Source organism: Lemur catta, chromosome 13 (genome assembly GCF_020740605.2).
Source record: "Lemur catta isolate mLemCat1 chromosome 13, mLemCat1.pri, whole genome shotgun sequence".
Lineage (NCBI taxonomy): Eukaryota > Metazoa > Chordata > Mammalia > Primates > Lemuridae > Lemur > Lemur catta.
This window is the reverse complement of record NC_059140.1, coordinates 10,222,591-10,294,679: the sequence shown is the minus strand read 5'-3', so window position 1 is coordinate 10,294,679 and position 72,089 is coordinate 10,222,591. Positions and strand designations below refer to the sequence as shown.

Here is a 72,089-nt window from a genome sequence, read left to right as displayed (position 1 = left end):
GGGATTGCTGGATCGTATGGTAGTTCTAGTTGTAGATTTCTTAGGAAACTCCATATATTGTTCTAAGTAGTGGCTGTGCTAGTTCACATTCCCACCAATATATGAGTTTCCTTTTCTTCAAATCCTTGCCAACATTTGTTCTTTTTTTTTTTTTAATCTTTTTGATAATAGCCATTCTAACTGGGGTGAGATAATATCTCCTTGTGGTTTTGATTTGCATTTCCCTGATGATTAATGATGTTGAGTATTTTTTAAAATATTTGCTGCCTATTTATATATCTTCTTTTGAGAAATGTCTGTTCAGATCATTTACCCATTTTTAAATTGAATTATTTGCATTTTTACTGGTGAGATGTTTGAGCTGTTTTTACATTCTGGATATTGCCATCGTAGTTTATCCTTACCAACTTTAATGATTTTGTGTGTTTTTCACTTTTTCTGTGACTTTTTCTATATAAATTTGAGTATTTTATCTTTACTTGTTCTGCCATGATTTAGAATTATATAATATTAATTCTATTATTGGTTGCCTGTATGTTTTTTTAAAAAAAAATTGAATGTTTTTCCTGAACTCAAAGGAAAATTGAAACAGCATTGATTAACTTCGCAACACACAAACCATGAGGTAAGTCACTTGTCACTACTACCTATACTATTCTTCATTCTCCTTCTCAAGTTTGATTTATGTAGTATGGTATTTTTAGACCCATATTATTACCTTTATATTAGGAATCTTCTCTTTAAAAATGTTCTGATATCTGTAGTGATTTTTATAATTTAACTTAATCTGTACATGATGGGCTTCATGCCTTCCTGTATATTTTGATACTGCTTTATTCCTATTTATGAATTTAATGTAGTCCAGTTTCTACAGTACAATTCTGAATAACTCTTCTACTTTAGTATGTGGATGACATCCTTTCTGACCCCTTGTGGATCTAAGTGTCTTCCTGTTATTCTTATGTACACACTTAGATGTGTGCAGAATTCTGGAGCCATGTTTTATCTCAAAACTCTGTGGATATTGTTCTACTGTCTTGCAGTGTTTAAAGTTGCAAGGAAGTTTGATTTCATCCTGATCTTCACTCCTTTGAAGGTCATTGTTTTTTCCATGTGGATACCTTTTGGACATTTTATTTGGCCTTAAATTTTTAAAAACTCTGCTACAATGCCTGTGACCTTCACTTTGTGACGTGTAGGCCTGTTTCATCTGCAGTCTTATGTCTTACATTGCTTTAGAAAATTTTTCTTCCATAGTTTTAGAAAACATATTATTGTTCTAGTCTACTCTTTACTCTTGGGACTACTATTAAATATATTTTGTATGTTCTTGTTTTTTTTCATGTTTCATATCTTACATCCTATTCATTTTCCTCATTTCTTCTGTGTACTTAAAGAAATTCTCATGTTTATCTTCTAATTCACTGATTAGATATTCTGTAGTATCTACTTAGTATTCAATACCACATTTAATCTTCAAATTCAGAAGTCATAGTTTTCATCACCATTTTCTTTCCTAGTCTCAAATAATTTCATTTTTTTATATATACCTGCTATAATCTCATATCTGCAGTGCCCTTTTAAAACTGAAAACAGAGATTACATAATTTCTTTTAAAATGCCTGTTTCTGAAAATAACTGTAGATTTCAGAAGCTGACATTTGCTCCTCTTGCTATTAAATGTGGTAGTTTCAATGGCTTTCTGTTTATTCCCCCTGAAGGAAGGAGGTCTAGGCTTGGCATATAGAGTTAGGATTTGATGGGGTTTTCTGGTATGGGTTTTAAGAACGGATGGTTCTAGTCTCTTTCTGAACCTTTCAGTTGTCCAGTTGGAGGGAGATGGGGCAGCTGGGCTTTGCTGTGATTTACTTCGCTGTATTGCTGGACTTCCCGATCACTGTGCAGCCTCTGGAAGCCTGAGCTGGGGTTGTAGGGCCTCTGGGCAGGGAGCGAGCCTTCAAGGAGGCAGTTTCTTCCCTGATGTGCCCCTTCCGTGCAGCTGTGGCTTGGGAGAACTTTCCACAAGTGTAGCAGAGTGCAAATAATTTCACCACCCACACCCAGCTCCCTCTGAAGTACCCCAGGGTTCATTAGCACCACATGTTTCCTCCCGTATGTTACAGGATTTTGTTTTTGTTTTTGTTTTTGTTTTTTTGAGACAGAGTCTCACTTTGTTGCCTTGGCTAGAGTGAGTGCCATGGGGTCAGCCTAGCTCACAGCAACCTCAAACTCCTGGGCTTCAGCGATCCTGCTGCCTCAGCCTCCCGGGTAGCTGGGACAACAGGCATGTGCCACTACGCCCGGCTAATTTTTTGTATATATATATTTTAGTTGGCCAGATAATTTCTTTCTATTTTTAGTAGAGACGGGGTCTTGCTCTTGCTCAGGGTGGTCTCGAACTCCTGAGCTCAAACAATCCACCCACCTCGGCCTCCCAGAGTGCTAGGATTACAGGCGTGAGCTACCGCGCCCGGCCGGTCAGTGGTTCACAATTTTAACATTGATAACAATCACCAGAGAACTTGTTAAAATTGTTAAAACACAAGTTTCTGGGCCCTATCCCAGAGATTAACAAATTCACAAATTATGCTAATGATGCTGGGTACTAAAACCAAACTTTGAGAACCACTGACCTGGATGTAGAGAGACTTATTTGTAACCAGGCTTTTTTCCTTTCCTTTTTCCTTTTTCCTTTTTCCTTTTTCCTTTCCTTTCCTTTCCTTTCCTTTCCTTTCCTTTCCTTTCCTTTCTCCTTTCCTTTCCTTTTTCCTTTCCGTTCCTTCCTCCCTCCCTCCTACCTTCCTTCCTTCCTTCCTCTTTCTTTTCTTTCTTTTTTGTCTTTCAGTAGATAAAACTCAAGTTGAAGAGGTAGGAGACATACTCTCTTAAATCAAAACCATTTTTGGTAGAGTAGTACATTAGCTCAATTGTAAGATAATTGTAAACTGGATTTGCTTTGACTTGACTTAGTTGCTACAGTCCACAATTTCAGGACAACTAACTCCGAGGAATTCATTTACCAGTCCCTTCTTTCCAACTACACTGTGCTCTGGCTTGCCAAAAGAAACAAGGGTGGCCCCAGCCTTGCACTTGGAACTCCAAGCCTGGGTGACCTCACTGGCATTATCAGAGACAGCGCGTCCAGCTTGACAAACTCTGCAGGAGGCTCCTGATAGGGAAGCTTTTGGGGGTCAATCTAGGAGACCAAGCCTGACCCGGGCAGCGGGCAAACCCAACCGCATCAGCGAGTTTTCTCTCCAGTGACCTTCTCCGAGCAAAGGGCGCCCCAGAAGGAGCGCAGCCGACAGGTTCCGACCCGCTGGAGATGACGCGGCAAATTTGCGCCGGGAACCTCCGCCTTCCAGCAGTTGTTGTTGCCGCCCCACAAGGGGCCACTGGGCCGAGGATCAACCTCAGCCCCCGCTCTCAGTTTCAGGAGAGGCTGTGCAGATCGGCGTTCAGGGTGCGAGCTCGCCCACTTAGCTCGCCAAGATGTCGGCCAAGCCCGGTGTCGGCTTAGCGCGAGGCTTCTCGGCAGATCGCGGCCGCTGGTTCTGCTGGTAAGGTCGCCCCGCCCCGCCCGAGGCTAGTCGTTTTCCCTACCGCGTGTCCCGACAACATTTCGCGGACAAGTGTCCCAACCGCAGTTCTACCCTCTTTCTCAAAAGTCCGCGCTCCCCGCCCAACCCTTGAGCCGGTGAAGCGCGAGATCAAAGGAGGCGGGAGCAGGCGGCGGAGGCCGGTGCCTCGGGTAAAGTAGCCGGGGCGCCCGCGCCCGCGGCCCTCGGGTTCCGTCCGGCCTTCTTTGTTCCTAGCCTAGAAAGCAAGGGTGTCAGTTCCAACGCCCACAACTTTAAGGAGTCCTTTTTGCCTTGCTAGCTATTTTACTTCAAAAGGGTCTACTTTTGTCTTTGTTATGCTGTCAATTGTAGACTCTTACAAGCTAGCTCAGATCTTATATAAATCCTGCCTCCCTCCTCAAAGTACTCACGTCAGGACTCCTCAGGGCTTCTTATTGCATACTCTGCTTGCTTGGGGACATTTGTGCCTTAAATAGGCACATTAAAGTCAAATGCATATGTTAAGACATATAAACACCTTTGATATAATGGGCTCACGATTTATGGAGAGTTATGCTGTGGGGAAAAAACCTTTAGAAAAAAATCTATTATAACTAATCTTGGAAATAATTACCTCTAAATGTGTCTGGACAAAGTTACCAACCATAAGGTACGTCATGTGCATGTAATTTAAAGATATTTAAAATATAAATTATGAGTTGTTTGAAAATTTAATCTTACATACTGTGATGCATTTTCATTATAAATATGTAAAGTAATTATCATAACTGGCTCATCACCATAAAACATTTTATAAATGCAGCTATTCTTTTAATAAATTATATTATGGTAACTCTAATAACTCATATTAAGACACAGACTAGAAGATGTCTAATGTTTAACTTTGACTAGGTAAAATTTACTTGATTTTTAAACAAATCTGGACTTTTTATAAGGGACTACTGAAAATTATGTTTAGTTATCATTATGTCATGAACTGCTTGCATCTCAGGGATACCAAAGCCACTAGATGTGTCTCTCATGATCTGTACACTTTCCTAAAGATGTCATTCGATTAATATAACAATTGAGGCATTTTTTTCTTATAGGTAATTGTATAATGTCCATTCATTATTGTTATGACAGTGGCCCCACTGCTTACTTTTTTAGTTGTTTCCTAGTAGTGATGCTGAATTTGCACCAATTTATTCATTATTTCAGGTTAAATTTCACAATGTTCAAGGTTCTGCCAGCTGATCACCTGCCTTGTGATCAAAGAAAACTCAGCTGGCCCAAAGGGAAAGTGAGGCTAATTGATCAATATCCTAAGCTATGACTAATGACTCATAAGGTATCTGTATGTTGATTTAGATGATCATGCTACATATTAGGCACTGCTAAACTCAAAGAATGTTAAAAGTGGATCAGACTCTAATCCCACTTACACTGTTTTGTTGGATGAGTATTTATCACAAACAAAATGGGTAATTTTATCATAATTCTCACAATTGTAACTAATATGAATGAAAATTAGGACATTTATAAAAGTAGTTGCATAGTTGATTTGTATATTTTGTACTTTCATAATAGTAAAGTAGACTCATGCTTTCTTTTACTTGACTAAAAGCATTTTCATAAAACTTTATGTTTATTGCATTGTAATAAATGTAGACTAACACTATTACATAAACTAGGTCAAGGGCCACAAAGCAATCAATATACAAGAGAGGTAGAATTTTCATAAAAACAGAAAATGCATTTGTTTCTCTGGCACTCAGTTCTAATTGAACATAACGTGTGTGTGTGTGTGTGTGTGTGGTGTGTTATATGACCTTTTGTTTATAAAGGTCAAAAATATATTCTGGCTTTCTTAGGGAAACTAAAAAAGAAACTAGGAGATTTATTGGAGAGATACCAGGGTACCTCATGGAATTCAAGGTCTGGAATGCATTCCTGGAACAAACTAGAATCAGGGGCTGAAGCACTGAGGGGAACTTAGGAAGTGAACTGCCATCTCTCTTTTTTTTTTTTAACTAAAATGTTTCAAATCTTTATTGTTTGGAAGTAGAGTAAATATGTTGATTGAGTTTTTTTGTTGTTGCTGTTGTTTTGTTTTTACCATCTCTTCTCTTTCGCAAGTGGCCAAGCATTCCCAAGGCTACAGGGATGTGGGAATAATAGGGCCACAAGTATTACTACTATAGCTGTTAGGATGGCTTGCCATAGTTTCACGAATTTGCCTGGTAAGGAGTAAACATGCCAAAGTAGATTCAGAGTTTATGACTTCCGCAGACAGTAAAAGCAAGTCATCATGGTACCAGTTCCCTGTGCCCTGGTACCACAGACAAAAAGGAACTGAAGGCCAGAGGGTAGGTGTTATGAGTGGTGGGTCACTCTGCTTTTGAGGACCCACCTCTGAACCACAGCCAGGCAGTTTTATAGACATATGCTGAAGTCTGTAGCTGTAATCTACATGGGGTACGGCACACAGTCTTGTGCTGTACTGAAACTAGAGAGATGGCTGGGCAAATGGCCTTGTGGCAATCTTCCACAAGATAGGGAGGAGAAACTGCCTCTTAGTAGCTCCTCACAGGCTGCTTACCTTCCCTTTCACTTGGAAAAATTGCAGGGCAGTGTGTAGACTCAGGGCAGACTGTGGTCAAGCTTTGCCTACCCAGCCCATGTGGAGATATATGTCATGCTGTGTAGCTATTTCCCTGTGTTCTTCTGGTGTCCACATCAGTCTTCTTTCCTACAGTTGACTGCTGTTTTCTGCTCTTCCAGTCCATGTAGAAGAATGTGGTCGCTAGCAGATTCTAAGTATACATTCTCTTGGCTTCTGTTCCTTGCACAGAGCAAGAGACTGACTTGATTTTTTTTCAGTGCTAGCCCAAAATCCTGGGGTGAAGACTCAGAATAACTCAGCTTTGACAGGAGCCCACCTCTGCAACAATCAACTGTAGCCAATCCCTATGTAGACTGGTAGGGCAGGTAGGTTTGGGAACCTTAGGGGAGATTATTTTCCAGAGGAAAAAAATAGATAGGTCGTGAGATGGGCAATAGGTGTTCTCTCTAACAGTATATTCCTGCCTTTTATTAGAAGATGGTTTGTAATATTTTCATTTCAAAGACTAAAGAGATTGATGCATTGACAGTTGCTTAGACAATGCACATCTAAAGACTGGTCTTGAGATTGTAGCTACAGCTATTATACATAGATCTTGTTACCAATGGCAACTTTATCTTATGTGATGAAGGCTGTGCTCGAGATAGGTCAGTATGTACTGGATTTTTACAGAGCAGGCTTCTAGTCTGTGTTCTCAGCTTTAAGTAATAGCATAAGATTCAAGTGAGAGAGTCATAGAAGCCAATGAAGAGAGCTTTAGGAAGATCAACAAGGCCCAACACTGCAAAGGGGGTAAAGATGAGAATGACAGGAGGTCACTGGATTGGACCTTTGGTACTCAAATTGTGGTCCATGGATGAGCAGCCAGAATGAGTATGGTAGCACCCAAAAGCTTGTTGAAAATGTAGGATCTCAGGCCTCACCCACACTGACCATATCAGAATCTGCATTTTAGGGAGGCCTCAAGTTTGTACTATATAAAGTTTTAGAAGCACTGTGTTAGAAGACCTTTGAGAAAAATTATTCCCTAGATTGGGAAGACCAAAGCCAAACTGCAGAGGGTTGCAAGTGAAATCTGTCTTGGTTTTCATTGCTGACCAGACAGAGAAGAATGAATTTTGTATTCCTTATTATGTGCCCTCAATTTAGCTTTGAGACTTATTTTCCATCCCTCTCCTACACATTCCATCCAGTTTCTGCTAAATAGGTCTGCCTACCATTCTTGGTTGTTGCCTAGATCTTTCCATCTTTATTCCCGGTGCCTGGAATGTCTGCCCCTTTATTTTCTCTACCAGTCAAAATCCTATCCATTTCCCAAGGCCCAGCTTGAAAGCGATTTTCTGCATAAATGTTTCCCAGATGGCCTCTACAGCTCCATCCAGCTTTGACATTCTCATTATTTTTTTTATTTTTTATTTTTTATTTTTTGAGATAGAGTGTTGTTTTGTTGCCCTGACTAGAGTGAGTGCCATGGCATCAGCCTAGCTCACAGCAACCTCAAACTCCTGGGCTTAAGCGATCCTACTGCCTCAGCCTCCCGAGTAGCTGGGACTACAGGCATGCACCACCACGCCCGGCTAATTTTTTCTATATATATTTTTAGTTGTCCAGATAATTTCTTTCTATTTTTAGTAGAGACGGGGTCTTGCTCTTGCTCAGGCTGGTCTCGAACTCCTGACCTTGAGCCATCCACCCGCCTTGCCCTCCCAGAGTGCTAGGTTTACAGGCGTGAGCCACCGCACCCGGCCGACATTCTCATTATTAATGCATGAATGATGCAAACTATAAAGCTAGCTAACATTTATTGGGTAAATACTAAATGTGAGAGCCAGTTCTAAGCTTTGCATGTATTAACATTTTTTAATCCTCACCACAACTCCACAAGGTAGGCAGGATTATAGTCCCCAGTTACAGGGAAAGACACTGATGCACAGAGGGGATAATTAACATGCCATGGTTGAACAAGCCTGCAGCCATTTTTACAGGAAGTGAAGGGTAGGAGAGGGACTGGGAGAATGCTGTTCCCACTGCCAGGCAGTTTTGGAAGCTGGAAAGCTCAAATTGTGTCTCCTAGCTATCATTATCTCTGTAGCTCTTATTAGTTTACATTCCTTAAAAGAACTCTTTCATCTACAAATATAATCCTTACAGCTTTTGCACTGAATAATTTCTTGCTCACTCCAAATAATTTCATCTGTATAGGAAAAAAAATTAGCTTTCAAGAGCATAGGTCCACCTCAGACCCTCCCATTCTCCCTGATGACCAGTTTGGACCCTTTCTTGTATTTTCAAAGCCAATGGGGTTGTTCTTATTTTCCATGTCATATAGGAGCCTGTCAGGCTGACACACATGGTCATTCTCTACAACCTCTCACAGGGTTGTCACTCCCAACTTCAGAACCTCCCAGGGTCTGTGACAAAGTCCTGTTGGGCCCCTGAGAGGCCCTGCTCTTGCCAGGGCCTGTCAGGCTTCCTCCTGAGATCATGCCTAGGTCCTGTCTGCACTGAATTCCCTTCTACAGTGGCAACTCTAGGACCCTCCTCCTGCCTCCCAGAATCTTATATCCCTCAAAGTCAGCAAGGCCAACTGAGAATGATTCCTATAGCATTATTCCCTTCTATATAACATGTACATGAGCACCGTGCTGGCAAGACACGGTTTATTTTCCAAAATCTCTAGGCTGCTAGTCCCTCCTCTCCAACCTCAGTTTAGTCCCTGGTATCTTGTAGGGACTTGCACTCCACCACATGTTCATCAGTTATTGTGTTTTTACTTTGTGCATATCTCTGGAGTCCATTGTTTTCCTTGCAATGAATTGTTTTAGCCAAAGTATTCTGGAAACAAGTTTTCCAATTCTACACTAAATATAATTGAAGTACTTCGTGTAGTGTAATCTCACTAATCGCCTTCAATGAGTCAAATGAGAGTGAAATGAAAGAACTTTTTTGGGGAGGGAAACCTGGGATTCATGCATAGGCTTCTGGGAGAGCAATTGTCTGAAAGTATCTGCAAATTGTGCCCTATTCTGATAGGGAGAGAGTCCAAGGCTTTTAACCTAAAGAAGTTAATAAAACATAATAAAAACATAAAGGATAATTTAAAATCTTCATTTTTTTAAACTGATCTTCTATATCTTATGCTTCATTTTCACAAGATTTCTACCTTTTCTTACTTTAACATAATAGTTAAAATACAGTTAAAAGAAATGCCTTAGTAGTCGGTGTGTATACTAGAGGTCTTCTGGAATTTAATTTGGACTAGGTAATAAAAGGGCTGATACACCAGGGGGTAATGAAGGCTGAATCTTTGATCAAGGAAAATTCTTTTTTAGAATGGGTGCAAAGGGGACACACATATGATTTGGATGAATGGCACCTTTGGAAAATTTAGGATTTGGGAAAATGTTCAGTGTTTGATAATAAATAGCAGATTCTAGTGAAACAGGTGAGCCTTTATGACACATCAAAGGGAGGCTGGAACCCTTATCTGGATGATTAGGGAGGAAAAAAATCCCCCTTATTTTAACCACATAGGAGGAAGCGACTCTATTGCTCAAATTAATTATAAAATACCTTTAAGGGATGTGTTTCAATTAAAATGCAGCTTGTCTCTCTTTATGAAAATCTAGTTCTCTAAAATAGGAATTTAAGAACAAATAAAATATAAGTTGCATAACCACATTTCAAAGGATATCTTATTTTGCTCTCCTTCCCTTCAAGATATTTTAAAAGTATGAGTGCCCTTAATATGTGGGTACCTGATTCAACTGACATAAAACGTAAAACAACTTTTACACAATGTTCTAGGAACATATTGTTAAACCAGCCCTTCCTCACCTCCCCCTTGCTTCCAGACTTGATCTACAACATCTCAGAGCATTGAGAACTGGGTGTTTCAGACTATAGCACAGTAGGTACTCAGAAATGTTTGTTGACGATATTAATAAATAAATTTCAGAAGTCCTAGCCATACAATATTATTCTTAGGCTCCTACTCTGAAGAAAGAAAAGTATTCAGGGGTTGTAGTCATTAGACAACATTTGCAATATTATACTTTCTTTCAACAATACTTTCTTTTGTTGAAATGATTCAGTAAATGATGTGAAAAAAATACCTTTAGGTGTAAAATCTCTGTCACCTTATGAGTGAGAGGCTTATGATAACCTTTTATTTATGTTTCATTTCTCATTCCAGTACCACAAACTGAAAAGAGTTGCACAAATTCTTTTCAGACATTTTTATGATTTAAGTAGGTGATCTTTTTAAAATGATAATGAATGAGAGAAACCATGTTAATGGGCTTCTATACCATTTTCACAATTGTACTATATTTTAACTGATTTTTGTTACCAATTTCCTTTTCCTTTTTCTTTCTTTCTCACATTATTATTATATCCAAATTGGCAGACAGTTATTTTCCAAGTAGGTAAGATATTTAAATGTTTTTGTCAATTATTTCACACTTTCATATGATCATGGTTTATACACATTGTAAATATTCTATTAGATCTGTACTTTTTAATTTATTTCCACAGACCTTGTATTAGTTGGTAGGGTTGCCAGAACAATGTACTGCAAACTGGATGGCTTAAACAACAGGAATTTATTCTTTCATAGTTCTGGAGGCTGGAAGTCCAAAGTCAAGGTGTCATCAGGGCAGGCTCCTTCTGGAGGCAGTGAGGGGAATCTGTTCCTTGCCTCTCTACTGGCTTCTGGAAGTTGCCAGCAGTACTTGGTATTTCTTGGCTTGTGGGCAGAGCACTCCAATCACTGCCTCCATTGTCACACGGCATTCTTTCCCTGTCTATCTATTTCTGTCCCTCTTCTTAGAGCGACATCAGTCATTGGATTAGGGCCCACTGTAATCCAATAATGGCCTCATCTTGATGACATCTGCAAAGACCCTATTTCCAAATAAAGTCACATTCACAGGGTTAGAACGTGAACACATTTTTTTCAGGGACACATTTCAACCCACAACAGACATTCTATTGTATGTTTCACCTCATGCTGTGTTTCTGAGATTCATGTCCCATATCTCAAGCTATGGCCCTGTGTTCCTGCTTCCTTTCATAGTCAATGCTTCTGACAAGTTCTTCACTCAGTCTTCAGCTTAGTATGATTGGCATATTCATCTTTACCTTTCTGCTGAACCTGTTAACTGCTGCTTTTCATTTCTGATTCTATCTAGTCTTTGTGTAATTTCACATCTCTCACCATTTTTTCTCTTTGAAGTGTCTCTGAGGTTCATTTTCACCCCCTTCTTTTCAACTGATCACTCTCTTACTGTCTCCTTTGCTGGCTCCTCTTCCCCTTTCCTCAAAAACTGATATTCTACATATTTCTAAATTTTCTGCTCCACACATTCTGTTATGTCCCTGGACAAGCCCACCTACTCTGTGGCTATTTGTAAGTGCCTCCCAGATCTGAATCTCCAACTTCTTTGTGCCCTGCTGACTCACATTTATAAGGTATATGGTAGAAATAGCATGGAATTGAGGGTCAAGTTGATTCTGGTGATTTTCAAACATGTTTTAGAGATATACTTTGAAACTAATATCAGACCTTCAAATACCATTTTCTTTTTGTTGTATAGTTTTAGTCTACTTTTAGTTCTTTGAGAATCTCCATACTGTTTTTCATAGAGGTGGTATTAATTTGCAGTCCCACCAAGAGTGTGTAAGTTTTCCTCTCTCTCTGCATCCATGCCCACATCTATTGTTTTTGGACTTTTTAAGAAAAGCCATTTTAAATGGGGTTAGGTGATATCTCATTGTGTTTTTCTTTTTTGCGACAGAGTCTCACTTTGCTGCCCGGGCTAGAGTGCCATGGCATCAGCCTAGCTCACAGCAACTTCAAACTCCTTTGCTCAAGCAGTCCTTCTGCCTCAGCCTCCTGAGTAGCTGGGACTGCAGACATTGATCACCATGCCTGGCTAATGTTTTCTATATCTTTTTAGTTGCCCAGATAATTTCTTTCTATGTTTAGTAGAGACGGGGTCTCGCTATTGCTCAGGCTGGTCTCAAACTCCTGAGCTCAAATGATCCACCTGCCTCGGCCTCCCAGAGTGCTAGGATTAGGGGCGTGAGCCACCACCCCGGCCTCGTTGTGGTTTTAATTTGCAATTCCCAGATGATTAGTGACATTGAACATTTTTCATATGTTTATTGGCTATTTGTTCATCTTCTTTTCACAAGCTTCTGTCCCTGTCTTTTGCCCACTTTTTAATGTTTTTTTTTTTTTTTGTGGGTTTTTTGCTGATTTGCTTGAGTAGATTCTGGATATTAGTTCTTTACCAGATGTATAGTTTACAAATATTTTCTCCCATTCTGTAGGTTGTCTATTTGCTCTGTTGATTATTTTTGAGTTCATTTACTTATTTATTTATTTATTGTCATCTTAAGTTACAAATGAACTTTGTTGGGTGTTTGTTTCGGTTGAGTGGGTCCTCCCTAATTGTAACAGTCAACAAATAGGATGAGATACAAGAGAAATGTCTTATCTTTTTGAGCGGTAACATTTATTGACTGTTTGCTTACTGTATATAAAGCACATTACTTTGCTTAAATCATCTATATTATTTTGTAAATTCTTGATGATGAGAAAAGTGAAGCTTAGGGAAATGAAGTAACTTGCTCAAGGCCAGTGACAGAGCACAGACTCAAACATTGTTCTCTTTGTTTTCCAAGCTTGCACTCTCATCCACTATTGCACCCTGCCTCTTAGAGTGCAGAATGAGAAATGAGGTAAGCAGCCCCATATATATGTTGCCCTCATAAGGCTTCTTTTCTCTCTGGCCAGAGAGAAAGGCATCATAGTTGCCTTGGGAACATGAGTATTGATGAACAGAGTCTGTAGTTGGTGCAACAGGCCATTTCTTGTTTTTGTAGGACTTTTAAATGCCATAGTTCATATACAAAATTATCCATATTACCCAGGAGGGGCCTCTGTCAGCATCAATGGGGGCATCTCTTTCTGCCAGCCCTTCCAGGCAATTGAAGAAAAATGGGCCAAACCTCAACCTTCAGGTAGTATTAATATTAATGGAACGCTTATACAACCAGGTAAGTTTCTGGAGTGTCTCACTGAAATGAGAGCAATCCCAGAATGGACAAGAAGAGCCCATTTGTGAAAAGGGAGGGATCTTAAGTTGCATGAAATAAGTTTGTCTTAAGTCTTTTCATTTGTATGAATCTGCTTGCTTTAGGTTAAGTGTAAGGGTGAATTTAGTTTAATGTCCATAAAAAGTAGAATGGACTGCTGTAGGGAGAAGACATAACTTCCTTATCTTTGGAGAAAGAAGAATGAAATGCGTGTTTCAATAGAATTGGATGAACCCAAAATGGAACTGTGGCCAAAATGAAAATTTCAGAATGTGTGAGGGCAGGTAAAATGGGAGAGTGAGAGGGAGAGTGAGAGAGGGAGAAGGAGAGGGACAGAGAGAAGGAGAGAGAGCAAGAAGAAAAGAGAAAGGGAGAGAGGACATACCAATGTGCTAATATTTCTTGAAAAGTTACCAATATTTATGGAGTAGCAAGTGTACCAAATCAGAGTAATATAATGTGGGAAACCCTGGTTTTAGTTTCTGTTGCTGAGGCTGCTATTATTAGTATTATTCTTTGGGGGAATGATTATAGAAATAGGTTAAAACACTTTGGGATAATTTGCAAGATCTTCTCCCGAGATTTGAGAATGAGCAGGGTTATTTGGGAGCATCTTTCTAGGGCAGTACATTTGATTGGCTAGTGTCTCACAGTGGACATTCATATGAACGTTGAGATATGAACTCACATAGATTCACATTCGAGATCAACGTTCTGCACTTGTGCAAACCTATAGGTGTGCTGTCTTCCTATAATTTTGGTCATTTGCATTTTTTTAAAAAAGGAAAATCTTTCTACTGCAGAAAGAGTTAGATCTAGAAATGGATTAACTTCTGATTAGATTCCACCATTGCAAAGCATTTGTGACAGGTGCCTTACATAGATCATAGATGATTCTACACTTGAGAAATACAAAGGACTGTACTTTTGGAGTTAATTTTTCCATTTAATTATGATTTTCAGCTGTGCATGGAAAATAGGTTTATACATGAGTAAGAAAGAGCGATGGAAGAAACTATTTCTATTTGCTATAATATTTATTTTCTCTATGGTGGTTCTTACTTTGGAATTTGAAGTAGAGTCCTCGATCAAACAAAACTTTTTCTCAAAGTTCTTAGGGCTAGAGTTTATATTACAGTAATAGTAAATTACAAACTTCTGTGAGCATGAGCTATAGGCTAAATGCATAGTTGTTTTTGTTTATGTATCTGAAGCAGCTACTGACAATGCCATATCTTGTTTTAATCTAGTGGCCTTTAACATAATATATTGGGGAGAGTTATGAATAATATTATTTTTCTTAAACATAAGTTCTAAACAGGAATTTTTTCAGGATAATACATATTGTGTTTGTGATGTAGTTTGTCAATGGGAAATACAAGCACTTGCTGCTGTAAATAAACCTCTTTTTTTGTTGTTGAGACAGAGTCTCACTTTCTTGCCTGGGATAGATTGCCGTGGCATCAGCCTAACTCACAGCAACCTTAAACTCCTGGGCTCAAGTGGTCCTCCTGCCTCAGCCTCCTGGGTAGCTGGGACTACAGACACGCACCACCATGCCTGGCTAATTTTTTCTATTTTTAGTTGTTTGGCTAATTTCTTTTTCTTTTTAGTAGAGACAGAGTCGTGCTCTAGCTCAGGCTGGCCTTGAGCTCCTGTGCTCAAGCAATCCTCCTGCCTCGGCCTCCCACAGTGTTAGGATTACATAAACTTTTAACCACAAGATGACAGTAGAATGTTCCCATGTCTTTAAAAACTCTTTTTTTTTATTAAATGATTACTAAATTAAACAGATTACCTTTTCTCTCTTAATGAGAAATGCATACAGCCAAGGAATTTTAGGACACATTATATAAAGAGGATTAATATTGAAAGTACCATAATAAATATATGAAGCATTAAAGACTGTTTAGTGATTTTTTTGATTGAGCAGTTTTAGTTGCCCTAAGAAAAAATTTGTTTTATATTCTTCAACATTGAAATAGGAATGTAATGACATCAGAATGCTAAGAAATATCATAAACTGTATTTTACAGAAAAATATAGTTTTGTTGTGTTTGCCCGATCGAGCCTCAAGAAGTGATAAGAACTTTTTCTGTTTCCTTCATTAGGTCATAGAGATATACCTTGGGATACCTGCTATTCTTTTGAGCACATGTATGCTGGAGATTAGAAGTTCAACAAAGAAGCAAAGAAAGGAAGAAAAAGTGAGAAAAGTAGAGACACTGGCATTTAAGTTAAACAAAAAGCAGTGGTGAGAATAATGTGTACGTTATTCTTCTGGGATTTTATCTTCTATAGTAAAAAAATGGATCATCTGTTCATTCAATAATTAAAGGGGAAAAATCTAGTTTCATGCATTTGTAATGTTTTCATTGGTATGCTTACATAATATGTAGTATTATGTTTCACTCTGCAAAGATGCTTATCACGATTATTTTAGTTTTCCTTTGATTTTTTGTGATAAATTTAAAAGATTACCTTGGATCTATTTCTTGTTTTCTAAGTCTTGCAAAGCGTGAGCCCCTTTTAGGTAGAGGCCAGGTCTTGTTTATTTTGTGTCTCCACCTGACTCCTTCCTGCTTTCAGGATGGCAGTCTCAGAATGACAGTTAAGGATTCAGTGTGTGTGTGTAAGGGAGACAGCAAAACTCTGAGCTAGACTCTTGCAATTCTGTAACCTCACCTCCCCAGAGAATTGCAATTGTCATTTTATCTTTAGTGAAAATGACAGTGCACATTAGTGGAACTGAGACTCTTTGTGAAAAACTCTATCTTTGTCATGAATCCCGCAAATAATTGCCAGTTTCTTATCAGCATCTTCAACAAGAACATTAAAGTGTTTGGCAGAGATTCTTCCTTTTCCATGATCCTTGGTGGCAGATGGGGTCTTATGTGGAAGAGAGCAGGAAATTCTGAGGTCTGATATGGGAGGGACTGACAGTGAAGCATGTGTCATACAGGGTACTATGTGCTTCCCTCAGAAGGTCGCTTACCCAACGTTTCACATTCTGTTAATTCTTGAATTCCCAAGATGCCCCTTTATTTAAGTTATAGGAAGAAAAATCACATGACAGAAATAAACTAAGAAGGATGTTTCAATGGGTTAGATGTGGAAGATTGAACGTCATAAGTTAGTATCATAAATTTATACTAAAATTTTTAAGGAATAATTAACACCAATCAATGTAAATTGATTTGGAAAACAAAATATTATGGAACTTTTCTCGGAAAATACGGTTTACCAATATGGACCCCGGGTTAGACTCTAAGATGAAGCAATAAAATCTATAGCAGCAAAAAAGTGTATAAAAGAGGCTCTCACAAATAAATTTCCAGGATCAAGTTTTTTAACAGGGGAATTCTACAGTCATTTTAAATCTCATATAAATCAATGCTGATGATGGGATTAAGACCACTGGGACTTGGGGCTGCTATGTCTGACGCTGTGAGAGGACAGGAGCTGAAGGAATTGCCTGAGCAGAAGCCTGAAATAAGGGCACATGTTAACTGCCTCATTGAGGGACATATATCAGTGATCTGGGAGTATGGCAAAGCATGCTCCAACCTCAGAGCCTAAGACGTCTCAGGCATGAAAATCCGCGGAGCGGCCTGACACTGAAACTTCTCATTGCTGTATAGGTAGATTGCAATGTCAGCCCAGGAGAAGGATCTTAAGGCTTCCATTTTTAGAACACTAGGCCAAGTTCCTTCTCTCCCTCTCTCTCTGCAATGCCTCAGTTAATGTAAAACCAGTCTCCCAGTGGAAAGCATGTAGTCTTTTTGTTCCTTGATCAAATGGGTCACAGCTACTGAAGTTAAAGATTGATATCCATGTACATAGCTTGAGCTTGGCATAAAATTAGTTAGTTTACCTTGATCAAAAGTGTTGTACCAACTGAAGAATTGTGTGTTTTTCCCTTCTAGAAAGGAGAAGGAAATTAGCTAGGACACCTTGTGATTTTGGGGAGAGCCTCGAGACCTTTGATCATTGTATCCCATGATTTTTTTTGCATGAGATCATTGTATTTTGCAGCATGGCAAAGAGAATAAAAAGCAAGTGCTGGGTTTCACTCACTGCCACCTTGGCACCAGAGTGCTGGTGGTTCTCTGATTTCCCCACTCTTTTAAATATGATTTCTGTGTCTGTGTCTGTGTTTGTTTCATCTCTTGCAACACATTCTGCCCAAGGACCCTATCATTATGAGGGATGTCACAAACCTCGATATGCTTCTAAGTCAATTCCAGAAAATTACAATGGAAGAAGAGCTTCCAAGGAAATTATGAAAATAAAATGGAGCATTGGTACTCAAAATTTTTAAATGTTGTACAAAGTAGACTATTGCAGAAAAATGTCCTATCTACACATAGAAATATGCAAGATAACATACTAGCAAATAAATCTTGAATATTAAAAACAGTACATAGTGCTCGTTTTGGCAGCACATATACTAAAATTGGAATGATGCAGAGAAGATTAGCATGGCCCCTGAGGAAGGATGACACACAAATTCGTGAAGCATTCCATATTAAAAAAAAAAAAGAAAAGAAAAAAAAATAAAAACAGTACATAATGACAAAATGCAGTTTATGTCTAATACTTAAGAGTAATTTAATAGTAGGAAATTTAGTGATAGTATTTATCATTTTCATGAAGATAAATAGAACAGTCACATGATTGTGTTCATAGATGCAAAAATGTCCATTTAGCAGAATTTAACACACAATACTCTTTATTTTAAACCATCAAAATGAGGAATTAAAAGATCTTTTAAAACTGACAAAATGGTCTTTTTCATTCTTATGAAAAACCTGAGAGAGATTAATACTATTTTCAGAAACAATACAAGCAAGCACAATATTCTATAAAAAGTCTATAGTGTTCATTGAATTTGCAGTGAGCTTTACCGAAGGCAAATGAAGAAACAAGAACAAATATGTAAGACTCAATTTGTATATGATATGATCGTATATTTGGAAACACAGGTGAATTGGTAGAAAATACCTAATACAAACGTAGTTCAGCAGACTAATTCAATATAATATTGATGCACAAAATAGTAGCCTTTCTAAGTATTATTGACAATTATCCATGAATATCATGTGTGAAGAATACAATTAATGTATAACATACATTTTAAAAGTAAAAAAAAATTACCTATGAAGAAATATAATTAAAAATGTGCAGTCTATTTGAGGTAAAAAAAATATAAAGAATTCCAGAAATATATGAATGAAGACTTAAAAAAATGAAAAGTTGCATCTTATTCTTATATAGAAAAACTCAATAAGGTAAAGAAGTCATTTATCCTTAAACTAATTTCACCTTTGTATTTGATTTCATAATAGATTATGTTAGTTTCTTTAATCTAGCAATAAGTTTGCAAAGTCCACATGGAAGAACAAACACGTAAGAATAGCCAAAATCCCTGAGAAACACAATGAATGTGTCTGGTCCTATGATAAATTAAAACACATTACTAAATAAAATATTCCATAATTAGAGCAGTGTGATGTTGATGCAAAAATAGGCAAACAGACCAGGACAGTAGAAAATTCAGGAATCTAGCAAAGTGCATAGGAGAAGATATGCAATAAAAACTACAGAAGGGGAGCCTTTATTAATACTTGGTGTTTGGGAACTGCATATTCCTAAAAAAGGTGAACATGAATTCCTTCTTTACATGCTATAGTAAGATAAATGGCAAAGGAGAAATCTAAATGGCAAAAACAAAACATACAAATAGTAGGAGAAAATATGGATCAATATTTTTATAAGTTGTCATAAATCTGGTATATGACTCAACTAGAAAATGTTAATGAAAGAAAAGATTGATAAAGCATATAACAGAAAGCAAGAATACTGCGTATAGTAAGTCAAGTAAAAAGGAAAATGCCAAATTGAACATCTTTTGCAACTTATATAACAGACAAAAGGAAGCACACATCTGTTTGTTCTAGAAAACAAGAAAGTTCTCGAAACATGGTTTCATGGTATAAGGAAAAGGGAGGCAATATGAAGTGTCCCTCACTGACCTAAGGTGGGATAATTTGAGCTCAAAAAGAAACTTAGATGGCAGTGTATAAAATTTCATCAAAAACACAAAAAGTAATGTTAGGAAAATATCCACTTATAAGTTTTGTTTGTTTTCTGGAGCCGCATGATCATTATTGTGACAACTGATAAAAGAAAGAATCAAGCTTTTATCTTTCATTTCCTGATAGGCTAGTTTTTTTCCCTTTTGTTTACTCTGTTGCTAGGGCTAGAGTGCCATGGCAGATCTTCCTGCCTCAGCCTCCTGAGTAGCTGGGACTATAGTTTCACACCACTACACATTTTTTGTAGAAACAGCATCTTGCAATATTGCTCAGTTAGGTCTTGAACTCCTGGCCTCAAGCAATTCTGCCTCAGCCTCCCAAAATGTTAGCATGACAGGTGTTAGCCACCATACCTGGCCCTAATAGGCTAATTTTTAATAGAATGATGAGCTCATGAGAAAATGCAATTCTTAATAGTAGAGTGAGAACTAATATATTCAAAGGATATAATAGAAAACTGCTATTTGGCAATCCTCAGTAAAATAAATGAAATTACAAAAATACTAATCAAAAATGCTAAACAATTATGTGAAAGAAACAGGCAGACATTACTTGAACCCATTGATCAACTTTAACATAAACAAATGTGGAAAAACCAGATGTGTATCCAAATGTGCTTTCTGAATCCAGCTGGGCTGGAAGCTTAAAATAGAAAGAGACCTTAAGTGATTTCATACCAAAATCAAAAAAATACTCCATTAATAATATTATATTGATTACATAGAGAAACAATATTTTAGATATATTGGTTTAAATAAATTATTACAATCAAATGCACGTGTTTCTTTGCCTTTTCTTTTATGTTGCTACTAGAAAGTTTAAAATGACACAAGTGGCTCATAATTTCTTTCTACTGGGCATTGCAGCCTGAGAGGATCACCTCCTTCTTTAAAATTTAGGCTGCCTCTTCAAAAGACCAGAGTCCAAGAAGGTTAGAAACTCTGAAATTTAAAAATAATTTGGTCACACAGGGAAAATGACTTTTCACTGTTCTCCCTGCCTTCAAGGGCTGAGTCTTAACATATACTCACCATCAAATTGGTACTAACTGATCAACACTATGGTGCTCACATGGTAGTCATATTCTCCAGGGATTATGGGGTTTGAGGGGGCAAACCCACAACTAATGGTCACAGACATGGTGAGCATTGTAGAGGGGAAGGGATTCCTCTAAACCTCGCTTGGGTTAGGCAAAGACATAAAATGTAACCAGAAGATATTTGCACTTCAGTGTTCATTGCAGCATTATTCACAATGGCTAAAATGTGGAATCAGCTTAAGTGTTTATCAAGGGAAGAATGGATAAGGAAGATGTGGTGTATGTACACAATGGAATATTGTTTAGCCATGAGAAGGAAGGAAATTTTGTCTTTTGCAGAAACATGGATGGATCTGGAGGACATTGTTTTGGGTGAAGTAAACCAGACACAGAAAGACAAGTGTTGCATTTTCACACTCATATATGGGACCTAAAAAAAAAAAAACGTGATCTCAAGGAGGTAGTGAGTGGAACGGAGGCTACTAGAGATTGGTAAGGGTGGTAGGAAGGGGTAATCAAGTGGTGTTGGTGATGGGGTAATTCTGTTGAATAGAAGGAAAAAGTTCTGGTGTTCAATAGTGCAATTGGGCAACTGTAGTTAATAATTTATTATATTGCAGAATAGCTAGAAGCTTTCAAATACTCCCCACATAAAGCAATGATAAATGTTTCAGGGGAATCATGTCCCAATTACCCTCATTTGATCATTTTATGTTCTATGCTTATATCAAAATATAATATGTACTCCATGAATATGTACAATTATTATGTATCAATAAAAAATTCATCAAAAATAAAAAATAAAAATAATTTTATTATATTGTTTCCTATTTTGAATATCATATATATTATACATAAATGGATATAACCATATCTACAAGGTTAAATGCAAACATCTTCAAGGAAGGGGCAGGTCCCAGCAGAGAGAGGAAGCACAGCCATGAATGTGTGGGATCCCATCGCCTGTCACTCAGGGCCCAAAAGGGCGGGCTTGGGGCCTTATTCAGTGCGGGCCCCGCTGCGGGAACCGTCCAACCAGGCGGGCAGCGGAAGGGGCGGGGTCTTCCACCATCTTGGCGGGGCCTGTTTCTCTTGCATCAGGCCGCCAAGCGTCCTCCGTGTGCGCTGCTCCTTCGCCATTGCCCTGGGAGGTCGGGGTGGCTCTGCTGCAACTTCTCCTCCGGGGGTTCCTGGAAGGTCTCCGTGGAGGATGGCGGGACACCCCAGAACCCAGGAACTGGTGAGTGTGCGGGCCGGGTGTCCTGAGGGGGCGAGGGCTGGTTGGAACCCACTGGAAGTGGCCGTGGCGGCCCTAGGCTCCCCACAGCCAGCCGCGTTGTCTGCGGCTCGGAGTCCCCGCTGGTACAGCTCGGTCCTCGGTCCCCTGCAGCCAAAGGGTGGCGCTGGGCCTGGGCCGGCAGCCGGAGCCCGGGCGTCCCGTCCGTCCGCTGGGGCGTGTTTGGCCCCGCGGGAGCCTCGTGCGGGCAGGTCTGCGCCCGCGGCCCCGCGCCTTCCTCAGGGTGCGGTGAGGACGCAGGAGGGTCGGCTCGGGAGGATCGTCGCTCGGTGTGCGGGGGCTCGTGCGTGGGGGGAGCTACGGTCATTGGGTCCCCTAGTCCTCCTCGCATTGAAAATTAAACTAAGGCGCTGTTAAAACATTGAAGAGTTTATAAGGGCAAACGGCAATTTATGAATCCGGAAGCAGCCAGCAATGGTTTGTGCCTTGGGGCCCCCTGGGGGCCTTGCAGGGAAGGCTTTTATAAGGTGCGTGAAGAAGGAAACCTAATTCAATAATTGGTTACAGTTTCGTAGTCACTTTTTTGGATTATGACAATGGCTATTTTCTGGTTTTGTAATCAGAGGTGCTGTTGCATGTAATTAGTTCTTCGTGGTTGGTTAAGCCTGAATTTTGCTTCGCACTAAGGTAGTAATTTATGAAAAATACATTTGAGTTATATTTCTGTATTAGGTAGGAACTCAGGGCACTAGAGTCACTTCAGTCTAATTGCCTCCTATTTAGTTATTTTAAAACTCCACAGAGGGACTATTTTTTCCCTATGTTTTCCAGATATGGCATGTAGGGTCTCAAATCCAACACTGTGCCCCCAGTGTTAACTCTTCTAGGGCTTACAGTGAAATCCTAAATTTCCAGTTCTTTCCTCACATTCCCAAATGCTAGCTTCCCCTCACAATTAAAAAAATTATGAATTATTTGTTTTTTATTGTGTTGTCCAAGAGGAAAGAGTATTTTAATTGTTTATTATTATTTCACAAATCAGTAACTGTCTTTTAATAACATTTGATTTCTCTTGCTCAAAATTTCAGATCAAAGGAAATCAGAGAATATTCATTTGACACCCCTTTGCAAAACCCCTTTGTGCCACTCCTGCTTTTATCTTTCCTAGGCACAGACATCTTACCAGCATGTCTTTAGGTTGAGTTTCTTCTCTGGAGACTGTAAGGTGTTTTGGAGTGGCCAGTGCCAGAGAAAGAAAGACAAGCAGAGTTAAAAGGGATAAGTAAAGAGGCTTTACTGGGGTGCTCCCAGGTGGGGGTAATGGGTCCCAAGAGAGGGGCCCAGGCAAGCCTCGTGGTCCCACAAGTGGAACCAGAGAAGCCACCCCGCCCAGAAGTCAGGGTGGGCTTATATACTTTTTTAAGGGTGGGGGATGGGTGTTTCTCTGGAGGGAAGGTTTCAGCGGGAAGAGTGAGGAATTTCTTTGTTTCAGCTTTAGGGCAGGTATGGAGGAGTAGAAGGGGCTTCTTCCTTTTCCATTAGGGAGGGGAGGGGTGCCCGCCACCAGCCTTACAGAGACTTTACATGGTGATGTGTCCTCAGCCACCCTCCTGTTTTTATCTGGTCATGGGTTCCACAGCTATCTGAGGATGACCAAGGACACCCACAGAAGCCGTGTGTCCTAGAGTGTCTAGTGAATATCATCAGCCCTGGGTCACCTCCTTGCACAGGACAGCCTGAGGTATGGGGCTGGAGCCTATGGGGACCAACTTGTTGGATGTCCTGGGGCTGAGAGAGTCTTCTGGTGTACCTTTCACCTGAAAAGCTAACCCCTTGAGACTTTAATGTTTTCTCCTCCCAGCCCTAGTTTTCATTTCTTGGAGACACATTGGTGGCCAAGCAATCAGTTTCTGGTTTTAAGGGAAAAGGACAAAAATGATTCCTATTCTTTGGATTTTCTAACTCTTGTGAGGGATAAAACTATCCCCAAGGACAAGAAAAACCCTCCCCAGTGAGCTGGTACAAGAACCTGCAAAGCAATTTGCACTTGAGGCACTCAGTGTGGTGCAGGAATGATGCAGTGGCTACTGGGAGGGTGGTCTTTGAGCACTATGATGAGCAGGCTGGGTGTGGGAGTGTGTCCCAAGTGATAGCACGGCCTGATTTGACACTTGAGTCAGACATGACTGTGTTTCTGTCATCACTGCTCTTCCCTGGGTGTGTCACCTTGAAAGGATTTGTTCACTCATTGCAACTTCGGTTTTTCATTAACAGTAAAATGAATTTTGGCAGTCCAGCTTGAAAGATAAAAAATACTTTCAAAGAGGCATGAAAGTGGTGAGTTTCAGAAAATAAAAACTACTCATATATTCCATTTGTTAAAAATTATTTACCTGTTTTCTTCCCTAGAGTGAGTTTAGTAAGTTTCTTGGGTCTAGTTTTGGTTTGTTGTTGTTTGTTGTTGTTGTTGTTTGTTTGTTTTTTTGTTTTAGCAGAGTTTCAATCTTTTGCACAGGCTAGAGAGGTCAGTGGCATGATTATAGCTCACTGCAGCCCTCAGTGACTAGGCTCAAACAGTCCTCCTGCTTCAGCCTCCTTAATAGTAGAACTATAAGTATGTGGCATCATGCTGGGTAATTTTTAAACATTTTTTGTAGAATCAGGTCTCACTATGTTGCCCAGACTGGTCTCAAATTCCTGGCCTGAAGCAATGCTCCCACCTTGGGCTCCCAAAATGCTAGAATTAAAAGTGCGAGCCATCACTCACTCTGGCCTCACTGTGGTGGCTCTTATTTAGAGATATGTCTTATTTGGAGGTAATTTTCAATAGAATTTCAGGACTTTGTTTTGGGAATGCTACTCAGGAAAGAAAATAGAAAAAGTCTCTTCCATTTTTGTTGCAGAAAAATTAATGTATTTCCACAAGAAAATGCAGTAGAAAAATTGGGGAATTACAAAGGTTTACCCAGGCATCAGTTTCTGTCTTGTGGTTGGTGGAGAACTTGTGACAGTGGGTAATTCTGTTCTGTATCCTGTTAGCTGGATGTTGGAGTTCAATGATAAATCCTATGAGATAGGGTTTGGCAATTCCTAGAAGTATTCACACATGATTGTTTACAAAATAATTTTTACCATGAAGATAACAATTAAATGACCTGTTTATTTTCTGAAATGGCTAGATACTTTTGATTTTCCTTTTAAGGTATAAAATTTAAATGCGTTACAATTTCTGGGATATTATAATAGATACACTCTGTTTTTGTCCATGTTTCCTGGCTCTGAGCTCCTATAAGCCTTGCTATTCGCTAAATGACTAGAGCAATAAGAATTTCTTTTCTTTAAATATTTGGTCTTTTGTTCTTGGTTCCTGAAGGAGATCCTGAATGGTAAAGGTAAAAGGCAGTCTTTTGTTATTTACAATAAGCCTTTCAAACCCACCTTAGCTTATGTTCCTGTGTGGTTTGTTTTGCAAAGCCCCTAGAAACCACTGGTTGGGAGGCTAGTTGACAGGGGGAGCAGCCATGTGCTTAGAGGGATGGAATTTTCGGTCTCACCCCCAACCTTTGGGCTGCAGGTTAAGTTGATTGAAAATGGCCTATTGTTAAATTAGTTATGCCCATGAAATGAAACTTCAGTTTAAAAAAAAAGGACAGGTTTTGGGCAGCTTCCAGACAGCTGAACACATGGTAGTTTCTGGAAGCTGGTGAACCTAGCAAGGACTCAATACTCTGTACCCCTTCCCCCATACCTTGCTGTATGTATCTCTTCATCTGGCTGTTTGTGTATATCTTTTAATATATCATTCATAATAAACCGGTAAATATAAGTGTTTCCCTGAGTTCTTTCAGGTGGTCTAGGAAATTAATTAAATCTACAAGGGAGTCATGGAACTGTGCATGGAAAAACCCCAACTCTGAAATGTTTGAAAGAAGTTTATTCTGAGCCAAATTTGAGGACATGGTCTGGAGTCACTCCCAAGAAGCCTTGAGCATGTGGACTCGTGGTGGTCGGGTTACTGTTTGGTTTTTATACATTTCAGAGAGGCAGGGGTTATAGGTGAAGTCATAAATCAACACATGGGAGGCATGCATTGGTTTGGCCCAAAAAGGTGGGACATCTAGGGGAGGAGGCTTTCAGGTTATAGGTGGGTTTAAAGATCTTTGGCTGACAATTGGAGAGAGTGAGGCTTTATTTAAAAGACAGGAAATGAAATGCTTAATTTAAGATAAAGTTGTGAGCACTCTGGGAGGTCCAGACAGGAGAATCTTTCAAGTTAAGATAAGGATCTGCTAGGATGCTTGAGTTAAGATGGGGGGTTTTCTATCTTTTAGGTGATGCTAATGCTATACCAGAGTCAGGTTGGGAAGTAAACCACAATATATTTGGTTCACAAAACCTGCCTAGTGAGATTTTACCATTTGTGAGCATGACTCATCAGGCCACCTTGGGAAAGAATTTTGAGCAAAAGAACAGATCAGAGTTCAGTCCTCAGAACTGTTATTTGAAGCTGGTTAGTCAGAGGTTTTGGAGGCCTGGATTTGCAACTGGTGTCTGAAGTGAGGACAGTTTTGCAGGACTGAGTCCTCATTTTGTGTGATTTGATGCTGTCTCCAGGTAGATAGTGTCACAATTTAATTGTATTTGAAGATATTTAGCTGGCATCTCCTGCAAAATTGATTGCTTCTGTAGTGGTAGGGTGAAATTGTACATTTTTTGTCAGAGAAGTCTTCTGTGCTGATTGATGTTGTGTGAGAGAAGAGAAAAATCACTTGTGGTTTGAGACTTTTTTCCTTCAGAATTTCCTTCCCTTTTATAAACATAAAATCTGAGTTGAAGGGATTTTGCTGAATTCTTGAAACACTGTATTTTCTCATTTGCAATTAAATGAATAACCCTGACTGAGAAGCAGAGACATAAGCCCAGTGACTTGAAGCCAAAGCCAGTCTTCAGTTTGCAAGAGGAGGTGATTGAAGGCCCAATTATTTCTTCTGGGGAGCCACCCTGGGAGGTGTCCCAGCCTGGTCACAACATCATGGAAGGAGCCCTTTATCCTGAGAAGTTATAGAGCCCAGGAAATCTGGGGATGCAGACGAAAGTTTGGTTGGGGTTGGGATGGAAGGAGTGTGTGATGCCCCATCTATGATTGCAACTGTCATTGTCTTAGGGCTATTTTTATACATTGACAAGTGAAACAAATTCAGATTTATGTGGGAAGTGACTTTATTGTAAAGTAGTATTGCAATTTGAGAAAAGCACCAAATATAAGATCTACAAGCTTCCTTCACAGGTAGGAGTAAATAAGTTTGGAAGACAGTTGGGAGAGGGAAGGCAGAATATGGGGTAGCAAAATCAGAAACTGATTTACCTAGTACTCATACTGTTCTTAGAGGGTGCACAGAGAGGGGTTGTCTTCTGGCTAAGACTGAGGGGGCACCAATTTCAGCGTCCTGGCAGAAAGAATAACTTAAGCTGTATTGCCTTAACAAGTATTCTGTTGAGACCAGTGAAAGCAGAATTGTTCATCTAATTGTTTATGAGACAAAAATGGAAATCTGTAGAGTCTGTGTCTGGCTTTATGGTAGGTAAAAGAGGGAGCATGATCTAAGACATAATGGGAAAGGTGGGGTTTTTTGCAGTGAGGTGCTCTCGATGAACAAAAAGATGGGGGTTTCTTTCACACAGCTATTTGCGAGGTATACTTTCCAGCCCCATCTTACCCCACCCCTTTGCCTTGCCCTACACATCTCTTCCATTTTTCCATTCGTAAGTGTAGCAATTTTAATAAATTTCTGAATGTATTTAAAGTGTTTTATTGAGTTCCATGAGTAGTTACATCAAATTATTGAACATGAGAAGGGGATTATGAGAACCCCTGGTTTATAGGCAGTTGTTCAGAAGTATAGATGGGCCCTCAGGGCTTGCAAATGGTGTCCTAAGTGTGAGCACTGATGTGGGACCAGGCCCTGAAGCTGTGGATTCTGTGCTATCTCCCGATGGTGTCAGGATTGAATTGCTGGCCCACCAACTAGTGTTGGGGAATTGATTGGTGCTGAGCAAATGCCAAATATTTTGGTGTTAGAAATGTTGTCAGAATAATGACATCATAAGTCAAAACCTTAAACTGACTCCTGGTGAGTGATCACTGGTGAAAATTGAGAAACGGGAAGAGGGAGCATTTTCAACCTGTGAGGAGGGGCAGTAGGATGTGTCAGCTTCTCAGGTTTCTCTCACTCACTACCTAATAGTGAGCCACACTAGGCTGTATCTCCACAGTAGGAGTGGCCCCAGGCTTGAGAATGTGTTCAACCTACTGAATATAGGGTTCCTTGTGAACTATGGATGAAACAGGCTGCTTGTCTGAGCTGTTCCCATTTCTTTCCTTTATAAAATCTTGCTACCATATATTTCCAGTTTTCCCAAGTATTTGTGAATTTTATTCCATGATTTGAGTGTAAGATTCTTATTTTCTTGCTGGAAAATCAGAGTGGATTGAGTGATAGGATCTAAAGAAGTAAAGAATATTCTTAAAATAAATAGTTTCATGCAGAATTTAAGTAATAAGACTGTGACCATCCAGGTACAGAAACAGCCTCAGGGAGCTGTGGTGTGCCCCCTGATCTCACCTCCCTTCCGCACCCAGAGGCCTCTGCCGTCCTGATTCTTTTTGTCACTCTTTTATAGCTTAAATATCTATCATGAGCAGACGATGGCTCAGTTTTGCTCTTTGTGTTCTCATAATTTAATGTTACCTTTAATATTGTGTTAATATTATGCTCCAAAGGTTTTTCTGTGGCTTCTGTGCCTCAGTTTGTGGCACACATACTGCTGTCTGAGGCTGTGGCTCACCCAATTTGCTCACACATTCCACTGTTAATGGGACTTTGTTTCAAGTTTGGTTTTAGATGTTGTAGAGAAGGCCATTTTTGATGTTGTCCCCCAGGTATTAACACTTTGGAAATTTTTGAACCTAAAGGAAGAAACCGAGGCACAAAATATAATTTTGAAGAGTTTACGTGAGCCAGAGTAAGTACAGACCAAAGTAACCTTGGCTATGAGATCCTTTTTGTGTTTGTTATGAGCAGGTTTTTAAAGGCAAAAAGGGGATATGGAGTGGGCCAATGCAAACTTCTTTGTCAGAAATTCTTATTGATTTACACAAACATTGATTAGTGATTGGCTGTAAGTTGATGAAGTATGCAGTGAGTTATGGTGTTCAGCATGTGGCATTTGAGGGTGATTTACAGCTATATGTGTCAATCAGTCTAGAGGCCACATAGAGCAATCAGTTTCTAGAGATGATTAATTAGCTTAATACTCAAGGTGGGGAGTGGAACATGACAGCCGCCTGATTTCTGTGCTTCTCTGAGCCTGGTGATTTAGAGGAGGCTTGCATTTTTCAGACAAAAAATTTCTTTTCTTTCATATTTCTCCCCTTTAATAAAAATATTTCAGTTCAGGAGCTCTGTGGCTCAAAGTCTCAGTGTCTAGATGTCCCTCATCACCAGGTATTCTCATCCTTAGACAGTCCTGTCCCACACTGGGAAAGGGGAAAGAGGATGTAACTTAGTGCGATATTTTAAGAGTACCCAAAAGCAAAATTGAAATGGCATCACAGAGTGCCGAGTGAGACTTCAGTCCAGTCATTGGTTTATATAGCTGCTGTTGCTTATTTCATTATGTCCAATCTTTGGAATACCATGATTTTGATTTTCTTGGAAGAAGTAAAACCATGAGATACATAGCATTAATAATTTGAATAGTAGAATATAATGCTCATAAGAATAATCAAAAGAGTATTTGTATGCCAGAACAACAAAAACCTATTCTATTGTGAGCCAGCTAAAGGCATCAGGAAGAAAAGTAAATCTAGGTTCTTAGGGACTTGTCTCTAAAAGTGTAATCTTTTATGATTTTTCCTAGATTAGTTTCTATTTCATAAAAACTACTTATGTATACATGAGAGGTATTTGCCACAGTACATGTCTCCTTGTTCAGGTAATATATAATCTAAAGCAATATGATGTTTCATACAACCTCTGCCAGTAAATCAGTTGCTTTTTGTTGATGTGTGATAGAGGTAGCACTTTCACCTACCGGCAACTTTTCCTAAGGTTATAGGAAGATGTCTATGTATGTGTTCATGGGAAGTGGCACCCTGTTAAGGCAAAAGCACTCTAAATTGCATGTAGCTATCTTCTTGATGGCCAGGCAGGCAATTGATAGTTTTCCCCAAAATAGAATCTCCATCTGTAATAGATAGGTGGTCATTCCTACAGAAAAATTTGAGGTAAATAGTCCAGTGTTGGGTTTTGTCAGAGCCATTTTTAGATGGAGTGATGACAAAATGTTTAAGAGATATTGACCTTCAATTTAGCATCACAGAGACTGATCAGCAATACCTGATATGGTTTCTACCACCAGGGATAGAGGGAATGTTTTTTTGATGGTATTTTCAATAAACATAATTTCTAGGTTGAAGTTGTGATAATGAAGAATATCACCTTTAAGTAGATTTTGGTTATGTGTACTTAATGCAGGTGCATGGGCTTTCATGTAATTTTGAAGGGAGAAAGCTAATGTTTTCCAAAGGTGGTAAAATATATATATATATATATATTTTTTTTATGAGACAGAGTCTGTCTCTGTCACCAGGGCTGGAGTGCCGTGGTGTCAGCCTGGCTCACAGCAAACTGAAACTCCTGGGCTCAAGCAATCCTACTGCCTCAGCATCCTGAGAAGCTGGGACTATAGGTGTGCACCACCACGCCTGGCTAATTTTTTCTATTTTTGGTAGAAACAGAGTCTCTCTGTTGGCTCAGACTGGTCTCAAACTCCTGACCTCAAATGATCCTCCTGCCATGGCCTCCGAAAGTGGTAGGATTATAGGCATGAGCCATCATGCCTGGCCTAGAACATATATTAAATATACCAATAGGAGAGCATTAGTCCAGAGAAGGTTAAAAGTTTCTGTAAACTTTGTCAGTTGATATTGTAGTACCTTATTTATATATTCTATTCGTCTGGAGGACTGAGGGTAGTGTCCACAATAGAAATGCTGAGAAATTGGTCACATGTTGCAAAGAAACTGAGTTTGTTGACCAGTGAAAGAAGTTTCTCAGTCTCTGTGAAGCTCAGAAGGAAATCCCCAAGAAGGAATAGGAAAAGAGTAGAGGGTCATAGTTAAACAAAAATTGACCTAAGAAATTTGGTCATTTTGTTTCTTTCTTTTTCCTTTTCTTTTTTGACAGTTTACTGAAAAGGTGAAGCAGATACTTTTATCTCCAATTAATACTTCATGAAAATCTTGTTGAAATGAGAAAGCCAAATTTTACCCTTGAATTTCTGTATTATTAATATTAAAGCTAATTTTAATAAAAACTTATAAACAAATGTATCCAATCTCAATCAGTTTTGGCCACACAAGATAAGATTCCTATACAACTTTTATAATCTCTTATATTTCCATTCTCTTTTTTCTCTAACTTTCTATACCCACTCAGTTTATCTCTTTCATTTTTTTCTTCTTTTATTCTTTCAATTGAATTCAACCTTTAAATAACTTCTAAACTAGGCAAAGTTACTTTTTCTAACCAGAAATCACATCCTTATTTATATTTCAATAACCTTTTGCACACACAAAAACATACATCTTATTTTATTTATACACATTCTATGTAGAATTGTTTCTCTTTTGTCTAGTTTTATTTACCATATGTTAGTAAGAATTTTAACTCTTAGTAACTTTAATTCATAGTGAAAACATAATATGTAGAGAAGTTTACCTGTGGCTCACCTACTAATAATTTCTGAATATGCATTTTATAATGTTTAGAAGAATAGCCTTTGTAATGGAATAATTTTTCAGTGTAGAAAAGAACATATTTACTAACATATCTAAATATATTTTATCTGTGAAATAAGAAACCAAATAAGCTTAAACTCATATTTAGTAATTAATGCCTTAGGATTATATCTTATTTGGAAATGATCTATATATTCAATGAATATTCCTCATTTAATTTACCACTGCAAAACTCTAATAGTATAGTTACCAAAAGTATTTGAAAACCATTTTTAAATAAACATTATGAAACATAATTATTATTATAGGTTCATTTATTAATTTCCATTCCATTTATGTCTGCTTTATTCATTGTTAACAATTATGTTTGTAAAATCTCTTGAGACATAAGAATAATCTAGCCATCATCTAAGGTTAAACTTTTTATTATAACTATTTTTATACTACCCTTGTTGGCAAGTATTATAAAAGCAATAACTTTAAAGTTAAGTAAATGAGTATTTTGCTGATATATCAGAAGACATGATTGTTTTTATTAAACTAAATATTAAACTAGTCATATTCACCAAAATATTTACTTGTTGTGTGAAATTGGAAAATATTTGTTCTTATTTATTTAATTATGAGTACTCATTCATTTTTAGGTTAATTAAGTACCATGTAGACACATGTATAAATGTATGCATACATGTAGACACAGTGTATAACTTACATATGTACACATGCATGCATGTAAAAGAAGAGACTGTGGAGTTAAACGTAAAAGAGAGTAGAACTTTAGACCATGGAGGGGGATGATGGGAGACAGTGAGTGATTTAACAGGAGGCAGAACTCAGGTCGTGATGCCAATGATGGGGAGCGGCACCTGCATGAGCTTGAGCAAGTCATTTCCTTTCCAGTCCTGTTTCCTTTTTCACTGAGAGCCTTTCCACTCCCTTGTCCTTCTAGTAGTCATGAACTTCAAACTCTCTGATTTGGTGTCCACTCCCTTTAACTATTTTTACTGAGCTTTCCTATATTCTCCCTTTTGCCAAGGGGGAAACGGAACTGTGAGATGTATTTTCTTTATCACAGGAGAAATTTATATGTAGTGTAATGATTCCTTACATGTGTTTTGGTCTGTAAACTGGTTTATAGAGTTACCTGTGCTTGTATTTTAAACTGCAGATTAGGAAAATCCATAGAAGCTTTCAAAATAAATAATACTTTTGTTTACATAAAAGTAGGAATACCTTTAGTATCTTAGTAGGCTTATTGTGGGCTTAATGAGCTCTTATCTGAGAGGCTTCATGAGTATTCACAAATAATTGCAAAATACACCAAACAAATGAGAATGATTACCATGAAATCAGGTTTCTGACTTATTTTTTTTGCAATTAGTGGGGAAGCATCACATGTCTATTCATATTATGGAGACTGGGGAAATTCTTTTTAAAGTGTAAGCCAGATTATACATTTTTAAGAATTAGTCAGTAGGGCTTCTTGAAAAAATATTGTAAAAAATAAGTAAAATTAGGTTTGAAAACATTGGACCAGGTATGTCTACAGATTTAGGGCCCAAAAAGGCCACAGTGTGGAGAGTACCAGATTTTGTTAGAAAACAATGATTCTTGTGTTTGTTTTTCTCCAAGTCATAAAGGAGAGATATTTTTGTTTGTTTCCACTTCCTACTTCACAGAAGGAGCAAGTTTTTTAACAAAAGGCTATGTGCATTAGGGCATATAGGTTGTGTTAAAATAGATGAGGTGCTACATGCATTGGAGCAGGTTAGTGAGGCATGGTGAGTCTTGGCATCAGGAAGTCTGTACAGGGGCCTTTGGAATCTCAACTCCTTTGTCTTGCGGAAAATCTGCCATTTCTGGGAAACAACTCAAAAAAGCTAAGTAGTTAAAAGTTAGAGTTCTCTTTTTCAGGCCCCACTGGGCTGACAATCTATTATAAAACGAGAGGAAGAGGAGTATAAAAACATATGGAGATCATTGAAATTTGTTTATAGATCCAGTTATTATACATTAGCATAGAGATATTTATTTTTGAGATCATCTGATTTATTAGCATTTTCAATGATACTTTTATATTTTATATCTAGTTGAAAATGGGCTTCTATTCTCCATGGAAATGAACATTGTCTCCCATATCATCAGGTCATAACCATAGCTAGAGATTTTTTTGCATATTCTCTTAAATCGTCTCAAAGATTTGAGGAAATAATCTTATTTTGTATTTTCTGAGTTGATATATAAGTCTCGGGACACCATGTAATAATATAACTTTTATCATACATTTCAAATGTGCCTTTTATCAGACACTCCCATTTACTTTAAGTGCATTTTCTCATACATCTTATGGATGGATGGATAGAAAATAAATAAACATCATATGTAGATATAAAGAGGTATCTGCTTAGTCAATGCTGTTTTCACAGTCATGAACAATGATCGCTATTTTCATCTGCTAAACTAACTTAATATAACAACACTTTACATCTTCAAGTATGTTTGCATTTCAATATGATACACATATATATTATATGTTTGTAATGAAATTTGATCTTAGTTTATTAGAAATTCAGTACCTATTTTTACATTTGTGATTAACTTCAAGTTGTCTTGTGCTGACTTCATTCAGTTTTTTTGTCTGATATACTACATCACAGAAACATATTGAAAGCTTTCTATACTTGTATGTTTGGCATCAGTTTCTAGAACCTGGAAATTATATCATTTTAATGTCTGGTACAAATAGAATATGTATACTCCACCAAAGATCTCTTACTAGTGTACTGTGCTTTAAAGTCATGGCAACTAAACTTTTCTCTTTGTGGTTATCTTGATATGATATATAGGTTTCATTCATTTTAGTTTGCTTTTAGTGATGTTGTGTCAGCATCCATTGGCTTCTAATATTAATTTGTCCTATTATAGTTCATGCTAATTTTATTCACTTGGTTAAGGTTGTCTCTGATAAATTTTTCCACTGTAGAGTTAATTATTTTTCTCTTAACTACTAATAGGTAACTTGTGTGGATTTACCAACTGATGTGCATAAACTATCACATTTAATCTGGAAGCTCCCTTTCTGTTTAGATTTTCTTTGCACATAACTTGCTTTGGAAAATGAAGGCACTCATATTTATTTTCCAGTCACGTGAACTGGAGTAAAGCCAGGCCCTGCCACTTACTGGATGTTTGAAAGACATTCCTTTTGGACCCACAAGCATTGACGTCACTACTGAGCTTGTAGAAATTCAGGTCTCACTCCATATCTCCTGAATCAAAATCCTGCATTGTTGCACATATTAAAGTCTGAGAGGTACCTTTTACCTCAGCATGACTTTTCCATCTGAAATATATACACAGCTTATCCTGCATGATGTAATGTACAACTTAAAAATGTAAATGTCTGTTTACATTTTTGGTGCCTTGAGTTTTATACTGTATCATCCAGAAAACTATAGTACCTACACTGGATTTGTTGATCTTATGTCAGTTTCATTCCTCAGAGTTACGGAATACATTACAGAATATTTTTGTGTTAAAAATTGTCTTTTTGAACAACTCCAGTCACTCATATAATTAAGAAACTGTTATCTTCCCTCTCTCATTTCACCTGAAGCCAAATTAAGAACTCTTCCCATAGCCACTTTGCAAATATGTGTTTTTCTTTCAGGGACTGTTGACATTCCGGGATGTGACCATAGAATTTTCTCCAGAAGAGTGGGCATGCCTGGGCACTGTTCAGCGGAATTTGTATAGAGATGTGATGTTAGAGAACTACAGAAACCTGGTCTCCCTCGGTGAGGATAACTTTAATACACAATTTCTATTCCACACTAAGGATTTCATATCCTTCCTTTGTAGGAAGTTTCTGGGAGTTTCTGCTTTATAGGAATTAATTTTCGATCTCTGTTTCTAAGGAAATCTTGGGGATTTGTTGTATAGGAAAAATCTTCCAGATTTTTTGTCGTGACTTTAATCTTACTCATTCTTGAGCTGATTTGTATCCTTCATTCTAGATTAGTGGTAATTTCAGAAATTTAGTGGCATAAAATATTATCTACACCTTAAAATTAAATTCCCACCATCAGTTTTTGATTCACTAGTGCTGGGTAATAGAAATAACAACCCACAGATTTTCTTTGCTTTTCTTTTAGTTTTGTTTGATTTTGCTTTTGTGACAGAGTCTTGCTCTGTCACCCTGGCTAGAGTGCAGTGGTGTCAACATAGCTTACTGCAACCTCAAACTCTTGGGATCAAGCGATCCCCCTGCTTCGCCCTCACTAGTTGCTGGGACTGTAGGTGTGTGCTACCATGCCTGGCTAATCTTTTTAGTTTTAGTAGGGATGGGGTCTTGCTCTTGCTCAGGCTGGTCTCAAACTCCTGACCTCAAGTGATTGTCTTACCTTGGCCTCACAGAGTGCTAGCATTACAGGCGTGAGCCAACACACCTGGTCAAGACCCACAAATTTTAAATATTTCCTAAATATTTTAAATTTTCCATCAGGGAATGGTACTTTTTGATTAATTTTCTAAAATCTTATATAATGTTCTCTCTTTTCTACTGAGCACAATACTGGGTTGGTAATTGAAAAATCCTAGCAAGAGTGATATCATTTTTTCTCTCATAAAACAGGTCTTGCTGTCTTTAAACCACACCTGATCACCTGTCTGGAGCAAAGGAAAGGGCTCTGGAATGTGAAGAGGCATGGAACTGTAGCAGAACACCCAGGTAGGTGGGAGTGAATGAAGCAGATGACACAGGTGAGAGGTCAAGGAGAAAGGCAGACTTTAAATTGTGGTTTGAGCAGTTCTGCTCCAATGGAAATGGTTTCTGAGAAGCCTGTGTTTCTTTCTCTTAATCTCAGATATTGGCATCTCTGGCCTTTGTTCTTAAGTTATCTAAGGACTTGACTTAGTGATCTTCAGTGATGTTCCTTCACATTTACAGTGAGAGTCAGAGTCCTTTTCAGAGTCAGAGTCCATAATAAGGGACCACAGGATGTGACTGCTCTTCCATTACTTTTCAGGAGATGGGAATATGTGTGTATTTCTGAGGAACTCTATGACAGACTATTTTTTAATTTCCCTTTTTGCATCGTATCTGAAAATGTCTTAATGTAGTGGTGGTATTGGTATTTGGTTCAGAAATCCCATAACACCGCAAGCAAGTGTGTTTTCTGCTTTATTGTTTCATATCCTATAGAAGTGTTAAATGTGATTCTATAGAAATTCATACTCAGTAACATTACCAGAACACTAAGTATCTCCATAAATAAAACCTAATGTTATTTTACTTCTAAATTCTGTTTTAGTGTATACTGTGATTAATAGTAAACTCTACACACCCAAATTCCTCAACTTTAATATAGTTCAATATATCTCCTCCCTACATTTCTTAAATATTCTGTCATTGGGCACCTTAGAATATTGCTCAGCCTATATTCAACTTCTGCATTTTACCTTTTTTTCCCCAATTTTAAATAATCTTTACCATCTTCTTTATTTCTCAATAACTATCATTTTATAATTTTCTCTTGTTTAGTGTGAAGGTTACTGGGACTGTGTCATTCATATATATGTATACACATTTATATATATGTGTATATATGTCTGTGATATGGACTTTCTTCACAAATAAAAGTTGTATAAGTATAAAATTATTGTATACAATATAGTGACTTGATATGTTTGTCCATTGTGAAATGATTGGTACATTCAAGTTAATGGACATATCTAACACTGCACAGTTACCTTTTGGTAGTCAGAACACTTAAGGTCTACTGTCATAGCAGATTTTGAAGATAAAAACCATTATTATTAGCTATAGTCACAATGGTATGCATTAGGTCCACAAAACTTATTCATCATATTATATAAATGAATGTTTGTACCTTTTGAACAATATCTCCTCATTTCCCCCACCTCAGGCCCTGGTAACCACCTTTGCACCTTCTGCTTCTATCAGTACAACCTTTTTAGATTCCCCATATAAGAGAGATCATGCAATATTTGTCTTTCTGCACCTGACTTATTTCAGCTAGTGCAATGTCCTTCCTGTCCATCTATGTTGTTGAAATGGTTGAATAATATTTTTATAACCAAATAATATGCTATTGTATATATATACCACATTTTCTTTGTCCATTCAGCATTCACAAACATTTAAGTTATTTTCATTTATTGGAATCTTTGAATAATTCTGCAATGAACTTAGAAGTGCATGTATTTATTTGAGATGCTGATTTTATTTCCTTTGATTATATACACAGAAGTGGGATTGCTAAATTGTACAGTAATTCTATTGATTTTTTTTATTATTTTTTAAAGATCCTCCACACTTGCTTTAAAAATGAATCTACCAATTTACAACTCACCAAAAGTGATTTCTTTTTCTTCACATAATTGTCAAAACTTGTTTTGTTTTTTATATTAGCCATCCTAACAAGTATGAATGAAGTAATATCTCATTATGATTTTGATTTGTAGTTCCCTGATAACTGGTGATGTTGAGCACTTTTTCATATACCTGTGGGCCACTTGTATGTCTTCATTGGGAAAATATCAGTTCAGTCTTAGGCCTATTTTTCAACCAGTTATTACAGTCATTATTATTATTGTTTTTGTCTTGATTTATGTTTCTTATATAATTTGGATATTAACTTATTATCAGACATATGCTTTACAAATGTTTTCTCCCGTCTTATAAATATTTTATTGTTTGCTGTGCAAACGCATTTTAATTTGATAGAGTCCTACTTGTTTATCTTTTTTTTTGTTTTTATACTTTTGGTGCAGTTTTCAAAAAATCCATTACTAATATCAATATCAAGAAGGTTTTTCGGCTGGGCACGGTGGCTCACGCCTGTAATCCTAGCAGTCTGGGAGGCCGAGGCAGGTGGATTGTTTGAGCTCAGGAGCTCGACACCAGCCTGAGCAAGAGCAAGACCTGTCTCTACTAAATATAGAAATAAATTATATGGACAGCTAAAAATTAGCCAGGCATGCTGGCACATGCCTTTAGTCCCAGCTACTCGGGACGCTGAGGCAGAAGGATTTCTTGAGCCCAGGAGTTTGAGGTTGCTATGAGCTTGACATCACGACACTCTAGCTCAGGCAACAGAGCAAGACTCTGTCAAAAAAAAAAAAAAAAAGAAGGTTTTTCATACATTTTTTTTTCAGATTCTCAAGGATTCATATCTTACACAAGTCTTCATTTTATTTTGTGTTAATTTGGGGGCATAGTATAAGATAAATCATCCAATTTTATTCTTTTGACTATGGATACCCAGTTTTTGTATCACCCATTATTGGAGAGACTATACTTTCTGCATTGTGTATTCCTGTTGTGTCTGTGAAAGATTAGTTGACCTTGTAAGCATGGATTGATTTCTGGGCTCTCTATTCTGTTCCACTAGTATTGTGTCATTTTTAATATATATACCATTCTGTTTTTATTGCTATAGTTTTGAAATATAGTTCAAAATCAGAAAATATGATGCTTTCAGCTTTGTTTTTCCTCAAGATTACTTCAGCTATTCAAAGTCTATTGTAGTTTGGCCAGGCATGGTGGCTCATGGCTGTAATCCTATCACTCATGGAGGCTGAGGTGAGAGATCGCTCGAGATCAGGAGTTCCAGAGCAGCCTGAGTAAGAGTCAGACCCCATCTCTACTAAAAATAGAAAAGATTAGCCGGAGACTGAAAATATTAATAGAAAAAAATTAGCCAGGCATGGTGGTGCATGCCTATAGACCCAGCTACTCAGGAGACTGAGGCAGGAGGATTGCTTGAGCCCAAGAGTTTGAGGATGCTGTGAGATGGGCTGATACCATGGCACTCTAGCCTGGGCAACAGAGCAAGACTGTTTCTAGAAAAAAAAAGAGGAAGAAAAGAAAACAAAGTCTATTGTACTTCCATAAAAGTGTTAACATGGTGTTTTTTATATTTATAGAAAATTCCATTAAAATTTTGAATAGGAGTTAATTGAATCTATAGAACACAATGGATTATATGGCACTTCAAAAGTATTTATTCTTCCAACCCATAAACATGGGATATTTTTAAATTTATTTGTGTCTTTTTCAATTTCTCTCATCAATATCTTGTATTCTTTCAGTGCACAGCTTTTTCATCCTGGTAAAATTTATTGCTAAAAGTTAGTATTTTGATATTATTGTACATGAAATTGTTTTCTTTTTCTATTTGTTGTTAATGTACGGATTAACTGATATTTGTATGTTAATTTAATATTTTGCTCACCTGCACTTCATCTGAGTGTATATTTTAGTTTAAACAGTTTTTTCATGTACTATTTATAGTTTTCTGTATATAAGATCATGTCATCCACAAACAGTGACAATTTTACTTCTTTCTTTATTTGGATAGCTTTTTTTTTTTTTTCTTTCCTAATAGTTCTGCCTAGGATTTCCAATACTGTTTTAAAATAGAAGGATTGAAAATGGGTATAATATAATCTTACATTGTTATCTGTGCATTTGAAGGAGCACACACCTCTTCTAGTGCTTATAAGCCAGTTTCAGCAGGTAAAGATCTTCATTTTTGGGGTACCAGGCTTAATGGATTCTCCTCTGGGTTTGTAGATCAGGGGGGTTGTAACTGGGTTACATGTCTGCCACTGAGTATGCAGTTAGGTCTGCCTTGAGTGTGGGCCTGTTACCAGGGGCTTGGGTAGTTGTGAATTCTGTCTTATTCATAAACAGGCTGGATTGCCTTCATGACTTTGATCTGTAGGGCAGGGTCTTGCAGTTGGGTCTGCCTAGGGTGGACCTGACATCAGGTGTATGGATGAGCGTGGCTCCCACTGAGAAGTTTTATCCTTTTCACTGCATAGGTCCTTGGGTGAGCAGAACTGGGCAATAACTGTGTCTAAGAGGGCTGGAACTGGGTCACAGAACTGCATCAGAGACCCCAGTGAGTACTAAGTTGTGCAGGCTTGTCTCCATGACCACAAGTGGGCGTCTCTCCCCAGTTCTCTTGATAGGCAAGAGTACCACCAGATCATGGCTGGGAGAAGTTGGAGATGCCTACATGGTCACTTCAGAATGCTCAGTGGGACCAAGTTGACTGGGCTATTTCCTGGTCTGTAGCCAAGAACAGGGGTCCTCAAGTTTGCCACCTGAATTAGGGCCTGTCTTTTTAAAATTGCCTTCCTTGTTCTATGGATTTGGCAGCTTTGGAATCCTCCTCCCTGGATCCCAAAGCTCTCATAAGAGCACTTTTCTTTAGATATGGTCTTGCTATATCAGCCAGGCTAGTTTTAAACTGCTAGACTGGAGTGATCTTCTTACCTCAGCCTTTTAGTAGCTAAGAGTACCAGCATGAGCCACCGTGCTGGGCTGTCATAAAGGTAATTTTTCGATGTATGGCTGCAAAATGTTTGTAGCTGCGGGGATATAAAAGAGCAGGGGACTTCATATTCCATCATCTTGTTAATTTCACATTCTCTATGTATTTTCACTTTCTGTTTTGTTCTACATTAAAGTTTTTGTAATTTTAGATGCAAATATTTAGAACAATATACTAGAATTTCACATCATGCAAGATGTAAATTAGATAATCACTAGGCATCCCATATTTACTAAAACATTCACTTGAAAGTTTAAGTCTACTGTTGGCAAAAGGAAATCATTAGAATTGTCATCTACTTTTCTTAATTTTTCAGTTGCTAGTGGCTCCCTCTGGTATTTTTCCTAAGTGTATAAGTGAGCTCTCTGCTAGATAATAATCTTTAGTCTTGGGGATCAATAATCCTTTCCTACCTGGAGAGTTGTTATTTATTATTGACAAACTTTATGCCCTAAATCTAGTAGTTACAAAAGGGATGGTTGGAGAATATAGGTGAGTCAAAAGAAAATTTGAACTACCATGTTTGCCACGTTTCAGTCTTACATCTTTGTGAAGACTTTCCTAAGTGTAACCTATGCTATTCTCTTTTCTAAACTTCTATTGTAATTATAGTTCAACCTCAGACAGGTGAACATTTACATGTTCTGCAATTATCTCATCTATAGTGTGTCTTCTAAATGGATAAAACAAATAAGAATCAGATCTTATATTTAAAAATATTTCCAACTTTGATTAAAGACTCAATAATTGTTGGTATATAAAGTCAAGGAAGTAGACTTTTATAAAAAATTGTAAAACATAAAGATAACAGGGTTCAATAATCAAGTATGGATGTACGCAGAAAAGATCATTTTATCTTTTCTGAAAAATGGTTAAAGATAAAATTCTTTTTTATCCTTTCCATTTATTCTTGACAAATAATGCCACAGTTAGTTTTCTTTCACATTTTCATGAGTGCTTCATTTTTAAAAGGAATTGGTAATCAGCCTCCCAAAATAATGACATAAATAACAATTTATAGTCATAGTGCAAATCCCATAAGCTTTCTCTGAACTACACTCCTCAGATTTAAGAAAACAAAACTTATGATAATTTACAAAGAAAAACAATGGGAAGACAATCGTTTGGGTAAATTGATTCCTCTATTGTAGGACAACATACTGTGGAAATAAAAATAGCATGGACTCTGGGTTCCAATTCTGATTTGCCACTTACTAACTGTGACGGGTCCTCAAAAAATTCTCTACACTTGTTTTATTCCTTATCTATAAAATGGGGAAAATATACATTTTGTAGGGTTTTTAGAAAGATTAAAGGAAAAAATTCACATAAAGCACCTAGCACATGGAAGTTACTTAAAATTAGTTCCTTGTTCTTCCCTCATTGGGCACTGTTCTTTCTCTTCTTCTTTTCTAAATCAAATTCAAAAAAAGTATGTCTCTCATTTTCCCCCCAGTAGCTTTCATTCTATCTCCCTGTGTTTTTCTCATCACTCTCTAATTCTACCTTGTTCTTTTCCTCCCTATCTTTTAAACTCTCTTCCAAACTGTTTACAGCACCCATAAGGAATGATTTTTAACTAACCTTACTGATTTCATTTAATCTATTCAGTAAAACCTCTCACCCAAAGAACAAACGAACCTGCAGAAGAAATAAGGCAAACTGGAAGAAGTATACTCCATAAGGGGGTTAAGTTCCAGATCATGGCAATACTCCTTATTTACTCTTCCCATGTACAATCCATAACTGCTCCCCATGGGCCTCTATATCAACCTCAAGATAATTATACTCCAGCCTCAAAATAAAATGAAATCCTCTATCTTTGTACCCTAAACATCCCAGTTGTATCTAAGTTGGGTGAATGTATCATGTTGTGTCTTGAATCACTTTATATATATTTAATCATCTCACAGTAACCCAAGGTGGAAAAGTCAGTTTGGATTCTCATAAATGAATATGGAAGTGCTGAGGAAAGCAAAAAGAACTATATTCTCATTAATGAACATGTTGTCTCAGGTTTTCTTGATATGTTTTATCAAGAGAAGCTAGTAGGCAAGAGAATGAAATATAGAGAACTACAGGAAAAATTTTTGACTTCACATATTTTCTCCATTGGGCTTAAGCTGTGACTTTGCTGGGAGTGGAGATGGATGCCATCAGAGCTCAAAAATGAGCATAACTTTCTTAACAATGTGCCTCTCTTGATTTTTAGATTTCTGATGTGTCCACTACCAACAAATTTTTTACCCTCCAGTGTTCCTTTGATAGTATACAGCTGTATTCCTCAAATAGCAAGTCTGGTATCCAAGTTCAGAGATATAATTGAGGAATTAACATGAAAACCATGTTTCCTCAATAAATCAGAAACTGCTAATTAAGCCTCTGGAGCCTATGAAAAGACACCAAAGTGATACTACTCAGTCACCAATCTAAAGAGAGAACTTTGACTCAAAGTATAAATGAAACTAATTAGGTAAATATATTTATAAATATTTATACAGTTATATACTTACACATAAGCACTTACACAGACTTAGAAAAAAAATGTAAGAACATTAAATCAAAAGGACTCACTGAAGAATAAACAGAATTTTCTGTGATCTTCTTGAAGAAATTAATAACTAATTCTTTAGGGAGGATCCCTCAAAATCCAGCCATTAGAAACCATATTCTGTAATTGTGTACGAGCAACATGTAGCCTCTTCCCCTACCCCAATTCCCTAGTTGCCAAAAGAGGAATCTTAAAGTAGATGGGAACTTAAAGGTCTTTGTGTAGTAGCAATTTATGGTCCTCAAGTAGAAATTCAATCTAAAGCCCCAATTGACAAAATAGGTGCATTCCATGTTATGATTTTACAACAAAATTACAGTTCCAATTTTCTCACCAGAATTAGTACTACCCCTTCAGAGGACTCTATTTTAAAACACAAACTAAGAACTGGGCATATATATACTGAAACTGGTATGCAAATAGTATTAGATTACAGATTCAAGATGGCCTCTTCTAAAAGATACTGAAAAAAACCTTTCACTAACTACGATTTGAATGCGGCTTTTGTTGGCAAAAGAAACTTACATCTGAAGATTACTGGTAATCTCCATGACCCCCCCTTAATTATGTTTTCTTATGAATTGAGTTTAAAGATCTTGCCATCGGAGAGGATTTCAGTTTTGATACCTTTTAAAAGAAAACACCATTTTTCAGGAATTATGCTCATTCAGTCAGCAGGGATTTTTAGAGACTATTCCAACCAGGAGGAAAGAGTGAATCATTTTTTCTAACCAAAGGAACTTGGTTAGCAACTCTCAGCTGCACATTTTCTTTTTCCCCAGGGGCATATCTAGTGTGCCTTAAAGAACATAGGACAATCAATAACCAGAGTGGTTACAATTACAAGCCACAGTTGTGCGTGATTATTGACCAGCTGCCTTCCTAGGATCACTGGACTCAGACAGTGGAGGGGTCAAAGGAGCTAATATGTTGTACTGGCAGAACGGCAAGCACCTTCCTTTTCCAGTCACCACAGTTTGCTCAGTAGATGTTCATTGTAGGACCAGCAGGGTCAATATAGGTAATAGAGTAATAATAAAGAGAACTGTCTCAAGCTAGGACACTGAAAGCTACCCATGCTACACACTCCACATTTAACACTCATTCTGCCAATAACAGATGCCATGGAAATAATTCTTACAGCTGGGAAGATGGGAATCCTTTAAAAAAATTTAAATATGATTACTAATGATAAGTGATGTTTTTTCTATATAAACCAAGCCTAGATATTTTGTTATATGATATTTCCTACATGAAGAACAAAAGAAAACAAAATATGTTGGGGAGTTTCTTCTCCGTACTGAAAATGGGAACTTACAAAAAAAGGGAGTCTGTTCATGTGCTGAATTTAGCCATTCCTGTGCCAAAGGAGTCTGGAGAGTAACGTTGGATCCCCAAGAAGTGCTGTGCCAGAGACCACTTATTGGAACACACATTTCCTGTTGATAGTTCTAGGAGAGATCTTATCCTTACACTTCTATTTGGTCACCATATTAGGTAAGAAAAAAGTAAGCTGGGGCTGGGAGAAGAAAAGAAAAAAGAAAAGAAAGAGGTAGAAAGAGACTGATCATAGGAGAGAACAAGAAATAAAAAAGAAGGCAGGTGACTTGTATGCCCAACTTTGGCTCTATGGTCCTATGAGTCAAAATGCATACTAAGTGTTATGGTATCACAGGAAAAGAGAAAAAAGCGGTAAGCTGAGAGAGTTCAGGCCATGGTGTTAATTTCTTTCCTGTACAAAGACAGTATTTTAAGGAAAATGGTCTGCCTCTTGTAACATAATGTCATAGTCCAGATGAGATAGTTCCCTTGGAGGGAAGTTGGTGAGAAGTTCAACATGTTCATTCGGATATCCTTTACATTGGACATGCTTCACCAAAGCTAGCAGTTTAGCTTGCTCTGGATGAATGGTGTCTTCCCTTTTTTGACCTGGATACCACAACATCAGCTGTGCTTTTGTTGCATTTACATCTACCCTTCCACTCTATTCCATCTGATTTTTCAGGTGACATCTCTAGTATATCTGAATTCACAACTGATAATGCTTGGTGGTTTGTGGCTGTTCCAGGCTCACTTCTGGCAGGGGGCTGAGTTAATGGCTTTCTGTTCTCTTTTCTGTGCCCCCAATCTTTATGGGGAGACTTTCTGGACTTGGAAAGGTTTTCTACATTATCTTCTTCATTGGAGCCACAAACAGATATGAATTCCTCACTGCCAGAAAAAAGTTCAGATTCAGATTCTTCATCAGAGTGACTACCATGTTTTGTCTGTATTGAATCAAAATCTGTCTCTTGCAAGGAGCCTCTGATGGAAGCTTCTAGCTGGCTGTCTTCACTTGCATCTATAAAACTCTGTGAATGGGCACATTTTTGGGGAGACTGCTAGAAAGTCCATCCAGTTGCCCATGTTCACGTAGAAATCCTGTCACTTGGTCCAAGAAAGAGGATATATCTAATTTGTGGCACTGTGTTAGCTTCTGATTTGTCCATGGTTCCAATATGGAAATGGGAAATCCCCTAGTTTATACAACTGTATGTATTACATCTCTGGGCTTCTTCACTGTCATGATAAACCTAACCTGGCTGATTTTCAATGGTTGTTTTGTCTTGTCTGAGTAGTCATGCAAATAGTCTTAAATTTACCACGTATCAATATTTGTTGATGAATCTGTATTATCTTGGTATGACAGAAGCACTTTTGCGATTTCAATGCCATTTTTGAAAAGCTTGACAACTATTTTAGTTATTCTTTTTAAAAAAATTAATTGGTAAAACATAAAGTTTACAATCTTAAGTTTATTTACATGTACATTTCAGGAGTAGTAAGTATATTTACATTGCTATGCACAAGATCTCTAGAAATTTACATCTTGCAGAACTAAAACTCAATACCTATTAAGTAACAACTGCCCATTTTACCCTCTCTCCAGCCCTTGATAAACTTCTTTCTACTTTCTATTTCTATGAGTTTGACTACTTAAGATACATCGTATTAAGTATAATCATACACTATCTAACATTGTTACTGGCTTATTTCAGTTAACATAATAGCTTTAAGGTTTGCTTTTATCATAGAGTGTGCCAAGATTTTCCTTTTTCTTTTTTTTTTTTTTTTCTGTGATTATTTAAGACAGACAGGCTTTCATTCTGATGCCTGGGGTAGAGTGCAGTGTGTCATCATAGCTCACTGCAGCTTCAAACACCTGAGCTCAAGTGGTTTTTCCTCCCTCAGCCTCATGAGTATCTGGAACAGTAGGTGCACATGATTATGTTTAGCTAATTTTTCTATTTTTTTTGTAAAGACGGGGTCTCACTGTGTTGCTCAGGCTGGCCTTGAACTCCTGGCCTCAAACAATTTTCCTGCCTTGGCCTCTCAAAGGGCTACGATTACAGGCATGAGCTACTGAACCTGGCCTAAGATTTTCTTTTTGGATGCTAAATAATATTGCATTGTCTATATACCATATTTTTTTAATGTGTTCCTCAATTGAAGGCCATCTGGGTTGCTTATGCCTCTTGGCTTTTGTGAATAATGCTGAAATGAACATGGGTGCACACATACCACTTCCAGATTCTGCACTGCATACTGTGGATAGATACCCAGAGATGGGATTTCTGTATCATATGCTAATTTTAATTTTTAATTATTAAGGAACCTTATACATTTTTCAAAGTGTCTGCTTTATTTTTCAACACCAATATTTCAAAAGGGTTCCAATTTCTATACATCTTTGACAAGGTTTTTATATCACCCATTCTGAGTGTGAGATGATATTTCAATCTGATTTTGCTTTGCATTATTCTAAAAATTATTAATTTTGAGTATCCTTTCAAATGTTTGTTGGCCATTTGTGTATCTTTTTTGGAAAACTATCAGTTAATTCTTTGTCCATTTTTTGATCAAGTTATTAACTTTTTATTGTTGAATTTTCACAGTTGTCTATACTAATATATTCTGAATATTAACTCCTGTAATGTGAATGTTTTAGAAATATTTTTACCCATTTAGTATGTGGCATGTTCTCTCCACTAAATCTTTCCTTTGATGTATAGAAATTCTGAAATTTGCTGAAGTCCCATTGTTCTCTTATTTTCTTTGTTGCTTTTGCATTTGATGTGATATCCAAGAAAACAGTGCCAATACTAATGTCATAATCTTTTTTCCTATATATTCTTCTAAGGGTTTTATTAGTTATATTTCTTCTATGTGTTTAATCTATTTAAATTTTTTTATATCAAAAGGGATTGATCCAACTTTATTTTTTATGTAGGTAATCCAGTTTTCAACACCATTTGTTGAAGAGATTCCCCTTTCCCTATTGTGTGGTCATGGCCAGCTTGTGGAAAATCATTTGATCATATACACAAGGATGTATTTCTGGGCTCTCTTTTCTTTTCCTTGATCTAGTTACCTGTCTTAGTGCCAGCACCATATTGCTTTTATTTTTGTAGCTTTTTTTTTTTTTTTTTTTTTTTTTTGAGACAGAGTCTCACTTTGTTGCCCGGGCTAGAGTGAGTGCCGTGGCGTCAGCCTAGCTCACAGCAACCTCAAACTCCTGGGCTCAAGCGATCCTACTGCCTCAGCCTCCCGAGTAGCTGGGACTACAGGCATGAGCCACCATGCCCAGCTAATTTTTTTTTTGTATATATATTTTTAGTTGGCCAGATAATTTCTTTCTATTTTTAGTAGAGACGGGGTCTCACTCTTGCTCAGGCTGGTCTCGAACTCCTGACCTCGAGCGATCCACCCGCCTCGGCCTCCCAGAGCTAGGATTACAGGCGTGAGCCACCGCGCCCGGCCTATTTTTGTAGCTTTTTAATATGTTTTGAAATCAGGATGTGTATTGTCTCCGTGTTCTTCTTTTGAAACAGCATTTGGCTAGTCATAGTTGCTAAACAAATTTTAGGATTTTTGCAAAAAATGTACCAATGGGATTTTGATAGATATAATATTGAATTTGTCCATCACTGTGGATAATATTGACATCTTAATAATATCAAATCATCTGATTCCTGAACTAGAATATGTTCAAGAGTGTGTTTAATTTCCACATCTTTTTGGATTTGTCAGTTTTTTTTCCTGCTTTTTATTTCTGGTTTTATTTCATTTGGGTCAGAAAAGATACATTGTATGATTTCAGTCATCTCAAATTTGATCAGACTTATTATGTGTCCTAATGGAAGGCACCAGGTGTAATTGAAAATATTGTACATTTTGCTGCTTTTCCACTGGAGAAATCTGTACATGTCTGTTGGGTCTAATTTGTGTATTATATTCAGGTTTACTATTATTGATCTTCTATCTGAATTTTCTGTTTGTTATTGAAAGTGGAGTCTTAAAGTAAACAGTGACCATGTTCTGTATATTTCTTGCTTCCTTTCTGCCAATATTTGTTTCATATATTTGGAATCCCTGATGTTGTATATACATGTAATGTACGTTTTATACAATATTAATTATATAACATATATAGTGTATATGTGTTTATATGTTTATATATATATAGCATACATATTATATGTATTATATGTATATTATGTATATTACTGTTACAGATTCCTGGTAAGTGGAGCTATGCTGTCATTTTTTAACATCAATTTTTGTTTCTCACGACAGTTTTGACCTAAAGTGTATTTTGTCGAATATACTTATGGCCACTGCTCCCACTTGTGGTTACTATTTGCATGGTTTTTTTGTTGTTGTTGTTTCATCCTTTATTTTCATCCTACTTGACTGCTTAGAGCTAACATAAGTCTCTTGTGGACATAATATTGTAGAAACTCAATTATTCTTAATCCATGCAGCCATATTATCTTCTTTAGATTTAAGAGTTTCATCCATTTATATTTAAAGTAGTTACTGAAACAAATGAAGTTCCTCTTCATGTATTTTAGACATCTTTCATTTCTTCTTATAGCCTTCATTTTTGTTCTGCTGATTTTGCAGTTACATGCTTTGGTTCCTCTTTTCTCTCCCATTTTCTTTACCATAACTTTTTTTTTTTTTGAGACAGAGTCTTGCTCTGTCACTCCAGGTAGGATGCATAGAATGCAGTGGTATCATCATAGCTCACTGCACCCTCAAACTCCTGTTATTAAGTGATTCTCCCACCTCAGACTCCCTAGTAGCTGCAACTCCAAACTTGCAACACAACACGCGGCTAATTTTTCTATTTTTGGTAAAGATGGGGTCTTACTCTTGCTCAGGCTGGTCTCAACTCCTGAGCTCAAGCAGTCTTCTCACCTCAGCCTCCTAGAGTGCTAGGATTACAGGCGTGAGGTGCCACACCTGGCCATGACTTGTGTAGATAATTTCTTTCTGAACACCTTGAGAAATAAAGAGTACAGGCCGGCTGAGGAGGCTTACGCTTATAATTCTAGCACTCTGGGAGGCTGAGGCGAGAAGACTGCTTGAGGTCAGGTGTTCAAGACCAGCCTGAGCAAGAGCGAGACCCCGTCTCTACTAAAAATAGAAAGGAATTATATGGACAGCTAAAAATGTATATAGAAAAATTATCCGGGTACGGTGCACATGCCTGTAGTCCCAGCTACTCAGGAGGCTGAGGCACGAGGATTGCTTAAGTCCAGGAGTTTGAGGTTGCTGTGAGCTATGATGATTCCAGGGTGCTCTAGCCAGGGCAACAGAGTGAGACTCTGTCTCAAAAAAAGAAAAAAAGAAAAGAAAAGAAAAAGAAATAAAGAGTACAGGTACATCTTAAAGTTATAACAGTATAGTTTAGTCTCATAACAAGTTAATTTTAATTTTATTGAAAAACCATACCTCTTTATATCCCTCACTTTGTTATTAGTGTGACAAATTATATCATTTTATATTGATCATGTATTAATAGAGAACTTTTAGAAGGTCTAAAATAATATGCTTGAATTTATGTTTTATAAAAACGTAATTAGGTAATCACTATGCACACCACATTTACTAAACTGATTGGTTTCTGTGTTTCAGTTTACTGCATGTAAATAGCATTTCCATCCACTGAAATCAACCTCTATCTGCATGATAATATAATTTATTCCTAATTTTTCACTTTATGCATCAGTTTCACAACACAGTTTATAATGTTGTTTCTGTATTTAGAAATGTAAGACTTTTCTTTGTTTCTGAAAGCTGGATTGCTGTAGCCTTTCACTTTTGTGTAAGAAGAGTACCAACATAATAATAAGAAAGAAGTTTCTCTAGTATTATTGAAATGCCTAATGATTAAAATTTTCTTATCAATGCTTTTTATGAATGACAATAATGTCTTTTGTGAAATATTATTGCTCTAAAGTAGGCCACCTCACATCAGTCAACTAAGTTTTTAGGTTTAACTATATATTATAATTTTGTATCACAGTATTTGACTCTGTATACTTTAAGACATGATGGGCAAAAGTCAAAGATAAACCAGCTATGTATCTATTCCCAATGTAATTTTCTTTGTGTTTGCTTGCCCGTATAAATATTACTCCTATTTTCTTTATGAATAATATATTTTTTCTTGGTTGGTGGTCAATGGTTATTTTATCCTGCCTAGGGCAATAGTCATAAAATTATCTTAATTTCAAAATATATTTATTGATGAATATATATAATCTTTGTGTGAAATATTTCTGTGATTTGAAGATAATTTTTGAATAGCTTCAAAAATCTATTTTTGGTATTATTTATTTTTCATGTAAAAACACATAACATTTAGAATCTTAAATATTTTATTAGCGTTTAGTCATGTTAAGTATATTGACATTGTTATGCAACATATATCTCTAGAATGTTCTTATCTTGCAAAGCTAAAACTCACTATACATAAAACAGCTACCTCTTCTGCATTTTCTGGTCCTTTACCAACATTATTGTATTTTTCTTTTGTTTCTAAAGCTGTAACTACTTTAGATATTTTATATAACTGGATTCATGAAGTTTCTGTTTTGGAAGGTGGATTGGCTTATTTCATTTAGCATGTCAAGATTTATCTTATAGTAGATGTTACAAGATTTCCTGCTTTATTTATTTATGTTTTTTTTTGAAAGAGATAAGTGCAGTTGCTTTATTGGATCGCTCCCGGGTGAGGGTAATGGGTCCCAAGAGAGGGGCCTGGGTGAGATTCTTGGGTCCTGGGAGAGATTTCCTGCTTTTTAAAAGCTGAGTAATACTCCATTATTTTTATATCCCAAATTATACTTATTTGTTGATTTTGTGAGGCATGTTTGGGTTGTTTTCACCTATTGGCTTTTGTGAATAATGCTGTAATAAATATGGATGTGCAAATAAGTCTTCATTTGACCATACATGCAAAAGTTTTGTGTCTGTCCTGGATTTTGTTTCATTGGTTTACATTGTCTGCCTTTATGCCAGTAGCAAACTGCTTTGATTACTATACCTTTGTAACATGTCTTGAAATCAGAAAGTGTGATGCCTCCAACATTGTTTCTGTTTTTGAAGGTTGTTGGCTCTTCACGGTACTTTTCCTTCCTTATAATTTTTGAATTCCTTCTTCTTTGTTTGCATAATGTGACCTTGATAATTTTAAAGGGATTGATTTGAATTTGTAGATGAGTTTGTGCAGTATGGACATCTTCACAATAGTCAGACTTCCAACCCTTGATTAAGACCATACTCAAAATTGTCCCAATAAAGTTTCATTTATTTGTAGACGTTCTGGTTTTCTTTTTGTTATTGATTTCTAGTTTCATTCCATTTTGGTTATAAATAATAGTTTGTAAGATTTTAATTTTTAAAAATTTGTAAAGAATTGTTTTGTGGCTATCAGTTGTTCTATCCAAGGGAATTTTTTATGAGCTATTGAGAGGATTGTATATTCTGTTGTTGTGTGGAGTGTTTTCTGTATGTCTATTAGGTGTAATTGTTGGGTAGTGCTGTCAGTTATTCCCTTACATTATTATTTATTATTGAAAGTGAGGTCATTGGCATATCCTAGCATTATTATATTGCTGTGCATTTCTTCCTTCAATTCTCTCAATGTTTGCTTTATATATTTGGCAAGCCTGAATTTACACACACACACAAAGTGCATATATATATTTCATATTTTATATATATTACATAGATAATATAAAAGTAAATCATAAGTTCTCAGTGAATCAACACTTATTTAATAAACTTCTGTGTCTTTTGTGACAGTTTTGACTTAAAGCATAGTTTATAAAATAGGACAAATTTTCCCTCAAAATACATTGTGCTTAATTGTGATCTCCCCTGCTTTCATTTGATTAATATTTGCATGCAATATCTTTTGTTTGTCCTGCCACTTTTAGTCCACTTTTGCTGTTTGATGTAAGGTGAGTGTCTTGGAAATAGTATATAGTTGGATCTTGTTTTTTTTTTTTTTTATTTTTCTGAATCCCTATCTCTGTTCAGTTTACATCTTTCGATTGAGAAGTTTAGTCCATGAATGTTTACATAATTTTTTAAAAGGAAAGTACTTACTATTGGCATTTTATTAAATGTTTTCTTTGATTCTTGCAGCTATTTTGCTCACTCTTCCTGCCTTTCTTTGTATCTCACTGATTTTTGTAGTTCTATTCTTTGACTCTTTTCATATCCTTTTAGTGTATCTGTATGATAGGTATTTTCATGATGGTTACCATGGCAATTATACGAAACTTATAGTTAAAACAACATTTTAAAGTGATACTAACTTAATTTTAGTTGCATTTAAAAATTTGTCCTCATTACACCTGTCCTCAATTTTGTTATTGATATCACCAATTATATCTTGTTATATTCTATATCTATTAACAGAATTTTAGTATTATTTTTCTCTTTTTGCTTTCAAATTTTATACCATGATTAAAAGTGTTTTCTGCACCCTTATTTTAATACTACAGAATCTTACCTAGGTGTGCTTGTATGTCTTTCCAAGAGATTTATTTATTTTCTTATGATATTGTGTTGTTTTCTAGCATTTTTAAATTTTTTAATGAAAGTGAGTCCTTTTGACATTTCTTGTGGGAAAAGTCTAGTGGCAATAAAGTTTATCAGCACCTAGTTATCTTGAGAAGTCTCTATTTTTCTTCTCTTGGAAGGGCAGTTTTGCTGAATGTAGTGTTTCTTCTTTGAAGTTTTCCTTTCAGCATTTTAACTATATCACCCAACTCTTTCTGTCATGCAAGGTTTCTATTGAAAAACTCACCAATAATCTGATAGGAGCATGCTTACAGACGACACATCACTTTTATTTTGCTGCTTTGAAGATTCTCTTCTTTCATGTGATTTTCATAGCTTTATAATCTGTCTTGTTAGAGCTCACGTTGCGCTTACCCTAGCTGAAGTATGCTAAAATTTTAATTTTTTATGGCTTTTTAATATTTGAGAATATCTCAGTCATTTCTTACTGTATTCTTCAGCTCCACAATGTATGTTTTCTATGGTTTTATTTTTTGTGATATTGTCATTTTCCTGATTTTATTTAGCTGTTGGTATTGTTCCCACTGGGCTCATTCAGCCTCATTCAGATGGTTATTTTCAATATTTTCAGGTAACTTCAACCTCTGCATTGCTTTTTGGCTGACTACTGGTCATTTATTTTGTTTCTTTAATTGGGCTATATTTCCCTGAAATTTTGTGTATGTTGTAACCTTTAGTTGAGATTTGAGTATTTAAAAAAGCCACCTTTCACAAACTTTATAAAGTGCCTTTGTCCTGGGGGTCTCTGACACCAATTGACTTTCCTAGAGATTTAAGGAACCTCAAATCCATTTTGAGGATTTTCTTTTTTTCTTTTCTTTCTTTTCTTTTTTTTTTTTTTTTTTTTTTTTTGAGACACAGCCTCACTCTGTTTCCTAGGCTACAGTGCCATAGTGTCAGCCTAGCTCATAGCAACCTCAAACTCCTGGGCTCAAGCAATCCTTCTTTGTCAGCCTCCCGAGTATCTGGGACTACAGGCATCCACCACCATGCCCAGCTAATTTTTTTGTGTATATATTTTTAGTTGTCCATGTAATTTGTTTCTGTTTTTAGTAGAGACAGGGTCTTCCTTTTGCGCAAACTGGTCTTAAACTCCTGAGCTCAAACGATCCACCTGTCTTGGCCTCCCAGAGTGCTAGGATTACAGGTGTGAGCCACTGTGCCTGGCCCATTCTGAGGATTTTCTTTTGAGGAATGTGTGTAATTGTGTGTTTACTTTCTAATTAATGTAATTTCACCACATTTCATCTTAAGAACCTGTCATCATTTGCTACACCTCTTCTCTGTTTGTGGTACTGAAGGCTCTCTGTTGCTGTAATGACTTTTTACCTTTGGTTTCAGTATGCCTAGTCTGTCTTTGAAACTATAGCACTATTCCTTTCAGCACTCTGTGTTATGAGACACAGAAAATGGCGTCTTTGGAAGGACCCCCCAAACCCAGAATGATGGACCACAGGTATTACAATTTTTTTCTCTATTGAAGGAGAAGCTGGCAGTTGGGATTTTACTTCTATATACAACATGCTGTATTAAGGAGGAAAGGCCATGGTAGACAAATATAACAAACATTTCTTCCCTATCCATATGGCTCTTGGTGTTGTGTTCTCCTGGTGTGTTGGAAGCTCTTACCTGGTTTTTAGAATTCCCACAAAAGCAATTTGGTCAGTATGGTTTTGTTACCTTTTTTTGTATCTAAAACAGAATTATAGGATCTATATTGTATTATGCCATTTTGCTAATGTCCTTGGTATAATTTTAAATATTAAATTTATAATATATATTGATCAAATTGTAAAAAAAGAAATAAGTGGGATAATTTTTTATTTTTGAAATTTCTTTCAGATATGCCCTCTCATTCCATCCAGGACCATTTGCCAGAACAAGGGAAAAATGTTTCATTTGAAAATGTGGTACTAAGAAGGTATGAAAAGTGTGGCCTTGAGAATGTAAACTTAATGAAATACTGGGAAATTGTGAGTGAGTGTAAGGACCAGAAAGGATGTAATGATGGACTTCACCAACATTCAACAACTACCCATGCTAAAATCTTCCAGCGTAATAAGTGTTTGAAAGTCTGTAAAAAATTCTCAAATATAAATAGACATAAGATAAGACATATTGTAGAGAAATGTGTTAAATGTAAAAAATATGGGGAAGCATTTTACCAATGCTCACAGATTACTGAACATAAGAAAATTCATAATGGAGAGAAACCTTACAATTTTAAAGAATGTGACAAAATCTTTAAATCTTGCTCAAGCAGTTCTAATCATAAGATAATTTTTACTGGTCAGAAATGGTATAAATGTGAAAATTATGGCAAAGCTTTTAACCATAGTTTAAATATTTCTGCACATAACAGAATTCATACTAAAGAAAAACTCTACAAATGTGAAGAATGTGGCAAAGATTTTGCCCGGTACTCATACCTTTATAAACATAAGAGAATTCATACTGAAGAGAAACCCTACAAATGTGAAGACTGTGGCAAAACCTATGCCTGGTACTCAAACCTTAATATACATAAACGAATTCATACTGGAGAGAAACCTTACAAATGTGAAGAATGTGGTAAAGCCTTTGCCCAGTACAGAAGCCTTTATATACATAAGAGAATTCATACTAAAGAAAAACCCTACAAATGTGAAGAATGTGGCAAAGCCTTTACCCGGTGCTCATACCTTACTGAACATAAGAGAATTCATACTGGAGAGAAACCCTACAAATGTGAAGGATGTGGCAAAGCGTTTGCCCAGTACTCGAACCTTTATATACATAAGAGAATTCATACTGGAGAAAAACCCTACAAATGTGAAGAATGTGGCAAGGCTTTTACCTATTGCTCGTACTTTACTGCACATAAGAGAATTCATACTGGAGAAAAACCCTACAAATGTGAAGAATGTGGCAAAGCCTTTACCCAGTGCTCACACCTCACAACACATAAGAGAATGCATACTGAAGAGAAACCCTATAACTGTGAAGAATGTGGCAAAGCCTTTACCCGGTGCTCACACCTCACTGAACATAAGAGAATGCATAGTGAAGAGAAACCCTACAACTGTGAAGAATGTGGTAAAGCCTTTACCCGGTACTCATACCTTAGCAAACATAAGAGAATTCATACTGGAGAGAAACCCTACAAATGTGAAGACTGTGGCAAAACCTATGCCTGGTACTCAAACCTTAATATACATAGACGAATTCATACTGGAGAGAAATCTTACAAATGTAAAGAATGTGGCAAAGCCTTTGCCCAGTACAGAAGCCTTTGTATACATAAGAGAATTCATACTAAAGAAAAACCCTACAAATGTGAAGAATGTGGCAAAGCCTTTGCCCAGTGCTCATACCTTACTGAACATAAGAGAATTCATACTGGAGAGAAACCCTACAAATGTGAAGGATGTGGCAAAGCGTTTGCTCTGTACTCGAACCTTCATATACATAAGAGAATTCATACTGGAGAAAAGCCCTACAAATGTGAAGAATGTGGCAAAGCCTTTACCCAGTGCTCCTACCTTACTACACATAAGAGAATTCATACTGGAGAAAAACCCTACAAATGTGGAGAATGTGGTAAAGCCTTTACCCAGTGCTCACACCTCACTGGACATAAGAGAATGCATAGTGAAGAGAAACCCTACAACTGTGAAGAATGTGGCAAAGCCTTTACCCGGTGCTCATACCTTAGCAAACATAAGAGAATTCATACTGGAGAGAAACCCTACAAATGTGAAGACTGTGGCAAAACCTATGCCTGGTACTCAAACCTTAATATGCATAAACGAATTCATACTGGAGAAAAACCCTACAAATGTGAAGAATGTGGCAAAGCCTTTATCCAGTATTCAGGCCTTACTAATCATAAGAGAATTCATACTGGAGAAAAACCCTACAAATGTGAAGAGTGTGGGAAAGCCTTTGCCCAGTGCTCACACCTTAATATACATAAACGAATTCATACTGGAGAAAAACCCTACAAATGTGAAGAATGTGGCAAAGCCTTTGCCCAATGCTCATACCTTAGTTCCCATAAGAGAGTTCATATAAGAGAAAACCTACAAATGTGAAGAATGTAGTAAAGTCTCTAAATATTGCCCTGGGTTTTCTTATCATAAGATAATTCATACAGTAGGGAAGCCCTGCAAATGTGCAGAATTTGGGAAATCCTTTAAGTTATGCTCATGTTTCTTAACATAATATAACACATAATGAAGAGAAACCTTATGAAAGTGAACAATGTGGCAAAACCATTAACTAGTGCTTAAATATTTGTAAATATAAGAAAATTCATACCAGAGAGAAAACATACATATGTTAAGAATGCATCAAAGCCTTTACGTGGTCCACTTCCCTTACTGTACATTAGAGAAGTCATACCTGAGAAAAGTCCTACCAAGGTATGAAAAGTGTGAAAGCTTGCTCACATATTACCTGCCATCAGAGAGTCATTCTGGTTAACGGTGATATAGGTGTGACAACTGTCAAAATACCTTTCAGAAAATAAAAGTCTTAGAGTGTACCAGAGTGTTTATACAGAGAAAAAAACATCGCAACTATGAAGAGTGGTACAACACCTTTACTTCTATTGCAGATCCTGTGCATGGGAAAATTTATACTGAAATGAAACTGTATATCAAGTGCTCAAACTTTAAGTTCAGAGAATTTGGATTTGGGAGGAATTCTACAAATGTAATGAATGCAAAAAACATTTGTTCATTAAACACAGCTTGTAAAACAACTTGTACTTTATAGATGCCATAATGTGAAAAAAACTAATAAAAAATGAGGTCTAAGGATATGAGGATTCACAGTATAAAGCACTAAGGCACTAATATTATCAGACATCATCCTAAAGCAGTGTGTAGATTATGTAGAATAATTTAACATTAAAATTGTTAATAGTTTAAGTATAAGTATGTTTAAAAGGAGCATAAAATTGATTTTTATCTCACAGAATGTGGACAGGTTATTAACTCTCCAAGGTTCAGTTTCTTTATCTGTAAAATGGATCAACTATGGTTCTCTTCCCATAGGTATTGAGGTGTTCAATACAGTAAATACTAGCTCTTGTTGTGCTCCATGTTGTGTTTTGTTCTATGGACTATTAAGTAGACATGATGGCTTATGGTAGGGAAAGGAGAAAGATTAGGTTCAAGCCAAAGATATTTCCAAGGTGAAGTGTAAGAGGTAAAGATCAGAGATGGTGCTGAGGTACAAGAAGGAATGTCAAAGGCCTTCCATTTTAACTCTGGCCTCATGTGTATCTATAAATATGAAAGATGAACTAACCAGGTGATCTTATTCATTGTTCCTTCCTGCTATGACATTGTCAAAATAGAGGGGAGAATGGAAATGTCATCCAAAGCCAAACACAAATGTCCACATTGGATCCAATTTTACACACAAAGGCCCAGAAGTATGGAAGTATAAGAGAGATAAATTCTTAGTGGTAGGATTATGAGTTAATATAGTTTCTTCATTGATTTTTTTCCCTTTTCTAATTTTCTTTTTTTTTTTTTTTTTAAGACAGAGTCTTACTCTGTTGCCCAGGCTAGAGTGCCGTGGCATCAGCCTAGCTCACAGCATCCTCAAACTCCTGGGCTCAAGTGGTCTTACTGCCTCAGCCTCCTGAGCAGCTGGAACTACAGGCATGTGCCACCATGCCTGGCTAATTTTTTTTCTAGCCTCCCAGAGTGCTAGGATTACAGGTGTTAGCCACCACAGCCGGATTTCTTTCCTAATTTTCTGTAATAAGTTTGTCAATCAGAACAAACCTCTTTACAAAATATATCAATTTCTTCATATTTTTGTCCACAAATTTAGGGTTATAAAGAACAACAAAAAGGAAAAAGGAAGGAAGGAAAGAGAAAAGACACCCCAAATTGATACACGTTCTCAGAATAAGAAACCAGAAATCATCTGGATACTGTTTCTGATGCACAAGGCCTAAGGAAGAAGTACTGCAATTATTTGTCAGTGCAATTCCATTTGTGATAGGTCTTTAGAGAATTAGTTGTTAAAAAGGCTCAAAGATACAGGAAGATTCACAGAGAACTGGTTGTAATGTTTAGCAATTGGAACAAATGAAAAAAGTTAATTAGGGATTAAGCATTATAAATCATCCATATTGATTTATTCTTCATGATTATTTCAAATTGAAATATATCTACAGTTACAGAACAAGTTGCATAGTATGATCGAACATGTATTTAAACAATATATGTGTGAGTATCTGTGTACAGGTCTCTAAAAATAGTTCTTCAGAAATAAAGAAAACATTTATGTTTGCATTATATATATGTTAGCTTTTCTCCTTTAACAATTAGCAGGTATGTTCAAATTTTTAAAAGGGAGGTCCATGGTCTTGATCTTTAAACTACAATGCTTTGTGTGGGGACAAAAATGACTTTATTTTAGATGCTAATCCACCATGCAACTTCTGACCAGCCCTGAGTCCAGGAATGCCTCAGAAATGTCTAGTTGACATATTTCTCTTTATGTACAAACACCTATTCAATGTAGTGTTACCTCTCATCCAAAAGAACCCTGATGACGCTGCATACATTACACACTGTGATTTCTATAGACAGCTGCACATTCCTTTCAAAGCATGTATACTTTTCCCCCAAGATATTACTATAAGCCCTGGGTCTGGGAGTTTGCAGTCTGAAGACTGTCTTGTGGCCTCCCTAGACCAAGCTTCTGTCCAGACATTTCCATCATAAGTCACCCTTTACAAACAAACTGGATTTATTATCCTCATTCTTTGGTTTCTTGGCTCCTTTAGTATTTGCATGTACAACCTTTTCATGGAACATCTTGATACCTCCCTCCAGAATTTTTCAGTATTTCCCCTGGAAGTTTCTTTGTTGGCTGAGAGCACAGATGCAAAGAATCACCACACTCTCCAAGGTAGAGGTAAAGCTTTCATCTTAACCTTGCTGGGCACAACCCTGGGCTCCTGAGCAGACTGACTGTGACCTTGAATATGAATTCTGGAGTCTGGTTGGCCTACCTGGGTTTCATGTTCTTTATCAAATCCTTGGCCTTTTCCAGGTGAATCTTCAGTGTTTCCTGGTAGCTTTGCTGCCTCATCTGGTCCAAGAGCTCATTGAGATGAACCTCGGGGACTGGCAGCTGCCCTCACTATAAGAGGAAGCAGAAGTGAGTCACCATATCTTGTAGATAATAAATGACATGCAGAGACCCTGTCACTGGAAATGAAGCCCAGGTTTCCAGAAAGGCCTAGGGTTCCCCACTCCCCCCTCCCCCCCATAAAAGGAGCTGAAACTCTGCCTACACACTTGTTCTTTCAGGGCCAGGACTCAGCGATCTCCTGTCCGGAATGTTCTTTCCTGCACACCTTGCACTCCCAAGACACACCTCAGAGGTGACTCCTCAGGGACACTCACCCCACATGGTCAGTCCCCTGCTACATTTTCCCATGGCACCTGTTCCTCACTCTCCTTCTTACCAGTCACACTGAAAATCAGATGCTGGATGTGTCCCCACCCACACCCCAGACTGTGTCATCTTCTGCAGAGTTGTGTGACTGCCAGAGACAGATGCCCCATACCCACCCCATCAGTCTATTGATCTTTCTCTCACACACATGATTTTCCAGACATGATTTGTTCCCAGCACACAGCTGAGACCAGGATGGGAACACATTTCTGCTGCTTCCCATCCAGTCTCATGACCAAGATAAACCTGTTTCCCATCAGCACAAGATTTACACCTTAAGCTTTTACATTTGGGTCTATGATATGTTTTGAGTTAATTTTTGTTTCTGGCATGAAATATGGATCAAAGTTCTCATCGCTTTATTTTTCTTTTTGCATCTGAATCCTGATTGGATACATGGGCCACAGTGCTGGGCCCTTGGGGCTGACGATTGCCTGGGTGTGGCCCAGCCCTCATCCCCCTTGAGGATGCCCCAGTGTGGGGCCTGCACCTTCTTCTCACACTGTGCTTCTGCCCATGCTGCTGTGTTTTCCACTCAGGCACCAGCTCCTGCAGTGACAGCACACTGGTGCCTCCCAGAGCCACGCAGCCTCCTGAAAGTAGCTGAAGGGGTCAGGGCTTTACCACACCGTCCACTTCACCAGGGCCTGTAGGGATTTCTGCGGTGGCAGAACCCAGAGAAGGGGCCTGGAGGGCTGACCTGCCCAGGGTGAGGAGGATGGCCTCACTCACTGGCCATTGATGGGAGGCCCCACATCTCAAGTACTTATTGTCACTGCCTGGGCACCATCCCTCAAGGTCAGCTTCCCCCCACCTTGGCTCATGCCCCTCCCTTTGGGGTAGTGTTTCTGTTCTACTCAAGGACACACCCCTGATCTGGCTGCCCCTGAAGTTCCATCTCTCAACTTGTCCCATCTCCCACTGATGTGACTGAGGGAAAGAAGGTGGAGTTTTGTTAGTATAAAAAAGAATGACCAGCCCTAGAAGCCAGCCTGAGCTCACAGGGGGGCTATACTGACCTCTGGGTCATCTCTCCTTTGGCACTCACTGACTCACAGCATGTGGGCCGAAAGGCAACACTGTTGTTAAATCCACACTCCACCTCCCTACCATTTAAAAAATATATATGTGTGTCATAATCTGGGTCGTGGGTCTGCAAACTGTGGCCTGAGTGCCAGATTGGCCCTCTGCCTACTTTTGTGTGGCTCTGTCAGCTAAGCACAAATTTTACATTTATAAATGGTTGAAAAAATTAAAATAACATTTGATGATGTGAAAATGATGAAATTCAAGTTTAAGTGTCCACAGACAAGTAGTTATTGGAGCACAGCCACAGCCATTCACATCTGCACTGTCTAGAGCTGCTTTTAGTGCTTTGAGTCTTTGCAACAGAGACCTGAGGGCCCTCAGAATCTAAAATATTTACTATCTTGGCCTTGACAGGAAATATTTGCCAACCCCTGCTGTAGAGGGGAGCATCGTGAGGTGGGGACTCCTTGCTCTGGTGTGGCCCTGCAGTGCCCTGAGTCAGCAGGGCCTCCAGAGCACTCACTGCCTGGGATTCTTCTGATTGTCAAGTGAGGCTGGAAGGGGGCACCAGAATGAGCCTGGAGCCCAGCGCAGAGGGGCTGCTGTGACAGGGGCTAGGGTGACTAGGGTGGTTGGATACACCAGTGACACTCAGGGTGGGTCCCCCAGGGGTCCACTCTGCTCACAGCCCAGCGACCAAGAGCCCCCCTCCCAGCCTGGCTCCCCAGCTGCATTGGTCCCAGGTTCCAGCTCCTCCCGCACCTGCCCTGGAAGAAGGACGCCCTCCCCACCCCACCTCTCCCTCCTCCCAGGGGAAGCCTTTGCCATCCAGCAGTTGCTTCTGGAGGGGACACCAGGGCAGAGCCTGCTCAGGGCTGGGGACTGGATCTTCACTCCAGGATCTGGCCCTGCCCACTGAGCTCCGCCCCCACCGCATCCCTAAGAATCTCAGGGAAGCCCTCACCGCGGTGGGGAGTCCGCCTTCCTGAGCAGGAGCTGTGCTCTGCCCATCTGCGCTCTCACTGGGTCCCCCTTAGTCACACTAGCCCTGCCTAACGGATGAGGAAACCCAGCCTCACAGAAGGGAAGGAACTTGCTGGAAGCCGCAACATGCGGAAATTGGTGTGGCGAGGATCTCAGCCTGAAACCTGAACTGAGAAACTGCAGCCCTCACAGTCCTAAACCGCGTGCTGCACAGGCTCCGCCTTGCCGCCCCTCGGACTTGGACTCCTATTTTGTTCAGAACTTTGAAACGGGCTCAGGGGTCAGCACAGAGTGCCAGAGGCTGGCAGGCTGTCGGGGAGAAGTGCAGAAGCCAGGGTGGGGTGTGGCCTGGGTGGGGGTCAATCAGCCCAGCCCTTCAGCGGGAGGCCCCCTGGGGACACGGTTTCCTTCCCCTCCCCAAGGCTCTGCTTCTGAGGTTGCTGCCACCCTAAAGAACCACCTCGACTGCCCCAAAAGCCACGGAGAAGTCAGTAGAGCTGCGTGGCTCAGGGTCTTTCTAAGCTCAGTGCCCTCATCCCCGTGTGGGGCGGGGGCTCCCACTTTGCAGCCCTGGTGGGATCCGTGGGAGTCCATGCCAGGGCGGCACAGTGTGGGGACAGCAGCCTGGCCTGCAGCACTGTGCAGAGCTGGGACAGCTCTATTTATAGAGGGAAGCATCACAATAACCCTGTGCTGTGATTCCACTAAATCAGTACTGTAAAGAACTATGCCAGGGACAGAGTGTCCAGGGTGAAGTCTGAGGTGAGCTGAGAGCCACAACTTTATCACACACAGGCTTCCTGGAGGGGGAAATGTTGAGCTAAACCTGAGGCATGGACAGGATCACTGGGAGGGGGCCTGGAGGAGGGAGCAGCTTCAGAATGCTGAGGCCAGTGAGCACCAGGGGTATGTAAGGAAGGGAGAAAAGCCATGATGGAGGCTGAAGGGTGTGTGTAGGGTGTTGGGGGCCAGAGAGGAGACATCAGGCCACCCCCATGTTCTCCTTGAGTCCACAGGGAGTGGTGCCCACCTTGCAATGGGGCACATGGACAGTCACCTCTGCCAGGTCTTCTCATACTGCAAGGGGATCCGCATCCTGCAGTCCATGTGGTGGGGAAGAAGCTCCTCCCCAGCAAAGTACCTACATTTTGCCTGCAGCAAAAATAATGGACTCTTATGCCAAAACTTAACCTTACTCTTAAAACTTAAAAGACTGGTGACTGTCCTTTCAATTTTATTCTCTCCTGAATACCTCTCTCCCTCTCCCTCTCACCTTCTTTCTCTGCCCTCTTCCTCCCTCTGTGGTATACATTTCTCTGGGGAAGCAAGCTCCAATCTTTTGAGCTTCCCTATTTTAGACCCATGTGGCAAAGAATGAAAGGGTCATCCTGACCAATAGACAGAAAGGAATTCAGGCCTCATCCCAAACTGATATACACCAACAACGCACCCGATTGAGCTGCGGAGCAACTTCTCTCCCTGTTGAGCCTCAGTTGAGACCACAGCCCAGCCTCATAAAACACATTGAGGTGGAGACACCCAGCTATGCCATGACCAGATTCCTGGTCCACAAAAGTAGGGACACAATACACAGTTGGAGTTTGAAGCCACTCCATTTTGAGATAATGTTGTCAGAGAGCAGCAGATAATGTCAGCCTGTCAGGCCACAGCATCTGACCCTGCCCTCTTCCCTCCCATGTCATCTCCTCCCAGGCTTGCCACAGTCACATCGGCTGCCTTTCTAATCTTCTCTGGCCACACTTCTTTCTGTCTGCACGAGGGGTGCCTTCTCCCCGACACACTGTATCATTGTTCTCCAGAGTGACAGAACCAATAAAATATAGACAGATATGTAAGAGGAGATTTCTTGTGGGAATTGGTTCAAGTGATTATGGATACCAAGTAGTAGCACAACATGCCTTCTGCAAGCTGGGGAACCAGTAGAGCCGGTGGTGTAGCCCAGTCCCTGTCCAAAGGTCTGAGAAGAAGGAAAGCCAATGGTGTAACTGCCAGTCCAAGGCCAAAGGCCTGAGAACCAAGGGGGGCCGCTGGCGTAAGTCCCAGAGTCCAAAGGCCTGAGAACCAGGACCTCTGATGTTCAAGGGTAGGAAAATATAAATGACCCACATCTAGAAGAGAAAATTCACCTTCCTTTACATTTTCATTCTATTTGGGCCCTCAACAAATTAAATGATGCCTGCCCTAATGGAGAGGGTCGGTCTTCTTTGATTAGTCTACCAACTCAAATGCTAATCTCATCAGTAAACACCCTCAGGGACACAGCCAGACATAAGATTTCCCAGCCATCCCAGCATCCCTTAAAGCACTGAAGTGAGCACATAAAATAACCCTTACAGTCTACCTCTTGTCACCTTGGTATCCATGTTTATCTCCTTAAGGCATGCTTAATCCATAAGTAAAAACAATAACAAGGTCGTGATTCCATCTACTATGATACAACTATCCTGTGTACAACTGAAAACCCAATTATCACTTCCCCAGAAGAAGAGGTAAAGTTATTGAGTGCTGTTTACTTTTCTCCTGATAACCGGTACTTTAAATACTACGATGTAAAATTAACAATACTTTAGCAATGATATAGGCTTGCTGCAGTGGTTCACACCTGTATCCCCAGCACTTTGGGAGGCTTAAGCAGGAGGATCTCTTGAGTCCAGGAGTTTGAGACCAGCCTGGTCGTCCCAGTGAGACCCTCTTCTCGAAAAAATTTTTAAAAGGCCAGGTGTGGGGGTGCTTAGCTGTAGCCCCAGAAACACAGGATGCTGAGACAGGAGGATTGCTTGGGGACAGAAGTTTGTGTCTATAGTGAGTTATGATAGTGCTACTGCACAGTGCAGCCTGGGTGACAGAACAAGACACCATCACAAAAAAATAAATACTGAGATGAGACAATACATCATATATTGCTTGAAAAGGGAATAAGAACAAAAGGAGGACAGATATTTGCATAATATATGTATATAAATTCACACATGTATTCATAATGAAACAAAAAAAATGCTCATGACAATCATAGTCCTCCTTTCTGTAACTGATTCCATGACTGTACCTGGCATCTATAACTAGTTTCTTCACTACTCACTATGCAGTTTTTTTTTACCTTCAGCAAGAACCTCAGATGCTCATAGTTCTTTACCTGGTGGGGTGGACCAGTTCTTTATTTCAGAGGTGACTGGGCCATTTGTAGTCCTGCCTGGACTGGGTTTCCATTAACCATAATCACAGGCCATGGTAATACTCACAGAAGCCCTGAGACATCTCCTGTGTTACAGACATACTCTTCCTTTCCTCTACTGTGGGGCAGCAGTCCAGTTGCCGCTTGGTAGTCAGCACCAATCACCCAGCCAGCACCATCACTCCCTCTTTTACTGTCAATTCAGAAGCATAAGGAGCCCAAGTGGCCAGGTGCAGTCTTAATCTCCAGGTCAATAAAATCATAGTGTCTCCTTGTAGGAGCATTCCTCCCTCTATGGCTAGTACTTTTATGCCAGAAGAGTACAAAATTGTGGAAGTAGAAAGCAAATATTTGGCTGGTGGGTCACAGGGTCATACTGAGTGGTGCCACTCCCATTTCCACCTCTTGATTCCTGCACCCAGGCATCTTGGGTATAAGACAAATGACACCATGTACTGTTTGCTGATTAAGAGCATGTACAGACTTCTGAAGAACTTTCCCCAGCCATGCAAGAATTGTCACCTAGCTTGTTCTGTAACCAAGTCTTCAAAATGCCTTTACACCATTCTATCAAGCCAGCTGCTTCAGGATCGTGGGGACATGGCAAGACCATGAATTCCATAAGCATGTGCTCACTGCCACATTTATCTGGCTGTGAAGTGATTCCTTGGTGTGAATCAATGTTGCATGGGATATCATGATAATGGAGAAGGCCTTCTGTGACTCCATTAATGGTAGTTTTGACAGAAGCATTTGTATGCAGAGAAGGCAAATCCATATGCAGAGTAAATGCCTATTTCTGTAAGGACAAAATGCCATTCCTTCCATGACTGAAGTGGTACAGTGTAATCAACCTGCCACCAGAAACCTGGCCAATCACCCAGGGGAATAGTGCCATATTTGGGGCACAGTATTGGTCTCTGCTGCTGACAGACTATGCATGCAGGGGTGGTCAGAGCCAGGTTGGCTGGGTGAGTGGAAGTGCACCTTGCTAAGCCCAAATATAACCTTCATCCCTGCCACCATGGCCACATTTTTCAAGATTCTTATGGGTAATGATGAGGTGACTGGAATAGAAGGTGAGTAGTATCCACAGAACGGGTCATCCTATCCACTTTGTCCTTAGTCCTCTTCTCTTACCCTTTGGTGGGCACTAACATGGGCAACATATATCTTCACAGTTTTCTTCCCCATTTGGAAATACCTATTTTCATGCTTCTTCCCCAAATTTATTTGTCACCACTTTTTCTAATAATGTTGCTTCCAAGTGCTTTTCCATCCAGCCAAAAATTTGGACATAGCCCATGAACTGGTATATAACTGCACATCTGGCCACTTATCTTTCCAAGCAAAGTGAACAACCAGGGACGCTGTTTAAAATTCTGCTCACTGGAAGGAATAATCTTCAAAATGTCTTTCAGAGATGTCCCAGAGAGGGGCTATAGTCCCAAACTGTCCACTTTGGGGTAGTGTCTGTGTATATTGCAGAACCATCTGTGAAGCAGACCTGAGTCTTCTCTTCCTCTGTTAACTGATCATCAGGAACTCCCCATGATCCCATAGGGGATGGGAGAGAGAAGACAGTGTAGCAGGTTTGGGGACCATGGCACTTGGATGACATTTTCATGTAACTTACTTGTGCCTTCATGGCATACTGGGGCTCAATCATGTGCACACCACTTTCATTTGATAATGGGGTGGTGCTATGCAAGTACAACTTTATGGCTTGGTGGATCAGATTACACCCTGCACATAATGGACATCTGAAGGCGTATGGCAAGTAGGTGGCCCATCGTTAACTGTTCAGTACCTACTAAGTCTGAGTAGCAGGGCAAGAGCTGTTTCTCTAAAGAGGGGTAGTTATCTGCAGGGGATGGCAGGGATTTGTTCTAATATCCTGAGGGTCTTAGCTATTCTTCACCTATAGGGGCCTGCTAAAGGCTGAAAACGATATTCTTAAGTGTTACTGATGCTTTAAGCACAATTAGATTTGATAGATCATATGACCTAAGTGGCAGAGCAGCTTGCATGGCAGCCTGGACCTGGTGCAGGGGCTTCTATTCTGGGCCTCACTAAAAACTAGCAGCATTTGGAGCCACTCAGTAAGTGGGCTGGAGTTACACACCCAAATGAATCATATATTGCCTCCAAAATCCAAAAAAAAAAAGAAAAAAAAAAGTCCCACTAAATGTTATGTCTCTTATTTGATTGTAGGAGGCTTCAGATACAACCAGTTATCCCTCACCTTAAAAGGCCTATCTCAACACACCCCACACCAATGGACCACTAACAGTTTTACTGAGGAAGGTCTCTGAATTTCAAGCAGATTTATTGTCCACTTCCTGACACATAGATATCTTAACAACAAGTTTAGGGTAGTTTCTACTTCTTGCACACTAGATTAACTCAGCATAATATCATCAATGAAATGGTCCAGTGTTTTATATTGTGAAAGGAAAAGGTGATCGAGGTCCCTGTGAACTGCATTATGACACAGGGCTGGAGAGTTGATATGTCCCTGAGAGAGGACAGTGAAGGTGTAGTGCTGCCCATCCCAGCTGAAAGCAAACTGCTTCTGATGGGCCTTATTGACAGGTATCAAGATAGACACATCAGCCAGAGCAATAGCTGCAGACCAGGTATCCGCAATATGCTAATTTGCTCAAGAATTAATCCACATCTCTTACAGCTACGTCTATTGCAGCCATATCTGCTATTAGCATCACCATTTGTTTAAGTTCAAAATAATCCAGTGTTATTCTCCAACAGTCATCTGATTTCTACACAGGCCATAGAGAAAAGTTTCATGAAGATGCAGTGTGTATCCACCCTGCATCTGTTAAGTTCTTGACACCTTGGATAATGGGACTAATCTCCTCAGTCTCTCCAGAAATGCAGAATTACTTTTGCTTTACTATTTTCCTAGGCAGAGGTAATTCTAGTGGTATCTTCTTGGCCATTCCTACCATAATAGCTCTCACTCCACAGGTCAGGGCACAAATGTGGAAATTCTGTGAGCTGCTGAGTATGTCTGTTCCAATGATGTATTCTGGAACTGGGAAAATCACCACAGGTTGGGTTCTGGGACACACTGGCCTCACTGTGAGATGGTCCTAAGCAAAAACTCCATTTATAATCTGCTCTCCCTAAGTTCTTACTGTGACAAGTGACCACACTGATATTTAGGATTTTCAAAATTAATGTCAGTTCATAGCCAGTGACCAGTAGGCCCTGAGAGATCTGCTTGTTTGCTTTTCCCCAATGCACAGTCACTCTGGTAAAAGAATGTTGGCCTCTTTGGGGAAAGCTGTGAAAAGTATTAACTATATAAATTTTTGGCAGTGTAGCAGGGCTCTACCTCAAGGAGACTTGGATTCCCCATCATTTAAAGGGTTTGGGGTCCATAAACTGGCTAGAGCCTGCGTAATGTCTGAGAGACCATGGTTTTCTGTTTTTATGATTCAGTTAGACTTTTTTTTTTTTTTTTTTTGAGACAGAGTCTCACTTTTTTGCCCAGGCTAGACTGAGTGCTGTGGCATCAGGCTAGCTCACAGCAACCTCAAACTCCTGGGCTCAAGCAATCCTCCTTAGCCTCCTGAGTAGCTGGGACTACAGGCATGTGCGACAATGCTCGGGTCATTTTTTCTATATGTATTTTCTATATATATTTGAGTTGGCCAGATAACTTCTTTCTATTTTTAATAGAGAGAAGGTCTTGCTCTTGCTCAGGCTGGTGTCGAACTCCTGAGCTCAAACAATCCGCCCGCCTCGGTCTCCCAGATTGCTAGGTTTACAGGCATGAGCCACCGCGCCTGGCCAAGTTAGACTTTTGATTACTCAGCTTAGCAGTTTGCTTACATCAATAAGAATTTCTAAATTTCTTTAAGAGCCTCAGCTCAGGTTCTTGTCATGGCCATTGATATTCTATTGCAGTTTTCTACTCATCATTCCTTGGCCCCAAGATTCCACAACTCTGCAGCTCCATTACAGTGTTCAAGTGCTATGAAGTCCACCCTGCCTTCTGCAGCTCCTTCCAGCCTGAGATCCACATGATGCCACCATTGCCCATCTTAGCTCCAAGTGAGGCAAGACAAAATCAGCCCTTAGGGCAGCCCACAGAAAGGTTGAGCATTTCAAATATATTCTATTCTCCTTCTGTCCTCATACAGGGAACCAACAATTGGTCAGCTTCCTGCAGTCCATGCTGTGGTGTGCAAGGAAGCTGGTGGGGAAGGGTGAGTAAAAACCCCATGAAATTTTCTACTATGTTGCATATGGCTTTTTCTTGATTGGACACTGGCTTGTTTGTTGTAAATTTTTTTCTAGGTTACAGAGCTCCCAATAAGTTTATTCAGTCAATTGTTTGTTTAAATGTTCATGTGGGGGAATGAAGCCTGGCGCTAACTAGTCTTCTGTCTTGAAGATGTCACTCTCAGAGTTATTCTTATCTTGATGGTGATGTCATTATAGCTTCTTAACAATCAGTGAGTTGCAGCAGTGTGTCTTTTATAAATTGATACTATTTATTTCATTTTTGTGGCTTCATAAAAACAAACAGTTCTGTCCCTTAATATGCCTTGCAAATTTCTGTTTTTATTTCATGTGTGTAATCTCTAAAATCAGCTTTTATATTATATCTCTGTCACTGTTATCAGTCTAGTAATGCATTGTCTTTCCTCATATATAGATCTATTCTTCCATTCTGTACCTTCTTGAGGTAATTTTATCAGTGCCTGTCGGGGAATTTGTTCATAATTTGTAGTATTCCAGGTATATAGATTTTCATGGCAGTGGTTGGAAGAATCAGAAAAAATAGAGGAACGATGCTTTGGAGCAATTCATAATTCTCTAAGTTCTAGAGTTCTCTACTGTAGTGAGAACAAAATTAATATATATGCCATTCTTAGGCCGAGCGCGGTGGCTCACGCCTATAATCCTAGCACTCTGGGAGGCCGAGGCAGGCAGATCGTTGGAGCTCAGGAGTTCGAGACCAGCCTGAGCAAGAGTGAGACCCCGTCTCTACTAAAAATAGAAAGAAATTATATGGACGGCTAAAAATATATAGAGAGAAAATTAGCTGGGCATGGTGGCACATGCCTGTAGTCCCAGCTACTCGGGAGGCTGAGGCAGAAGGATCACTTGAGCCCAGGAGTTTGAGGTTGCTGTGAGCTAGGCTGATGCCACAGCACTCATTCTAGCCTGGGCAACAGAGCAAGACTCTGTTTCAAAAAAATATATATATATATATATATTATATATATATATATATGCCATTCTTACCACTCATATTTAGTTTGTGAGACAAATGATATGCAGTATTCAAAGTAAATTAGGAAACTCTTCCATTTGACTTGGGATTTTATCAAGGTGGCACACTGAACCATCCTCCTCTTTTGCCTCAATATGTAGGTAGAGAGGAAGAAGAATTTTTGTAAGAAAATATACAATATAACATTTTAAGATGAAAATTGTATCAATAGATGAAAAATTTTTAATCACGAGTTAATATTTACCAAGAAAATTCAATATATTAGGTATTATTCCAAGCCAATTTCACATACAGCGTAATGTAAGAGTTATAATGTATAACACAAAGATTCATGCAAGAAAGAAATTGAAATATTTATAATTGAAATATTTATATTCACTTAGAAGAGACATTCTTCTAAGTGAAGTATCACAAGAATGGAAAAACAAACACCGCTTGTACCAACCATTAAATTGGAACTAATTGATCAATACTTATGTGCACATATGGATATAACATTCATCAGAAATCAAACAGGTGGGAGGGGGAGAAAGGACAGGTAAATTCATATGTTACAGGTACAATGCACACTATCTGGGTGATGGGCACACTTTGACTCAAATTGTACAAAAGAAATTTATTTAACCAAAACATTTGTACCACCATAATATTCTGGAATAAATTTGCAAAGTAAATATCCTACTCTATGCTTCCTTGTTTCAGAAACATGTAAATGTAAGTAATAAATATATGCACTTTATACCTTAAAAAAAGAAATGTTTATGATGTTAGATAACATTAAAGCAATCATAAAGGTTAACTGTTTTGACTACAAGTAATATAAATGGTGTTAATAACT

At 38.5% G+C, this 72,089-nt stretch overlaps 1 protein-coding gene, 1 non-coding gene and 1 pseudogene across 2 annotated transcripts; 2 read left to right on the top strand and 1 right to left on the bottom strand.

Moving 5' to 3' along the window:
* Positions 1–17,716: 17,716 nt before the first annotated feature.
* On the top strand, positions 17,717–17,823 carry LOC123649533. Its single transcript, XR_006739041.1, has one exon. It is a non-coding gene; the product is annotated as a U6 spliceosomal RNA (small nuclear RNA).
* An 8,267-nt stretch (positions 17,824–26,090) lies between these two features.
* Positions 26,091–57,379, top strand: LOC123649051 (zinc finger protein 98-like). The gene is made up of 6 exons (XM_045566982.1): positions 26,091–26,174; positions 35,137–35,263; positions 36,100–36,195; positions 55,149–55,426; positions 55,751–56,333; positions 56,754–57,379. The coding sequence occupies exons 1-6, from the start codon at positions 26,091–26,093 to the stop codon at positions 57,377–57,379; spliced, it is 1,794 nt and encodes a 597-aa protein (XP_045422938.1).
* Positions 45,103–47,814, bottom strand: LOC123649364 (annotated as a pseudogene).
* Positions 57,380–72,089: the final 14,710 nt, after the last annotated feature.

Bases quoted from the DNA above. Each gene is read 5' to 3' on its own strand.
- LOC123649051 (XM_045566982.1), top strand. From the start codon at position 26,091: ATGACTCATCAGGCCACCTTGGGAAAGAATTTTGAGCAAAAGAACAGA. The intron at 26,175-35,136 runs GTTAGTCAGAGG...TTTTTCTTTCAG, and splicing joins AGAACTGTTATTTGAAGCTG to GGACTGTTGACATTCCGGGA. The intron at 55,427-55,750 runs GTAGAGAAATGT...TATAAACATAAG, and splicing joins GACATAAGATAAGACATATT to AGAATTCATACTGAAGAGAA.